Here is a 72,089-nt window from a genome sequence, read left to right on the forward strand (position 1 = left end):
CTTTTGCTCTTCCGATTCTCTCCCCCATCCCACCAGGGGGGAGTGAGCGAGCGGCTGCATGGTGCTTAGTTGCCGGCTGGGGCTAAACCACGACAGGATGTGATTAACAAAATAACAGCCATGTCTCCACTAACTAGCCAAAAAGTAACAGAAGCTTTCTTAGGCATTGTGGGTTTTTGGAGAAGGCATATTCCAAATTACAGTCTGATTGTAAGCCCTCTCTATCAAGTAACCCAGAAGAAGAACAATTTCAAATGTGTCCCTGAGCAACGACAAGCCTTTGAACAAATTAAACAGGAGATAGTTCATGCAGTAGCCCTTGGGCCAGTCTGGGCAGGGCAAGATGTAAAAAATGTGCTCTACACTGCAGCCGGGGAGAATGGCCCTACCTGGAGCCTCTGGCAGAAAGCCAAGGTCGACCCCTAGGGTTTTGGAGTCGGGGATACAGAGGATCTGAGGCCTGCTATACTCCAACTGAGAAAGAGATATTGGCAGCATATGAAGGGGTTTGAGCTGCTTCGGAAGTGGTTAGTACTGAAGCACAGCTCCTCTTGGCACCCGCACTGCCGGTGCTGGGCTGGATGTTCAAAGGGAGGGTCCCCTCCACACATCATGCAACTGATGCTACGTGGAGTAAGTGGGTTGCACTAATCACACAACAGGCTCGGATAGGAAACCCCAATCACCCAGGAATCTTGGAAGTGATCATGGACTGGCCAGAAGGCAAAGATTCCAGAATATCACCAGAGGAGGAGGTGACGTGTGCTGAGGAGGCCCCACTGTACAACAAACTACCAAGAAATGAAAAGCAATATGCCCTGTTCACTGATGGGTCCTGTCGTATTGTCGGAAAACATCGGAGGTGGAAGACTGCTGTATGGAGTCCTATATAACAAGTCGCAGAAACTGCTGAAGGAGAACAGGAATCAAGTCAGTTTGCAGAGGTGAAAGCTATCCAGCTGGCTTTAGATACTGCTGAACAAGAAAAGTGGCCAGTGCTCTATCTCTATACTGACTCATGGATGGTGGCAAATGCCCTGTGGGGGTGGTTACAGCAATGGAAGCAGAGCAACTGGCAGCGCAGAGGCAAACCCATCTGGGCTGCATCATTGTGGCAAGATATTGTTGCCCGAGTAGAGAACCTGGCTGTAAAAGTACATCACATAGATGCTCATGTACCCAAGAGTTGGGCCACTGAGGAACATCAAAACAACCAGCAGGTGGATCAGGCTGCTAAGATTGAAGTGGCTCAGGTGGATCTGGACTGGCAACATAAGGGTGAATTATTTATAGCTCGCTGGGCCATGACACCTCAGGCCATCAAGGAAGAGATGCAACATATAGATGGGCTCGTGATCGAGGGGTGGACTTAACCATGGACACTATTGCACAGGTTATCCATGAATGTGAAACATGTGCTGCAATTAAACAAGCCAAGTAGTTAAAGCCTCTGTGGTATGGAGGGCGATGGCTGAAATATAAATATGGGGAGGCCTGGCAGATCGATTATATCACACTCCCACAAACCCGCCAAGGCAAGCACCATGTGCTTACAATGGTGGAAGCAACCACCAGATGGCTGGAAACATATCCTGTGCCCCATGCCACTGCCCAGAACACCATCCTGGGCCTTGAAAAGCAAGTTCTATGGCAACATGGAAACCCAGAAAGAAGTGAGTCACAAATGGGACTCATTTTCGAAACAACCTCATAGACACCTGGGCCACAGAGCATGGCATTGAGTGTGTATGTCACATCCCCTATCATGCACCAGCCTCTGGGAAAACTGAATGATACAATGGACTGTTAAAGACTACACTGAGAGCAATGGGTGGTGGGACATTCAAACACTGGGATACACATTTAGCAAAGGCCACCTGGTTAGTCAAAACTAGGGGATCTGCCATTCGAGCTGGCCCTGCCCAATCAAAACTTTTACGCACTGTAGAAGGGGATAAGGTCCCTGTAGTACCCATAAAAAACATGCTGGGGAAGACAGTCTGGGTTACTCCTGCCTCAGGCAAAGGCAAGCCCATTCGTGGGATTGCTTTTGCTCAAGGACCCGGGTGCACTTGGTGGGTAATGCGGAAGGATGGGGAAGTCCGCTGAGTACCTCAAGGGGATTTGATTTTGGGTGAGAATAGCCAATGAACTAAATGGTATGATGTTAACCGCTATATAATACTGTATGTCATCACTTTTATGGTTGCTATTTGCCATATTAATGGTATTTCAGTAAGAATCACCCAGATTAATGAAGAATGAACTTTGATGAAACCAAGCAAAGTGCAGCAGTGATGGAACCAGAACTGGCTTTGACATGCAACAATCCAACACCACACACCATCTCTCCTGCCCTGAAAGACCGTTATGACAGATGGAGTCCAAAGTCATGGACTAAATGAACTCAACGGACATTTTAGAGGGATGGCCCATAGACCAAGGGAACAATATCTCTGTGTATATATCAAAAGACAGGAAAAGTGGTGGTGATTAATTGAGATGTATCGAAAAGTGTGAGACCTGGGCATGATGTAGATGGTATAGAATAAGGGGTGGATACTGTCCTGGTTTTGGCTGGGATAGAGTTAATTTTCTCCCTAGTAGCTGGTATAGTGCTGTGTTTTGGATTTAGTATGAGAATAATGTTGATAACACACTGATGTTTTAGTTGTTGCTAAGTAATGTTTACACTAGTCAAGGACTTTCCACCTTCCCATGCTCTGCCAGGTGCACAGCAAGCTGGGAGGGAGCACAGACCAGATAATTGATCCAAACTGGCCAAAGGGCTATTCCCTACCATATGACCTCATGCTCAGTATATAAACAGGAGGAGTTTGCCGGGGAGCAGCAATCACTGCTCGGGGATGGTCTGGGCATCGGTCAGCAGGTGGTGAGCAATTGCATTGTGCATCACTTGTTTTGTACATTCTTTTATTATTATTATTCTTATTAGTATTAGTTTATTTTCTTCTGACATCTTATTAAACTGTCTATCTTAATCCACGGGTTGTACTTTTTTTTTCCGATTCTCTTCCCCATCCCACCAGCGATGGGGGAAGGGGGAGCGAGCAGCTGTGTGGTGCTTAGTTATCGACTGGGGTTAAACCACGCAAGGATGAATGATTAGTAGTAGCTTCCTTGGTCTCACAAGGCAGAAAACACATCACTCCAGAGAGTTCAATGGAATAGTCTTCTAATAAAAGACAAGAAGGGGATGAACAGAAAGTAAGAAAGCTATGACACCTCATTTCACAGCAGTTTTTTCTCATAGGATTTGCTTGTTCCTATTTGTATAGCTGGGCTTTGGATAAGAACAACTCAGTTATTCCAATTGCTTTTATACTCAGTCTGAAGAAAAAAAACATGTTCAAAGGTATGGTTCCCTGATAGGGCAGAAAATCACTCTCTACAAATGCCTTTTTCTCTTTGCTAATGTCAGGACATTTGCCACCTAGCTCAGCTGCTGTTATTGACATGGTAGCTACTTAACATTAGGAGAACAAAAAACATCTCTTAGATGAGAGATCAGTCATAAATTAATTCTCAATGTCATGCTCATCCCAAAATTTCAGCAAATAAAATAATTTAGTTTTAATTTTAGTGACTTTAAATCAATCTTGTATTTTAATTTCAGCTGAAGTATGAGTGGATACTTTCAGTACGAGTTAATTAAAAGTTCCTCTTTTCAGCATCCCTGGAGTTATTCCTTGGGCATCACATGAAAGCTGGGGGGATGCAGCATTCTTCAAAGTCAGAGTGTGTGAAAGGCACTCTTGGTTAAGGCATAACTCTCCGGGGATGGAAGAAACAAAATAGCAACCTGTTATCCTATCCTTTGTAACATGCTCATTATTTCCTGTTCCATAATATTATTAGTTTCTTTCACATGCCACAGAGACAGTAAGAACATATGTAGGTTCTAGAATTAAGGCTGAGTTAGGAATATGAAAGGAGATGAGCAATAAGGAGAGAGGTGTGTGTTGACCTCCCCCCCAGCAGACCACCAGCAACATGGAGAAGCCTTTTTTTCTGGTGGCAAACTGCACATTTTTATGTATAATTTTTGGCTTAAATATGAACTGAGAGGAAGAATAGAAAAGAGTAGTGACATAACTTGGAGAAGGAGAGAGCTGGAGAGAGCTTTAAATGTGTTATAACTTTGGAAATATTTACTTTTTTTTTTTGTCTAAAGAGATCAATTAAGAGAAAAAGACAGGAAGGAGGTATTGCATGGTTCAAACTTGGATATCTATAATGAATTAATTTCTGTATTTATCTATCAATATATCTGTTGGTATATTTAATCAGCCTATCTGCATTTCAATTACAACCTGTTCTAGATATGCATGTTGGATGTAGATGAATTCCACTTTTATTTTATTCTTATTTATAGGTAATTTTGGAGTATATATATGCATGCACATTTGTTATCTCATTATGCTATGTTTTGTACTAATAAACTCACTCAACACTTTCCAATATGCATTTGTAGAGAGAAGAGAAGGATGAATAGCAAATACTTAATGACATCTCAAGAAAAAGAAGAAACTGTTCTTTCCTTGGTGAGTACACAACTTCTAAACAAAATAACTCAGTGAATGTACATTTTGCAAGAACTATAAGTTAGTGTGGATGTCGGGGGGGCAGGACAAGACAGTGCAGAATCATGATTGTACATATACAGAAAAAAGCAAAAGTGAGCAGGCTTTGGCATTGCATATGTAGCCAAATCCCTTTCCATTTAACTCTGTAGTACTTTCAAAATACACACCAGCATATTTCCATAGCTCACACCAGGGTATTTCCATAGCTCTTTTTTGTTTTAAAAGAGTTAAACCAAAGATGTTATCTTTTTGCCAGACTACTTTTCTTTGTGGATGGCATCCTACATATTTTATTTAAATTTAATGGAATAACTTCATCTAGTTTTTAAAAACTAACAAAATTAAGCCATTAAGAACAAAATTTAAAGAAAAAAAAAAACAAAACAACTTTACCCAGAAATTAAAAGATGGATGGATTCAACTTCATCTGAGTTTAAATGTAACTGTATTGTAAACTGAGATAGAAAAACATTTCCAGATGCTTATTCCTTTCCAGTATCTTAAATGCCAACTGAGATGAATTATCTTCTGGAGGTGACCATTTTTCCTTAAATCTAGATTTCTATGACTAACTTTTAAACAAGTCAAAATAGGAAAAACTAAGAACATATAGGTAACGACTTCCTGAAAACCAATGATTTTCCCATTTGCAGACCACTGTGCTGGAAGCAGAAGAACCCAAGAACTAGGTACTGATTTAAATGAAAAAAAATCTTTGCTCTGTTGTAGGATATCATATCTCACCCTGCGGTAGCCTTCACTTTTTGTAGTCCCCTGATTCCTTTTACATCAAGTCTTGTACTTGCGTTGGAAGAGGTATGCAGAAAGTGTTCAAAATAAGCCTTTTCTCCATTGAGCCCAACTGGCGCTTCCTGTTCCTATTCATTTTGTCCTCTTACTAGGACCTTTCAGATTACTTGTACTTACTTGTACTTGCCTTGGGTGCCCATACATGTGACATGCTGGATCTGATTCTGCCTGAACTATGGAGTTAGTTAGCTGGCATTTCAGAGTGGGAAACCCATGCCAAATGTGGAAGTGGTAAAAATAGGGAACTGACTGAAACTGCAGTTCTGCCTCCTGAGACACTGTATTTAATAAGTGCATGGAGACACTTTGCGATGATATTCTATGTCATTCCACAACTGAGATAACTTAGTTCTGCATTCAGAGCTATGAACACATATGTATTTGAGATGCATCACATCTGTGTTAGACATCTCTCAGGTCAAGTGACTAACAATAATGACACAGGCTGGGAGAGTATTGTGCTTGAGATTCTTACTGCTTTTTCCCTACTTAAGTTTCTTCATTTTATTGAAAAAGGTAATAAGGGACCTAGTTCAGAAGGGCACATTTGTACAGAAAATATCCCATGAGTATCCTCTGCTTTACAATCCAACTATCTGATATTTAGGAATAATAATCATAAAACCAAACCAAAATAATAAAAAACCTAACAATCCCCCACCTCCCCCCCCCAACCCAAATATTTCAGCCCTAGACTTCCACATGCCCTAGTTCGACATGTAGGAGCCAAACACATCACTATATATCTCTCACAGACCTCTGTGTCCACAGGGGTTATACTGAAGCCATATGCTGTGGGAATTTGAGGTCTTCAGCAGAATAAGAAAAATCCTAAATAGTAGAATTCCAGAGAATTAGAGGAACCTTTAACTCATAATCTTGTTCAGGTTATAAGTGAGGAAGCAAAGTCTAGGACCAGGTGCACAGACTTACTGGAATTCCTATGGTCTCCCCATGCTTGGTGATAGGTAGCCTAATTTGTAATTCTGGATTGTCAGGAGGAAGACAAACCACAAATCAGAAAAGCACATCTTCAGTCTCAGGCTCAGCTTTCAAGACTTCACTCCTGTGTGGAATCTGAAAGGTCCTAGTAAGAGGACAAAATGAATAGGAACAGGAAGCGCCAGTTGGGCTCAATGGAGAAAAGGCTTATTTTGAACACTTTCTGCATACCTCTTCCAAGCCCCTTGCTTCCTAACATGGATTGAAATCTCCTTTTCTTAACCCCACGTTGACCTGCTACCTGGGAGTCAATTCATGTGATTTTGTGTGTTCTGATTCCAGTGTTAACATCATGTATTTCTCTCCCCTTCAGGTCACATAGAGTAAATGGAAAACCAAACAAGTGGAACTGAGTTTATTCTCTTGGGACTTACAAGAGATCCACTCCTTCAAAGCCTCCTATTCACTGTGGTTTTAATTATTTACCTAATCACTTTATTAGGAAATACGGTAGTCATGATGGTCATAAGGACTGATCTCCACCTTCACTCTCCTATGTACATCTTCCTCTTTCATTTAGCTCTTGTTGACATCTGTTATGCCACTGCTGTTGTTCCAAAGATGCTGGTGAATTTCCTTGTGAAAGGAAGCATAACCATTGCTGTGAATGCTTGTATGACTCAAATGTTCTTCATCTTCCTCTCAGCTGGGTGTGAAGTGTTTATGCTTTCAGTAATGGCATATGACCGATATGTGGCCATCTGTAATCCGCTGAAGTATCAAAAGGCTATGAGCAAACATTTCTGTTATCAGCTGGTGGGGGGTGCATGGGTAATGGGTCTCTTATATTCAGTTCTAAACACAATTCCTGTGTTAAATATTCAATTCTGTGGGCACACAGAAATCAAACATTTCAGCTGTGAGCTGCCCCCTCTCCTGTCTGCTGCTTGCAGTGGGACCTTTCTCAGTAAACTCATTCTTCTTTTTTCTGCTGTGATCTTTGGGTCCAGCTCCTTTTTGCTCACCCTCATATCCTACATCTATATCATCACCACTGTCCTGAAGATACAGTCTGCAGAAGGGAGGCACAAAGCTTTCTCCACTTGCAGCTCCCACTTCATTGTAGTGGGGTTACTCTACATAACTGCTCTGTTCCAATACACAAAACCCAAATCAGTCTCATCAATCATTCTAGACCAAGTGCTGTCCACCCAGTACAGCATCTTAACCCCTATGCTGAATCCCATCATCTACAGCCTGAAAAATAAAGATGTGAAAACAGCCTTAGGCAGAATTCTAAAGAAACTTCAATTTGTATAACCTCTGAGCTGTGTATTTCAAAGACATGTTCTTTAAAACACGGACTTATAAACAAATGACCTATTGGGATTCTCTGGTTGCATTTTCTAGGTTATGTGATCAAAAACACGTTCACATACCCACAAAGAAGCACAATGGCAGGAGGGGGATGCCAAATAATACTCTGCCCCAGCAGCTCCCAGGCCCATCACAGGGAGAGCTATCAGCCCATCAGTGACACATCTCCACAAGGACAGAGGAGCACAGAGGTGAAATGGAAGGCAGAGGAACCCAAATTACAGGCTCAGAAGAGGGAACACCCTATCCAGGCTCTTCCCAGGGCTGTTACAGAAGACTTAACAGACCCATTCCAGGTGTGAAACCCATCATGATGAGTGAAGGAGAGTTAAGGCTGTAGCAGCTTTTGGACCAATGGGAGTTACTGCCTAAGAGTATGGGACACATTATGGGATGCAGGGGACCAGCATTTTGGGAATGCACAGGACTTATTCTGGGATCTCTAGGGGAGGAACCAAAGGCAGAGAAAGTGGTGGACCTAAGTGATTTGAGGAGGAATGTATGCATGAAAATAGAGTGATAAGGGGATAAAAAGGGATGGTTGCATGTAAACAAGGACTGGTCAGCATGTTTGTATGGTCATGCCCTGCACCTGATCAGTGCAGTCTGTTCTATCCTCTTACTAAATTAAATTTCTAACTCTTTTCCTGGGTGGGGGAGTCTATTCTCTGTGTACGTGTGTGTATTCGAGTCTGAGTGTCAGCAACTGGAGTTGGACCACAGGTCAGGGGGCCCATGTGTCTGGGTGCCAGCAACTGGACGGACAGAAATTAGTGAAATCAAGTGCCAGCCACTGGAGTAGGACACAGGCCAGAGGCCTTTGTGTCCAAGGTGCCAGCAACCACAGTGAGTGATGGTCTGGGTGCCAGCAACTGGACTGGGACCAGGGGTCAGACAGCCCATGCGTTCATAGTGCTAGCAACAGGAATGAGTGCAGGTGTGCAAGTGAGCACCATATCTGAGGCCAAATTCTATACAACATGTAGGAAAAGTTAGATTGCAACGTATTTTTAAATTAATTTCTGGAGGGCAGTGATGTAGTCAGTAGTGGGAAACAAGTATCTTTAAAAAAGCAATAATAGGTCAGATTAATCATGCCCCAAAAGTACCTTTTTTTCTTGTGTGAGTAAAAAGAGAACCCAATGTTAACAACTGGTATAGTTGTCTTTGCTTCATATAGCTAGGATTAGGTGAGACAAATCTTGTCAAGTCACTTAGATTTGAACCACTTCCCCCTTCCTTCTCTGTACAGAACCTGTCACCATCATGGCTCAGGAAATGCTTTTTTACTATTGTCACTTCTTCAGCCAGTCTCATGATATAAAGAAAGCAAGAACTGTCTGTGCAAAATTGTACCTTGCCTCTTGCACTGCTGCTTCTTTTCTCACCTGAATCCCTGAGGTGTTCTAGTTTCGCAGTCCTTGCAGAAGATGCCTTACTGCTGCTCAGGGTCACATAGGTTGAAATAGTCAGACCACTTCCATAACACCTGCTGCTGAATTCACAACCGCCCTCAGCACAACTTCTCATTTCCCAAGGGCCCATTGTCTGTGCCAAACCTGTCTTAACACACCCATCACCAAAGTGTCCTCTTCTGACCCGCAGCCTCTCCCAACACAAGTTGCTACCCTACTTTGTCCCAAATGCTTCACGCAAACTTTACTGAAGAAGGGTCCACATGAACTCCATAGCCTTACCACACCTCAGCAGCCAGAACTGCACAAGCTCTCCTAGTGTTGCCTTCAACACATGATGCCCACTCCTGATGTCATGAGCTCTTTCAATGCAACTCCTCACAGTATTACCTGCAACTTCATACTTTCATTCAGCACTGTCCTTCACCACACCTTAGTGTCCTGGTTTCAGCTGGGATAGAGTAAATTTTCTTCGTAGTAGCTGGTATAGTGCTGTGGTTTGGATTTTAGTATGAGAATAATATTGATAACACGCTGATGTTTTGGCTGTTGCTAAGCAGTGTTTGCACTGGTCAAGGACTTTTCAGCTTCCCATGCTCTGCCAGGTGCACAAGAAATGGGAGGGGGCACAGCCAGGATAGTTGATCCAAACTGACCAAAGGACTATTCCATACCATATGACGTCATGCCCAGTATATAAACTGGGGGGAGTTGGCCGGGGGGTAGCGGTCACTGCTTGGGGACTGGCTGGGCATCAGTCAGGGGGTGGTGAGCAGTTGTATCACGGTTTTTTCCTCCCTTGGGTTTTGTTCCTCTCTCTCTCTTGTTGTTTTCCTTCTCATTACAATTCATTATTATTATTACTATTATTTTGTTCCAATTATTAAACTGTTCTTATCTCAACCCACAAGTTTTCTTACTTTTGCTCTTCCGATTCTCTTCCCCATCCCACTCAGGGGGAGTGAGCGAGTGGCTGCATGGTGTTTAGTTGCCGGCTGGGCCTAAACCACGACACTCAGGCAATTCCAATTTCATAAACTCCCTCCAGACAGCCTCCAGCTTCGTGCCTTCCATCTCTAGTTTTACAACTTCTCCGCAAACCTCAGCCCAATCCTGCCCACCATCAAATTTGCAACACCTCTTCACCACCTCATGTCTCTGGCTAGACAGCCCCTTGCCAGCATTCACTACCCACCCACAAAACCTCACTGACCTTCTCACCATGTACAATTCCTCCTCAGCCACTTCACAGCTACCCCAGTCACGAACTACCACCATGGTGGTTTCCAGATCCAGATGCCAAAGTAAGCGGCATCCTTTCCTGGCAGTAGGCACATCCTTATAGGGAACTATTTTGCAAGAGGAGGAACCAGCAACTCTTTTGGGGCCTTGTGCATTAAGTCACTTCTGGTAGCCTGTTTGGTTAGGGAAACAAAAGGATATGACTATGATGCTAGCCAAATTGCTACCACGTGTGTCACTGGGTACAGAAACTGGCACGTCTTACCCAAATTATCTTAACAGGTCAGATACCTGAGGGTTCACCTTTGACTTCTGTCATCTGTTGTTCCTCTTCCTTTTCCAAAGATTGTAAAACTTTTTTTCTTACCCATCCTATATTGACTACTGTTTCCTGTATTGATTACTGTTAACCCTCATTAACCTGTCCAGGAGCCCAGGCAACAGTATTGAATTTCAATTCAGTAACAGAATTTCAGATATTGAAATTAGAGGACTATTTTCATCCAGACCAGTATTTAACCTCCACATTAATTTGGAGATTTGCATTTTCACTGTGTGGATCTCTGACATTTGGTGCCAGGAGATGGCTACATTACCTTGGTTGTTATCAGACATTCTGTATTTCAAGAAATTTCAACAAACTAATGGGCCATGGCTGAAAATTTCTTTATTGACATCCATGAGGCAGCTCCTGAAAATACACAGTAGAGTTCTGCACAATGAGGAGTTTGAGACTTTGTTTGAGCTAAGCCATTAATTGGCATGACCGTTTAGTGTGTTTCATTTCATAGATTAACTTTTGCTTGTAGATGTATAAATTAAGAAAGGTGAGGCCCTTTCTGACAGCAGGAATTCTGGGTTTTTCTTCAAAATCTAGATGTCTATTTCAGACCTAATCCCATCCTAAAATCAGTTCTTAGGTATACCAGAAGAATCCATTTCTGGAGAGATGTATTTTTTTCCATGGGAAAGCCTAGAGTGACAAAGTCAGACTCAAATTAGCTGACTTCCATAGACATAAAATATCTAGCTGACTTCTTCAGCTTCCCCATTTGTAAGAGAAGGACATTTTTAACTTACTTTGTAACTGACTGACCTCTGCTAAAGCATGCAAGTTATTGTAAGAGGCTTTATTCACTGGTTTGCCAGTGAGGAAATTTCATGCAAAATAAGGCTTGAAAGATCATGGCAAGGTAACCCAGGCCATCTTCTATCTCCATGAAAACTTAACTTAATCATAACCACTCCTGAGAGAAGTGAGAGAATCTGCCCTTGAAAGGCTATTGTGGTAGGCAACTCTGAAATATCTTTCTTTTTTTAAAAAATGAAGATATGTTTCTTTGTTTGTTTGTTTGTTTGAATGCACAAACATTAAAAAGCACTATTTTAGTACTCACAATGCTAGAAATCCAAAGCAGTGGATATAATGGCCCTCTACAGTTGGGAAAGCCATAAAGCTTCGTCTCGGTTTAATAAAGGATTCTGGAAGGGGTTAACTGGACTAGTTTGCTGCACATGGTTGTCCAGATTAATATTCAGCCAATCCATTGGCTGTTATTTCTAGTGATGAAAACATGAAATGCTGTTGTAGTATCATTATAAAGCCACTGACTTGCAAGTATTTCTTTAAAATACATTTACTTAAACTTTTCAGTCGAGGCAGAATTAATTTCTCCTCCTTTGCCCCTTCCTTTCATGCCTTTCCTTCACTAAGCCTACGCATCTCTCTCCTCTAGTCCCAAGAGCCCTTCCGGTGGGAGATTTCCTGGGACAGGGTTAAAGAGCAGTTCTTAAATGGTTTTCTTCTCAGGTCTTCTTTCTTCTGCTGGATTATGAATGCATCATTCAGTGCACACAGATACATAACCCAGACAGCCCATCAAATCAGTTCTTACATAGGCAGGAAATGTCAAGATACACTTGTGATACAGAAGAGCAAGAGATTAAATTAGATGAGATGATACAATAAAAGGCACCTCCTAAGCAAGTTTTGGAAGCTTTCCAGAAGCCATTCTATGTTCTTTAAAGAATCTAACACATTCCTACCAGGGAAGGCAGACACTGAAGAGATAGAATCATACAGCCATTACCCGAAAATCTAGATCTCTAACTACAGAAGAGGTAAGTCTTCCAGCTTGTATGGCTTCTTTCTTTTCTTTTTTATATTTCCTTTCTTCTTTTCTTTCTTTCCTTTTCTCTTTCTTTTCCTTTCTTCTTTAACAGTTGTAAAAATACAAAAAGACAGTTTCACTAAAGTTATCATTAGTCTGTGGTTACCTTTGGCTGGAACCATGTACAGACCTAATTCTACAGCCCCAGATCAGATTACTTTGGGTTTTGTTTTTTTTCTTTTTTTTTGCCATTAACCACCTGAGGTTTTAAAGAAGAATGCATGCGATAAGGAGATTATATAAGACGAGGATGCAATTTCTCACTCTTTTTGAGATGTTACCGGTCCACATTTTATTTGTTTTATTTTACAACTAATTGCATTATATCATACAACTCTAGCCTGTCCCTGAAAAGATAATTTAAGATGTAAGACATAAAGTGTGGGAATTCTCACTGAATTAGTCATTCTAGTCATCTCCTTTGAGTCAACAGAAAGGAGCAGGTACCTCCAGCAGGTAATTCATCACATCTTTAAGTAGATACCATAGACTGATCATGAATTGCTCTGCAAAGGCAGAAAAAGAGTGCATGTTACTAGCTCAGATATAGATGTCTACATGACAAAAGTCAATGAGATGAGATCAGGCAGATTAATATTTTGTAAAATGTAATTTGGTGGTGCTGGCAGGGACCTTATCAAGAGGGATACACAGTAAACCTGTGTTGTGAACCAGCTGTATCTTTAGAAACCTTTCTAAAATATATAGCTTGTTTTTAGCTTATGAATTTCATATCATCAAACTAAGAATATAGTTTTACTTGATCATTTATCTCTTGGTCACTCCTTTCCGAACAACTGGTTGCCTAACAGCTGGCCTAACTGGCCCCCAGCCACCGGGACTGGTGTAGTTTCCTTCCAGTTCTGCTCCTGCCTGGATGGAGCCTAGCTATTTCTTTTCCACTGGGTACTGCACCACGATAAAGGTGTGCTTATTTCATACTTTTATGTTCTTCTGGAGAAATCTATGTCATTGCTAAATGAAAAGAGGGATGGAAAGGATCACAGCTTGGTATGACCAGGTAAAATTCGATACCATGTTGTTTTTATTGATCCTTTTTTGGGGAGATATATCAGTAAAGGAACCATCCATGTACATTTTATTCTTATTCTTGAATACCTTTTACCTACTGCAAGCACAGGAAAAGTCCCTAAATTTCTCCACTTCCTCTCTAGGCTTTAAATTATGGGTTTGAGTGTAATCTTGTGTTTTCTCCATTCCTGTGTTTCCTGTGTATGTTTGATCAATTTTTGCCTGCCCAAGAGTTTCTGATTATGCTGTAATTTTAAATAGTTGCTAGATAATTTGCATTAACTGTTTCATTCTACAGGTCTGCTCAGAGATCACCAGCACAAACAGGGAGAACTGATTGCGATGTCATTGGGCTGGACTTGTAACAGTGAATTTTAACACCAGTTGACTGGGAATGTTTTCATACTAGAATGAACAGTTGATAATTGTATTCTAAGAGCACCTATTTTTGGTTAAAATCTGAGGAGAGTTTAATCTAGTTGTTCCCGGACTTCTTTGACCAAAGGGACTCTGGGTGCATAATAACAAGCTAGAAATGTTAAGGACTATAAATCTCTTTAAAGATTAAGATAATTTATTCACTTCATAAGATTAATATTAATCCTATAGTCTGTATGCACTTCTGATACAGAATTTATTATTAATAATGAAAAAAGCCTGATGAATCATATGTCTTTATTTTTCCATGTGTATAGGCTGTATATTCACCATATAATATTCACCGTATAATCACCCAACTGATTAACATGGAGAATGCAAGCAGCGTGATGAATTCATTCTTGTGGGCCTCTCAGAGAATCAAGGAGTGCAGAAAATATGTTTTGTGATGTTTCTGTTATTCTGTATGATTATTGTGGCAGGAAATCTGCTAATTGTTATCACTGTAATTAGCAGTCAACATCTGAATTCCCCCATGTATTTTTTCCTTTCCTACCTGTCCTTTGTAGATATCTGTTACTCTTCCATCACAGCTCCCAAAATGATTGCAGACTTCTTTGTTGAAAATAAAACCATCTCCTTTGTGGGTTGCATAGCACAGTTGTTTGGAGTACATTTCCTTGGCCTTAGGAAGATCTTCATCCTCACAGTGATGGCCTATGATTGCTACAGAGCCATCTGCAGACCTCTCCACTACAGCACTCTCATGACCAGGCATGTGTGTGGCCAGACGGTGATGGGCTCATGGGTGGGAGGTTTCATGCATTCCATGGTGCAGACCCTCCTCACCTCTTGTCTCCTGTTCTGTGGCCCCAACAAAATTGACCACTACTTCGGTGATGTCCACCCCCTACAACAACTTGCCTATACCAACACCTATGCCTTGGGCATCATTGTTGTTGCCAACAGCAGAATGATACCTCTGAGCTGTTTCTTCATCCTAGTCATGTCCTACATTGTCATCCTGGTTTCCTTGAAAAGTCAAATGTCCAAAGAGCAGCCCCGTGATGTGCACCCTCTATATCCTCTCTCTTGAGCAGAGGAACACTGACTCCTGATAGCTGAGATACAGGTCCATACAGGTGGAAAACAGGACTTATCCTCTTCGAGTTGCTGGACCTTCTGGGACAGTTTCTCCACAGCTGAGACAAGGGAGGAAGAGATACTTTCTTCATAATCCTGGAGTTGGCTAGCCACTTCATCCACTGCTGAATCCTCTCTATTATTCCAGTTCAGGATTGCCAATGAGTTGGCACACGATGATCATGCGTTCTGCACCAACTTCCGCCACATGGGTCGTGTGCACTTGACTTCATTTGGATCTTTGGGTAACTGCTCGTCGTCCAGATCACCATAAATCACCTCCAGCACAGCTAATTCCCTCAGGTACTGGATACCTCTCTCCATGGTGGTCCATTTGCCAGGGCGATATATACAACATCTTCCTTGAAGGGATATCTTTCCTTCATAGCTGACAGGAGTCGCCTCCAGAGGCTGAGGCCTTGTGCCCCTTTTCCAAATGCTTTGTCAATGCCCCCTTCCCTAGAAAAGGATCCCAGATGTTTGGCTTCTTTACCTGCTAATTTCAGGCTACTGGCCCCATTATCCCAGCATCAGAGCAGCCAGGTGACAACGTACTTGCCTGGACGATGGCTGAAATCTTTTTGCATACCTCGTAGTTCACTCAGGGATAGGGATCAGGTGGTTTCTGTCTCGTTTACGAGTTCTTCCTCTTCCTCTCCTTGTGATGGCCCTGCTCTTTCATCTTCCCTTTCTAAACAAGCTGACTTTCGCTTCCAGGATTTCTTCTTCTGTATAGGGGCAACTGATACCGGCATGGGTTGGTTCCCTGGTTCAACTGCAGTGCCTATCGCATGGGGGGCTGGAGTAGCCACAGTGCCTGTTGCAGGGGGGCCAGAGTAGCTGTAGTGTCTGTTGTTTTGTCACCAGATCCTTGAGGGTTCTGAATAGTGTTGAACAGGGCTCGGTAGGCATGGGCCAGACCCCAGCACATTGCAGTGATTTGTATCTCCTTAGAATTGCCAGGGTGACAACATACTTTTTCCAAATATTCTACTAAGTTTTCAGGATTCTGCACTTGTTCAGGGGTGAAGTTCCAAAACACTGGAGGTGCCCACCATCCTAGGCATTTGCCCATGCTATCCCACACACCCTGCCACTCATAACTATCCGGCCTTGGGGCAGATCTCTGGATGATATTCTTAAATTTCTTACTAACCTTAGACAAAACTGAAGCAATATTCCCAAACAATACTAATAGATGTATCATAACTACCCAAGGATGTTCAATATACTGAAAAATTATTGTAATGAAGGAGGAAACATTGTCCAAGAAGGTAGTCAATGTATTTGAAGGTAGTCAATTTGTATTTCCTCCATAAAAAACCTCTCAGAGGAAGAAGTATAATTGCCAATTGTCTCCATAAGGTGGTACCCAACGTACAGTAATGGTTTCAGTATGAAACTTAGATACCAAAACAAACCCAAGGTCACTGTTTTAATAACAAATCTCCCAGGTAAAACATCACTAATCACCGCAGAGCACAGCAAACTGCAAAAATCAACACCATTCTTTAACATGTACAGCAAAAAAATGAGCATGGTGCAGATCAGGTAAACCAATATCGACAACAGATGAATCAATACCATGGCCTGCAACTATTAACAGATATAAATTCCTTAACACTCTCTGGTTAATCTGTTATTATCTCAAACCCTTCAAGCCCCACGTTGGGCACCAAAAAGGACTGTTGGGGTTTAGCCCTAGTCAGCAATTAAGTACCACGCAGCTGCTCGCTCACTCTCCCCACAGTGGGATGGGGGAGAGAATTGGAAGAGCAAAAGTAAGAAAACTCGTGGGTTGAGATAAGAACAGTTTAATAATTGGAACACACACACACAAAAATTGTAACGAGAAGGAAAACAACAAGAGAGCGAGAGAGGAACAAAACTCATGAAAAAACAAGTGACACGACCGCTCACCACCTGCTGACCAATGCCCAGCCAGTCCCCGAGCAGCGACCGCTGCTCCCCGGCCAACTCCCTGCCAGTTGATACTGAGCATGACCGTCATACTGAGCATGACGTCATATGGTATGGAATAGCCCTTTGGCCAGTTTGGGTCAACTATCTTGGCTGTGCCCCCTCCCAGCTTCTTGTGCACCTGGCAGAGCATGGGAAGCCAAAAAGTCCTTGACCAGTGTAAACACCACTTAGCAACAACTAAAACATCAGCATGTTATCAATATTTTTCTCATACTAAAATCCAAACCACAGCACTATATACCAGCTACTAGGAAGAAAATTAACTCTATCCCAGCCAAAACCAGGACAAGGCCCTCTCCACCTTTGGGTCCCACATCACTATGGTGATTCTGTTCTTCAGGCTGTGCACATTCACCTACATATGACCATCCAGTGATCTGTCAGAGGACAAGAGTGTGGCAGTGTTTTACACTGTCATCACACCCATGCTGAACCCATTTATCTATACACTGAGAAATGAGGAGGTGAAGAGTACCATGAAAAAATTGTGGAGTGGAAAAATGAGAAGTGAGAAGGGAGAGGTGTAGAACTGCAGTAACTTCTCCAAAGGATCAGAGAAGCTCATGTATCTCTCACTATAAGACCTTTTGTGAAAAGCTTGCTTTTGGCTCCTCTTGTAATTAGGAACATCCCTTTCTATTTTCTTTTTGACTAGCACAGGCCAAGGCCCAGGGCTCCTGAGCACTACTGAAACACTAGGAAATAAATAAATACTATCAAAAATATTTAAAATGTTGTCCAGATAGAGCATCCCGTTAGTTAGCATTCTCCCAGATATAAACCTGTAGACAGACAAACTCCATCTGCTCTGTAATCCATTTAGCTGTGAAAGAGAGGACTATGGTTACCTGCTGCTGGAAGCAATCATACCAAGGAGGTCCCTTTCTGCTTGCAATAAATGCCTCTTTATGAGAACCACACTGTGGTATTTTGAATCCATGGGTTAGCAATTAAAATCCTAATATTTGGTGCTAGTTGGGTCATTTGCTGATGCAAGTAGCAGGAGGGGAAGCTTCTTCCCTTCCAATTCCAGTGAACCAAGTCCTTTCTGCAGTATTTCAGCTGTCGCTGACACCATCTTTCCAATCATCCATTCTAGCCTTCAGCTTTGCTTCAGATTTTTTATTTTAGTGTTTACACTAATACAGAGTCCCAGATCCCATGAAATACACATTGCTTACTGCAGAAAATGAAGTAGCCACTAAGGAAAGCATTTAGAGGGACAATTTCATGCATCAAGGAGGGGGAGCATTGTTCAGGAATCATTCAGGTATGCAAGATAATTCCTAACAGGGCACATTTACACACCCACACAAGGAAGGAAGCACATTGTCCACAGGAACAACTGGAACACCTACTATTGCAAGAGGGAAGAGAAGAAATGTGAGGATGAAAGGCCAAATCAGCACAGTACCAGTCAAAGCTGTCACAGGGTGATGAGCTGTAGCAGCTCAGGATCTCCACCAGAACAAAGGAGCCAGGAGGTATGAGACCCTCACTCCTACTTTGCCAGCAGGAACCCAGCAAATCAGCTGAATGCAGGAGGAAGAATCCTGCCTAGTGCCATTCAAAAGTAACTGAAGTACTTTCCATTTTATTTGTTCACTTACATTCCTTTTAAACAGCTACACCTGTGTTACACCTTAATATGCCTTAAGTAAGATTCAAGGTTACAAGGTGTTCCTAGCTCAAGTTGGGGCTTATAACTTAATATTTATTTATGTATTTAAAGTTTTAGTGTCTCACTTCTAAGTGCTGGGTGCTACCAAGCAACAGCTGGACCATAGATTATAGAAGGTGTCACTGGAAACAACATTAGGTTCCTTTATATATTGGCAAGAATTCTTACAAAAGCTTAATACCTGGACTAAAGAACAGCTTCTGTGTTTTGCATTGTCTGAGTAAAAATATCTGGTAAGCAGTGAGGACCAATCAAAAACCTTTCTAAAGTTTTTAAATAATTACCTGTTTTACTTCTTGTTTCAAATTTCTACAGACCATCTGTCTAAGGGATAGAAGTCTATAGCACAGTTATGATATTTACTTATGCTGCCAACATGCAATAGCAAGAACAAGCTAAGAAATACAAATTCTTATGAGAAATTTTAGCTTAAGACAGAAATCAGAATTTGTATAAATGTCCTGTGTAAGAGACATCTTTATTCCAAGGTTTGACTACAAAGGTAAGCTGAATAAAAAATTTGCAAATTACTAACTGCAATGTTAATTTGAAACATAAACACTTCCAGAAGAAACACATAGCCAATTGTAAATAAAGTTAGCCAGCCAACAAGCAAACCCACACACAATGTAATGTAGTCTAGATGACCACGCTCCAGCATCACCCTTCAGCAAGCCATCAATTTTTAGCTCCTCATTAATGATTTCTAACAAAGAAATCTTCATATGCCTCTGGGACCTCATTACTCCAGATAGTCTTGTGCTTTTGCTGTGCGATTTACTTTAAATATTTCTGCCACAACTTTCCCATCTTGTGAGAGAGAGTTATTCTTGCAGATGTTCTTGGAAGTTGTATTTTGCAGAATGAGAAATGGAAATAGACTCAGGTTGTCCATTTCAGCCTCTGCAGTTTTCAGAATTGGTAGAGATGTTTATTGCTCTCGTGACATCTAAGTAACAACTTGCAGCTGAGACATGTTGATGAAACTACCTAGCAAGGTCAGAGGAAGTCATCAGAGGAAAAAGTGAACTCTTGGAGACTGACAATTATAAACTGTGTAAGTTTTTTGATTTTGCTCCTTTGCATTGTTCAAGGATGATTGTTTCAAATCCTGCCTTTGAAAACAGGAATTTATGTTGAGTGACTTTTGTGAGGTCCATTTTATGAATTGGAAAAAAATCATTACAGTTTTTTCAGGCTTTAGTTGTCTTAGTTGCTTTTTTTTCCCAGTTATATGCTGTTTCCAGAAAGATCTGTCAAAAGGATGTTGTCAGTGTTACAGAGAGAAGGGCTCGAGAACTGGTGACAGCACTTCCCAGATGTTCAGTCTTGCATTGTCCCCTCAACTTTACACATAGGCAACAATGGTCCTAATACACACACTTTGGTCATCCCCAAAGTGCTTTCTATGGAGGAGTGTGGAGATAGAGATGGAGACACAAAAGAGCATTTTTTCTGCTGATCAAGTTGGAGAGCAGCCAGTGGGTGAGACAGAGACCTCAAGGTGAGAGAACTGAGTGACCTGTTATTGTTGAACAGGATTCAGACCCCAAAGGATTTACCAGGTAAATCCCCAAAGGATTTACCATAGACGAAGATATGCCTCTTCTTCGTTTATGCATCAATTGTACATTAGCGATACCCATGTACTGGGTAATGGGTACTAATGCCGCAAAGGTGAATTCATGGGTGTTTGTGAGTAAAGGAGAGTCACCAGTGGTGCATTCATTATCCCAGTGTCACTACAGATGTATTTATGAGGGGTTCCACTCAGTCCAGACTTGGGTGAGGTATACAGCCCCCCTACTAACACATCATTAATGCAAATTAGCTCCATATTAGCTCATCCACATACTGCCAGAAAGGTGATCCAAGGAAACACTGGACAGCTCTTTCTGTGACTGAGCTTATTCAGGTCTATCACAGTCAGAGAAATAATGAGCAGTAATTCTATTGCATCCCCTTAGAGGGATTAAAAGGAAAGTACATTCACTGATGATCAGGGACCTTCCTCAGGCTGTGAGTAAAGTGTTGAGACTTGAATTAGAGCTGCACTGTTCCTTTTGGTCAACTTTTTATTTCAAATCAACATTGTAGAGTAAAAGTGGGTCTTAAGGGGACCTTGCAATTAGTTGTCTTTTTCAGAAGAGGCAAAGGTGACCACTAGGATTCTGGAGGGTATTTCTACCACACTCCTCAAATAAAGAAACTGAGCTTGCTATTATCCACCTCAATATTATGTTTTGAGTTGGATATCAGCTGTTATTCCTTGAGGGTAGCATTACCTTTAAATGAAAACAGTCTCAAAAAGACACGAAAGAAAATATGCTTAATATTTAATATACCAATGAACAATATGTATGCGTATTGATAACGTCCTGTTTCTAATGCCATAGCAGATGGCTTTTTTTCCTGTGCTTCAGGTCCTGTCTACATGGCATCTGTAGACAACAAAAGCAATGTGACAGAGTTCATCCTCCATGGACTCACGCAAGATGAGAAAGTAGCAAAAGTGTGTTTCTCTTTATTCTTAGTCTTCTATGCCACTATCATACTCGGAAACAACTCGGAAATCATTATCACTATAAAGTCCAGTGAACATTTGGAATTCCCCATGTACTCCTTCCTGAACTACTTGTCCTTTGTAGACATCAGTTACTCTACTGTCACAGCTCCCAAGCTCATTTATGACCTTCTTGTTGAGAAGAAGACCATCCCTTTTGTGGGTTGCATAGTTCAGCTGTTTGTGGTCCATTTCTTTGGCTGCACTGAGATCTTCCTTCTCACAGTGATGGCATATGATTGTTGCATTGCTATATGTAAACCACTTCATTACACAAACATTGTGAATAAGCGTGTCTGTGGCTGGCTGGTGGCAGCTTCTTGGGTGGGAGGCTTTGTGCACTCCGTGGTGCAGGTTCTGCTTACCATTCAGCTACTATTTTGTGGGCGCAATGAGATTGACCACTATTTCTGTGATGTGCACCCTTTGCTGAAGCTGGCTTGCGCTGACACCTACATTGTTGGTGCCACTGTGGCTGCCAATAGTGGTTTGATTTCTCTGAGCTGTTTTGTTGTTCTTGTTGTGTCTTATGTTGTTATGAGGACACGCCCTTCCGACGGACATCTCAAAGCGCTCTCTACCTGCTCCTCTGACATCACTGTTGTAATTTTGTTCTTTGGGCCATGCATTTTCATCTATATGTGCCCTTCTACCACCTTCATAGTGGACAAGATGGTCCCTGTGTTCTACACCATCATCACACCTATGCTCAATCCCTTTGAAAATCTAATCCCAAATCTACATACTCCGAAATGAAGAGGTGAAAAATGCCATGAAAATGTTGTGGGGCAGAAAAGTGAAGAGGAGGGAGAAATGAAACAATGCAGTGCATGTCTGTAAGATGATATGAGCTCAAGAAACCATGGGGAGGGAAAGAGAAGGGTCTTCTCCGTAATGTTGCTCTGGTTTTAGCAAGGCACTTCAGAATAGACCTGACACCAAATTCAAGGTTTTATGTAACTCTCATCTTTTTCATTGGAAATTGTTAATCAAAATCATGTGAGGTGATTGTCATCTATCAAACCTGAGCTTTGAGGATAGCAATGTGGCATGCATCTTCAGGCACATCATAGCTATGCCTAGGCTTCTCCCGGCACTAAGAACAACCAAGTGTTTTGAGAGGTTGTTCTTTCCTACAAGGTCCTACGAGCTTCAGAGTGGTGTGTCTTTACATTTCTGCACAAAGAAGTGATGATGGTACCAAGCTCCCAAGAGTAAACAAACCCTTCAGTACCACACAGCACTGGCAGCTTTCATTTCACATATTTTTACATGCAAACATGAGGTGTCTACAATTAAGCAAGCTGCTGAGAGAGTAAGCAACCTTTGGGGAGGATGGGATTAATTTAATGATAGGAGCATGAAAGAAGTAGGGGAAACAAGATGACAGGGAAAAATGGCACAGATTGTACTGAAACATCAGCAAGTAAATAAATACATAAATAATATGTAAATATTAAAAATATTCTCCAGGCAGAGCATCCCATTAGCTAGAGTGTGAACTTTCAGTCTGATAGACTCCAGCTACTCTGTAATCCATTCAGCTGAGAAAAGGTGGCCCAAGGTGTCTGAAAAATTGATCACTGCCTGCTTCTTGACTCCCCTTTCTGCTTTCAGTAAGTGACTTATTATGAATACTACATTGTCATATGATGAATCCATGAGTCAGCTATTAAATACCTGATATTAGGTTCTGTTAGGGTCACTTGTTGATGCAGGTAACAGGAGGTGAGTCTTCTCCCCTTCCCCTGCCAGTGCAATTGCCAATAATAACAATTACTATTATTACTGCTCTAGTCAGTAGCAGGATTCAAAGGCTCACTAAGCTAATGGCTAAAAGCTTTCCCACTACGGCGAGTCTGAATGTTCCCATTTTTCTGTATTTGGTATTTCCTGGTGAATGCGCTACCTCCTTGAGTTTTATTCTGCTTCCTATCCGTTTCCTCAAAACATTCAATCTAAGCTGTCCAATGACGGTAAATGTAAAATTTGTAATTTAATTCCCAGCTCCAAACCAGCCTCATGTACTAGAAACCCAAAATCACAGCTACTCTGGTCTGGATCAACTTCATTTAAAGGAGCCCTGCTCCGTTACAGGAACAGTATGTCCTTAAAATAGTTGACAGTTCAGTCATTTGCCTTGAGGTAATTAATGATACATGGAGATTAAATGTAACAATAAGTCCTTGTTACTTCACAATGGTAGTAAAATTAGAGTAAAACATCACTATGTGGACAAAGAACTTTTATAACTTCTTCATATTTCCAGGCTGAAGAGGAAAAAAATAGGCAGCAATGACTGACAGAAGAGGAAGCTTTATCTTTCCTAGAGTTGGGGGTGAAAACATAGGTGTCTAGTCATCAAGATTTTCTTTCCAGATTTACAGGTTCCTCATGTTACATTGGAAGAGGCTATTCCTTTCAAATAATGAAGATGTAGCAGAAATGGTTATAAAAGTCAAGTAATCACATTTCTTCATGTTCTGGAGTACATGCTTTCAGAGACTGGTTTCTAATCGTTAAAGTTAATGTCCAAAGTAATTATTTTAATGAAGTTTCTAAAGCAAGTGCAGTTTTTATTCACTGATGAGGTGATATAACTTCTAATGTAGAAATCTATGCTGCAGATGTCTACTTCTGCTTTTAGGATCAGCGGGCTTAAATAGGGTCTTTATGGCTGAGATCCCTCTCTCTACAAGGTAGGTGTCAAAAAGGAGGTCAGAAAGACAAGATCTTTGCAGCACTTCTTCCTTCCCATTGATTTGAAGGCACATCTAAAAGCTCCCTAATTCAGCTATCATATCTCTACAAAAGATATGCTGTACAATATCTTGTACCATATTTTGGTACAAGATGGTACAACCATGGTGTACCATTTGGTACAATCATGCTGTACCATATCTTGTACAAAAGACATCCTGCCCTAATGTTGGAGAGTCCAGTTCAACATGTCTAAGGTCAAAAGTGACCCTTTAAAGCTGAAACAGAAGCATAAGGGAATGAGTCTTATTTGAACTTGAGCCTTAGTTCACAGTGGCGCGTCACCACTGGCAATATCTTTGGTCTGCTCAAACTTTCCTTTGCCTTGGTGAATGAATGTTCATACTAATTTATATGTCATTCTGATCCAGTCTATCCTGGGGTGACTGCAGTTTCCTACCATTGCTACCTGGCCCACCTCTGCATCTTCCCTCATCTCATACATTTCCTGACACTGTCTCAATGAAGGGATTGGTAGTGCACTTCTACCTTTTAAAAAATTATTATTATTGTTATTGTTGTTGTTGTTGTTGTTGTTGTTGTTGTTGTTGTTATTATTATTATTATTATTATTATTATTATTATTATTTTGGCTTGGTTTTTCACACAAAGGGCTTCTCAAATGCTTAAAAGTGTATGGTGCAAATTGGTTTGCTGTTGCCCACCAGAGGACCCAGTCACCAAAACTCTTTAATAAGGCTCTCAGGTAGCTGCTTGGAGTTTGGTAACAGTTCTCACAAGTCCAGCTCCATTAATGAAAGACTATTTGTCACCTATGTTTAGTACTCAGTAGGAGTATACAGGAATATTTTTATGTTGTGCTGGGATGGGATGAGTTTAGGGAGAAAGAATCATGGAATTACTGACTGGTTGAGGTTGGGAGAACTCTGGAGGTCATCTGGTCCAACCACCTTGCTAAAGCAGGGTCACCTACAGCCTGTTACCCAGGACTGTGTCTAGATGTTTTTTTAATATCCCTAAGGAGGGAGACTCCACATCCTCTCTGGGCAACCTGTTCCAGTGCTCAGTCACCCGCAGAGTAAAAAAGTGTTTCCTTATGTTCAGAGGGAACATCCTGTGTTTCAGCTTGTGCCCATTATCTGTTGTCGTGGCACCAGGCATCACTAAAACCAGCCTGGCTCTGTCCTTTTTGCATTCTCCCTTCAGATATTTATACACATGGATAAGATCCCATCAGACGCTTCTCTTCTCCAGTCTTAACAGTCCCAGCTCTCTCAGCCTTTCCTCATATTTGAGGTGCACCAGTCCCTTAATCATCTCAGTAGCCCTTTGTTGGACTCTCTCCGGTGTGTCCATGTCTCTCTTGTACTAGGGAGCCCAGAATTGGAGACAGTACTCCAGATGTGGCCTCACCAGTGCTGAATAAAGGGGAAGGAATCACCTCACTCAACCTGCTGGCAATACTTTGTCTAATACAGCTGAGGATACCACTCACTTTCTTTGCAGAAAGGGCACATTGCTGTCTCATGTTCAAGTTGGTGTCCAACAGGACCCCCAGGTCCTTCTCTGCCAAGCTGCTTTCCAGCTGGGTTGCCACCAGCATATATTTGTGCATGGGATCTTCTTCCCCAGGTACAGACTTTGCACTTTGAACCTTATCGAACTTCATGAGGTTCCTGTCAGCCCATTTCTCCATCCTGTTGAGATCCTTCTTGATGGCAGCACATCCCTGTGATGTATCAGCCACTCCTCCTAGTTTTGTGTCATCTGCAAACTTGCTGAGGGTACACTCTATCCCATCATCCAAATCATTAATGAAGATGTTGCACAGGACTGGACCCAGTATAGATCCCTGGGGTAGACTGCTAGTTACTGGCCTCCAACTAGACTTTGTGCTGTTGACCACCACCCTCTGGACCCAGCCATTAAGCCAGTTTTCAATCCACCTCACTGTCTATTCATCCACCCCATACATCAACAGCTTAATCCAGTCCATACATCAACAACGGTGTGAAAGGCCTTACTGAAGTCAAGGTAAACAATATCCACTGCTCTCCCCTCATCTAGCCATGGTGATTTCTCCTCCTTAATGTGCCTGGAAGTCATTTCCAGGATTAGCTGCTCCATCACCTTCTCAGGGATTGAGGTGAAGCTGACTGGCTTGTAGTTCTCTGGGTGTTCCTCCTTGCCCTACTTTCAAGTAGGTGTGACGGGGTGACATTTGCTTTCCTCCAGTCTTTGAGCACTTCTCCCAGTCACCATGATTGACCAAAGGTCATTGAGAGTGTCCTTGCAGTAGCATTTGCCAGCTCCCTCAGCACTTATGGGTGCATCCCATCAGGGCCCATGGACTTATATATATGCAGTTTTCTTCAGTATTCCCTGACCTGATCCTCTTCCACCAAGGGCACTCATAAAGTGATGTAAGAAGTGTGGCTGCCTCCTCCAGCTACTCTGGTCCAGGACCCTCCTGGGCTTTCCCGTTTGCAGGTTCAACCAGTAATGAAGCTGGCACCTGTCCCAGAGACACAGACATGGATGGACACACACAGACAGAGAGGACAATGACACACCCGGTCACACACTGCCACAGACAAGGCACTGCCTTCAACAGCACCTATATACAGGACTCACATAAAACATAAACATGGACAGCCAAGTGGGGGAACACACACATTACACTCTAGGTTCACAAGCATACACACATTTGCAGATCTCTTGAATACCAGCATGGCCCTTCTGTCCGCCCGGCACCCCTGTCCAGATCCTGGCCCTCTTACCCACTTCACAGGTCCCCTACTGGCTGGCTAGTCCAGCTTGATGCTTGCTAGCAAATACACAACACTCACACACTCATCCCTCATGTGCTCCACATTCACAGGTCCCCCTGGGTGTACGAGCATGGAATCCCTGCTCACCTGATACCCTGGCCCAGACTCAAGGCCCCCCCTGCTTGCCGTCTAGTCCAGCTTAAATTTTGCTAGCAAATACACATGCACACCCCATGCACACACACTTTGGGGGAAGATACAGACTTTTGCCCCCCACACACCAGCTGGCACCAGGCATATGGGCTGTGACCCATGGTCCCACTCCAGCCACTGACACAGAGCCCCTTACTCACTTCACTCATGCTAGTCCCCCCCCTAGTAGCCAGTTTGGGGAACACACACCATTCCTGCCCCAGTGGTTGGAAGTTAAAGACCCCCACTCACTCCAGTAGCTGACTCCACAGGCCTTGGGGCACCTACACCCCCTGTCTGACTCCAGTAGCTGGCACCAAATACCACTCACATGCACATAGATCTCACCAGTAGCTGGCACTTAGTCCATGCAGTACACACACGCATACAGGATAGAGAGTGAGATTACACAGATAGTTATGAAAATATTTAATAAGAAGATATAAGATGATAGGACAGACTGCGGTGATCAGGTCCAGGGCTCAGCCAGACAGGCATACTGACTGGCCCCATTTTACACACAACCTGTTCCTTTTATACCCTTTTCTGTCTAACCTCTTCCTTCTTTGTTCCTCCCTGCTCCCCCCTTCCCCTGCATGTCCCCCATGGGTTTGTATTCCCACACCCCTCCTAATCTGGGGTTCCCCTGTTTCACAGTCTTATCAGTTGCAAAGTCCAGGTTGACCTTCCTAAAAGTAGTGCCTGTGGTTTCTTGATAGCCCATCAATTAGTGTGAGTGGCGAGGTTTGTTTCCTGTCATTGTCTCCATGTTGGTCTGTATCTCTGTATATTTTGTTTGGGCTTTCCTCTTTTTTTCCCTTGGTTTCCCAGTTGACAAGATCACCCATCAGATAACATCACTGGAATAAACATTCTCACACTCTCACATGCCCTCATCAGTTAGTGTGACTGACCAGGTTTGGTTTCCATCACTGCCTTGGTCAGGTTTGTGTCCCTGTATGTTCTTGTTTAAGGCTTCCTTCTTTTCTTATTTTCCCTTGCTGCATTGAAAAAGGCCCTTGACCAGATACCCTTAAAGGAGCAGACAGTCTCCTTCCACATACCCTTACAGGTACATCTTTCTTACTTGCTGGTCTGGCTAGTTAAGACTGAGGCAAAGGTGGCATTTAGTACTTCAGCCTTTTCCATGTTCTATATAACCAGATCCTCTACCTCATTGAGCAACAGGCCCACATTTTCTCTAGTCTTCCTTTTGTCTTCTATGTACTTAAAGAAGCCCTCCTTGTTTTCTTGTACATCCCTGGCCAGATTCAATTCCATTTGGGCTTTAGCTTTCCTAACTTCATTCCTGGATGCTTGGACAATATTTCTATATTCCTCCCAGGTTACCTGTCCTTGCTTCCATGCTCTGTATGCTTCCTTTTTTGTACTTGAGTTTGGCCAAGAGCTCCTTGTTCACCCTCATGGGCCTCCTGGCATTTTTGCCTGACTTCTTATTCATTGGGATGGAAATCTCTTGACCTTGGAGGAGGTTATCCTTGAATATGAACCAGCTTTCTTGGGCCCCTCTTCCCTCTACAGCCTTATCCCAGGGGACTTTTCTGAGCAGATCTTTGGAGAGGCCAAAGTCTGCTCTCCTAAAGTCCAGGGCTGTGAACATGCTTACAAGATGTGGGAGGCCTTTTGGGCAGTTCAGAAAGCCTTGGAGATGTTGCCGGTTTCTGTTCTGGATCTTTCTGTTTAAATGGTAGATGGAGAATGGGTAGATGGAAAAAATATATACTGTCACAGTAAAATTTGCCTTTAACCTGCCACAATAAGAAAAACTGGTTGAAAATCTCCTGAAACAGATTTCTATGCAACAAGAAATTTAAACAACAGCAAGGATATGGCAATTACAAGCAAGAGGAAGTAGCATTGAACAACACTCTGATCTTTCAGATTAATAACTTGAAATAGATTTGGAGTGAATGATTTATAATTGTTTCAGACAACAAATGCTGTAGTTTGTAAGTTTATTTGGATATGTGTTTGTAAAGATATGTGGAAGAGTAGTGTCTGCTCCTTTAAGGGTACCCTTAAAGGAGCCATAAACAAGAACATACAGAGGAAAACCTGACCAATACATGATAAAGGACGTTGTGATGAGAACAAACCCAGTGAGTGGAGCAAGCCTGAGAATGTTTATTTTTCTTGGTTGTGAGGATAAGGAAAGAGAGGGAGGCAAACATACAGAGACATGAAGCCTGATCAATTAGCATTAACAAAGACAATAACCAGAAACAAACCAGGTTAGTCACACTAATTGATAAGCTATCAAGACTCTGCAGGCAAAATGGGACTTTGCAACTGGTAAGGATACAAACCTGAGTGTCTGGCATGTTGGATGTGGTCAGTGGGACTGTGCCACCTGATGAGGCAATATGCAGGGGAAGGGGAGCCAGAAGGAACAAAGTTGGGGGATGAGAAGAAAAGGCTATAAAAGGGCCAGTCACATATAAAACTGAAACAGTGAGAATGCTTGCCTCGCTGAGCCCTGTGCCTGACCACTGCAGTCTGTCCTGTCTTCTTAAGAAATGCTTTCTTAACTCTCTCTCTGCTTAATCTCACTCTATCCTGTGTATGCTGCAAGGACCAAGTGCCAACTACTGGGGAGACTGGTGTGAGTGGATTTGGTGCCTGCTACTGGAGTCAGACCAGGAATGTGGGTGCCCCTGGCCTGCAGTATCAGCTACTGGAGACAGTGGGGGTCCCAGTGCAGCTACTGGAGTCAGTGGGGTCCTACTGCCAGCTACTGGAGCCAGTGGGGCCTCACCCTCCAGCCATTGGGGCAGGAACAATCTGTGTCCCTAACCCATCTACTGGGGGAGACTGGTGTGAGTGAGGCAAGTGAGGGGCTCTGAGCTGGCAGCTGGAGTGGGACAGCAGGTCACAGCCCATGTGCCTGGTGCTGGTTGCTGGAAGGGCCAAATATCTGTATCTTCCCCAAACCAGGTGTGTGTGAGGTGTGCATGTGTACTCACCAGCAAACTTCAGGCTGGATCAGATGGCAAGTTAGGGGACCCGTGGGGCAGTCAGAGACTGAGATCTGGGCAGGGGTACCATGCGGATAGAGGAACCATGCCAGTGCTCAGAGAACCTGTGAGTATGCGTGTGCTTGTGAACCCAGTATTGTGTGTGTGCCTGCACCAGTGACTTCCTGCCTCTCCCAGCTCCAGAGAAGGAGGGGACATGGCTGTCTGTGCTTGTGTGTGATGTGGGTCCTGTGTGTGGGTGCTGTTGATGGCAGCACCTTGGCTGCGGCAGTCTGTTTTACTGGCCATGTCAGCATACTCTGTGTGTGTCTGTGTGTCTGTGTGTGTCTGTGTGTCTCTGGAACATGTGCACAGCTTTGCCGCTGGTCGAACCTGCAAAGGGGAAAGTGGCAGCCACATCCCTCAGCCTGGGCAGAGACCCTGATTCCCCAGGCACCAAACTGGGTTCCAGAAGCCTGGCAGGAGAGTCCTGGGGCTGCTGGAGGAGCTGGACATGTTCTAAACTGCCCTTAACAGAATTCAGACTTGGAAATTCAGGTTGTATCAACATTTAGTACTGGGTATAACAGCCACCTTTTTTTCCTATCCTTTTCCTATCCTCTTCATATCCACCATGGCATATTAAAGTACATGTGTGTGGTTGTGTTTATGTGTGTGAACGGCAGAGAGAAATGCTTGGTATTCTGTTGAAAAATATACAGAAAATTTTAAATGGTACTGTGACCTCTTGGCTGTTTGGCTCCTTCAAGGCAGCTTCAATTAACTCTAGCTGCTTGATTTTACTGTAGACATCTACCATGGGGCAGGTATCTGCACTCCATTTATACTCAGGGATAGATACCATATCTTCTAGGGTATAAATTCTCCCACTCTGGAGCCATGATCTAAACAATGTAAATCGAGCCATCCCTTTAAGGTGTTTGTTGATCTTCATTGACTATGCAGGGAGTCAAAGCTGTCATGCTCAAATTGTGATGCCTATACTGCAGATCTCTGTCTAGTAAATGTCAGGGATTGCTACAGACAGACGGCTGTTCACTTTCTCTGCAGCTGTGCTAGCTATGGAAGGTTATTGAGTCCTTGTGAGAGGAAGAGAAGTAAAAGTGGGATCATTTCTAAATTAGTTATGTGATTTGCAGACATATATTCTGAATTATGCATGAAGCAAGCCTGTTTAATAGGAAGAAAAAACTCTTCAAAATCTACCAGAAAGCAGTAGAGAATAGAGCAGGATGCAAGGAAAGTGCTAAGGTATTAGCAAAAGGCTAATGAAGGATATATGAAGAACAGAGACTGCTTTCTTAGTGGTAATCTGCTTGTTGATTCATGAACTCTCAGACAGAAATAAGCAGCTGAAGAATTTCCTGGTGTGACTGTAAAAGAAAATGAACTAAAATTTCAAGGGGAACAGAAATGCCTTGACATATTCCTGAGTAGCTCACCAGTAGGACAATGTCAAGATTTTGAACTATTAGGTATATTTCCTTCTAAAAGGAAAGCAAAACAAAACACCACACATGTAAAATAGTTTTCCCAAAACACAGAGAACTATTTATTCATGTGCTGGCATTGTTAAACTTTATGTCTGTGGTGTTGTTTGCATTTCAACCTCCATAAGACAGTGTATTTATCTAACAAAGAACTTTAACTATGTCTCTGAGTGATGCTGTGGTGGCACAGAAACTGTGTAGTGATTTGCTCCTTCTCCTATCTTAGAAAACACAAACTGTTCAGGAGAGCATGTTGTGTTAACAGCAGGCCTGAGAGAGCAGTCAAGTTACTAGACACCCACTAGCTCAGTGGAGAGGAATATTAATGAAGAAACTCCCAAATCTGGTTTCTGGGCATCATCCATGAACCTTGGAGCTGTAGCATATTCCCTTCTCTTCCTGGCCAGCCCACAACTTCTCCCCTACACCTGTGCTATGGCAAGCCTGAGCTGAAGCAATGGCACTGCAAAATTTCTTGTGAGTAACTGAATTTATCCTGGGGAGTTCTGATACAAGGGAGCTGCAAGTTCTCTTTTTCACCTTCTTCTTCCTTGCCAATGCCATGATTCTGCTGGGGAACGTCCTCATCATTGTGGTAGTCAGGGCTGACCCCAAGCTGTACTCACCTATGTACTTTCTCCTCTGCAATTTGTCCTTCATGGACATTTGTTACACCTCTGTCACCTCTCCCAGGATGCTGATGGACCTGCTCTCCCAAAGGAAGACCATTGCCTTTGGGGACTGTATAGTCCAGCTGTTTTTTCTGAACTTTGTTGAGGCAATAGAGATGTTGGTCCCAGCAGTGATGGTGTACAACTACTACACAGCCATCTGTGAGCCCCTGTGCTACACAGTCATCATAAGCCAGCAGGTGTGCTGGGTCCTGGTATCTGCCTTCTGAGCAGGGGGTTTCCTCCACTCCATGGTCCAGATGCTGCTCACAATCCAGTTCACCTTCTCTGCTCTCAGAGCAGTTGACAGCTACCTCTGTGACACGCCTCCGGTCACCTGGCTGGCCTGCATGGACATCTACATCACTGAGTGGTTCATGGCCTCCAACAGTGGCTTAATAGCCCTCGTTTGCTTCCTGGTGCTGGTCACATCTTATATGTTCACCTTGGTCACAATCAAGGTCCACTTCACTGAGGGGCACTGGAAGGCACTCTCCACCTGTGCCTTACACATCATGGTCATCACCCTTTTGTTTGTACCCTGCACCTACATCTACCTCTGGCCCTTCTCTATCTTATACCAAGAATAAACTGGAAATATGAAATAGGTCTTTCAACACTAATTTCCAAGACCTAGAAAACACAATTTTCATAATAAACATTATTACTGGTGAATTCCCTCCCACAAGAATTAAGAGTTAGTTTATTTTATTTGGACCTTAGTATGTAATATGGATCAAAGACCTTTCTTAACCTAGCCCAATAGAGTAGCTTCACTATATCTGGCATAATCAATATATCAGGATATGTGAGAGAGTCCTGAGATTATGTTTACACTTGGTCAGTTGGATCCCCAACTTGAAGGTCAAGGTGTGTGTTTTTACTTTCTACACTTAAGCTGTATGTGATGTAATACAATCTTGGAAGAAATCAACTTCACCTGAGTTTTTCATTTGATCTTCTTTATAGTTAACAATGAAGATTTGTGGATCCTAGAGGATGAATATGTCTCATCTAAGAGAAGATGAATAGTGCTTGGGAAGAGCTTTTTTTTGACCATAAAGGAAGCTTAGAATTATGAGGTCAGATGGACTCACTTCTGGTGCCAATTTGGGTGAGATAAATCAATGTGCTCATCTATAGTTAGAATACCTGGGGACAGCCCATTGCTGAAGCTCATAGCTAGACTCATACTCAACTATTTGAACAGAATATGTCTGATTTTTTTTGTCACCACATTAAAGATACAATGCATTGTCATATTGCAATGTCATAATGTTGGTCAGTACTATATAACACAAGATAATACACTCTAAAAACATAGCAGCAGTAAACAAATATTTACAAAATATAAACTTTTCAAATGATGGATATGTATAACTGATCATATTAAAAATAACTGTTGAAAGACTGAAACTTTCTAAACACTTTTACTTGTGTGGAGTTACGATTTTCAAATAAATCTGGTACGAAATTTTTCTCAGCTCTGACATGCTATTACTTGCGCTTTGCCACCAGATGGCAGAGGCAATTAAGCTAAGTCTATCTAAATGCATATACCCTGATGCTGATGTTTACAGATAAGTTAACGATGGTGGAGATACTGTTTGTTGGATTTTCTTTCAACGTACAAGGATGTGGGGTTTTTAACTTTTCTGAAAATTACAATAATTCTCTCACACAAGTAAATTGTTAAAATCATAAGAGGAACACATATGTAAAGTAAAAGTGACACTATACAACATTGTATCTGGGGAGATAGTGATAAAGAAAAGACAATAAGATTTTCATCAAAATTCATCAAAAGTCCAGTGTCTCCTGACAAAATAATACAGTAAATTGCATCATATGTCTGTGTTAGAGTGAATGGCTCTTAGGATGGGATTCAGCCAACATAAATTTATGCATCCCACTGAAGAATCTTATTCCAGTGCCTAGGTGGTTTAAGGTCTCTCAACAGAGAAAAAGATACCATTAGAAGGAAAACATTAGATAGGGTTGAGGGTGAAAAAACTGGTGCTATTTACCACTAAAGCATGTACAGGTTTTGTCTGAGCATAATCTAGTCATCTAGTCAGAGAAGGACTTATGAGCAATGTGATGGTCAGAGGCCGTCTTGGGCAGAGTGATCATGAAATGATAGAGTTTTTGATACATGGAAAAAAGGCGAGGGGGGTCAGCAAAACTGCCACCTTAGACTTCTGGAGGGCAGACTTCGGCCTGTTTAGGAGACTGGTCGACAGAGTCCCCTGGGAGGCGGCCCTGTACCGCAAAGGAGTCCAGAAGGCTGGACATTCTTTAAGGAGGAAGTCCTAAAGCCACAAGAGCGGGCTGTCCCTAGGTGCCGAAAGACAAGCCAGCGGGGAAGAAGACCGGCCTGGCTGACTAGAGAGCTCTGACTAGAACCCAGGAAAAAGAGGAGAATCTATGACCTCTGGAAGAAGGGGCAGGCAACTCAGGAGGACTACAAAGGTGTAGCGAGGTTGTGCAGGGAGAAAATTAGAAGGGCCAAAGCTGAGCTAGAGCTCAATGTGGCTACTGCCATAAAAGACAACAAAAAATACTTCTTCAAATACATTAGCAGCAAAAGGAGAGCTAAGGAGAATCTCCAGCTCCTAGTAGATGGGGGAGGGATCACAGTGACAAAGGATGAGGAACAGGCTGAGGTACTTCATGCCTTCTTTGCCTCAGTCTTTAATAGCAGGGCCAATTGTTCTCTGGGTACCCAGCCCCCCGCGTCAGAAGATAGGGATGGGGACCAGAATGGAGCCCCCATAATCCAGGGGGAAATGGTTAGTGACCTGCTGCACCACTTAGACACTCACAAGTCGATGGGGCCTGATGAGATCCACCTGAGAGTACTGAAGGGACTGGCAGATGTGCTCACCAAGCCCCTTTCCATCATTTACCAGCAGTCCTGGCTAACTGGGGAGGTCCCAGCTGACTGGAGATCAGCAAATGTGACGCCCATCTTCAAGAAGGGTTGGAAGGAGGACCCAGAGAACTACAGGCCTGTAAGCCTGACCTCAGTACCGGGGAAGCTGATGGAGCAGATCATCCTGAGTGCTATCTCATGGCATGTAGAGAATAACCAAGGGAGCAAGCCCAGCCAGCATGGGTTCAGGAAAGGCAGGTCCTGCTTGACCAACCTGATCTCCTTCTATGAAGAGGTGACCCGCCTAGTGGATGAGGGAAAGGCTGTGGATGTTGTCTATCTAGACTTCAGTAAAGCCTTTGACACGGTTTCTCACAGCATTCTCCTGGAGAAACTGGCTGCTCATGGCTTGGATGGGTGTACTCTTCGCTGGGTAAAGAACTGGCTGGATGGCCGGGCCCAAAGAGTGGTGGTGAATGGAGTTTACTCCAGTTGGTGGCCGGTCACAAGTGGTGTTCCCCAGGGCTCTGTGTTGGGGCCAGTCCTGTTTAATATCTTTATCAATGATCTGGATGAAGGGATCAAGTGCACCCTCAGTAAGTTTGCAGATGACACCAAGTTGTGCAGGAATGTTGATCTGCTGGAGGAGAGGAAGGCCCTACAGAAGGACCTGGACAGGCTGGATCGATGGGCCGAGGTCAATTGTATGAGGTTCAACAAGGCTAAGTGCAAGGTCCTGCACTTGGGTCACAACAACCCCATGCAACGCTACAGGCTTGGGGAAGAGTGGCTGGAAAGCTGCCCAGCAGAAAAGGACCTGTGGGTGTTGGTTGACAGCACCTGAATATGAGCCAGCAGTGTGCCCAGGTGGCCAAGAAAGCCAATGGCCACCTGCCTGGTATCAAAAATAGTGTGGCCAGCAGGACTAGGGAAGTGATTGTGCCCCTGTACTCGGCACTGGTGAGGCCGCACATCGAACACTGTGTTCAGTTTTGGGCCCCTCACTACAAGAGAGACATTGAGGTGCTGGAGAGTGTCCAGAGAAGGGCAACGAAGCTGGTGAAGGGTCTAGAGCACAAGTCTTATGAGGAGCGGCTGAGGGAACTGGGGTTGTTTAGCCTGGAGAAAAGGAGGCTGGGGGGAGACCCTGTCGCTCTCTACAACTCCCTGAAAGGAGGTTGTAGAGAGGTGGTTGTCGGTCTCTTCTCCCAGGTAACAAGTGATAGGACAAGAGGAAATGGCCTCAAGTTGCACCAGGGGAGGTTTAGACTGGATATTAGGAAATTTTACTTCACTGAAAGGGCTATCAAGCATTGGAACAGGCTGCCCAGGGAAGTGGTTGAGTCGCCATCCCTGGAAGTATTTAAAAGACATTTGGATAAGGTGCTTAGGGACATGGTATAGTTGTGGTCTTGGTAGTGTTAGGTTTACGGTTGGACTCGATGATCTTAAAGGTCTTTTCCAACCTATACGATTCTGTGATTCTGTGATCTAAGTTGCCTTTGTTTTTAGTGGAGAAGATCCACTAAAGGAGATGATTCATCCCATGCTCAGGAAAAAACACTCTTTGAAGACGCTAGTTTCCTTCTCTCTGAAGAATACAGAGAAAGCCTGATTAAATAGGTTGCTTGTATACAGCAAAAGTCCAGTGATAAAATCTTCCTGTATGTCTTCCCCAAGCATTTGACACACACATGCACTTGAAACAGTTCGTTATGATGACTGGGCTCATGTATTGGTGTGGTTTCAAAAATGGCTCTATGGCATGGTACAAAACTGCAGGGTTGTGAAGGTAAGGCATGTGGATTTCCAGGGCAGGCATTTTCAGAAACGTATGTACCTTTTCAAACATGCCTTGTCCATGTCAATTAAGGTCAGTGCATCTCAAATACAGCTGGTTTACTGTGCACATAAAGATTGTCAGATCAACACATGGTGCTGCTTGGTTTGGTATTTGCCAGAACTGCAGTGCCCCTCCTGGGTATAGCTCTGCAGTAGATCCAGACAAATCAGGCTTACTGAGCATATGCAACATGTCTATATGACAGATGAGATTCATCTCCCTGAAATTAAACTATTTAAATATTAGGTGACTTGATCTAATATAGTTGTCTAAGCTGCCTTTATAATAGAGATAGGCCCTTCCAGAAGATAAGTCATCATATCCCTTCTACAAACTCACATTAGTGGTCATAAATCATCCTCTGAACCTGCTTGTGTCTAGCCTTTCACTATAGAGAGAGCTGACACCATTAAATTAAACTAACCTAGCTACTGTTAGGTGAGATTCTTTGCATCCCACATCTCCATCTTACTTGCATCAAAACTCTTTGCACATGCTGCATTAGTGATCTGAGATATCATCTCACCTGCCCAGGACACTGGGATGACTGGAAATTCAGTATGGGAAAAGCTGCGCAGATGAAGCAACAGCTACATGTCTGTCTTTTGCACCCATCACTGCAGTATCTAATTCCAGTGTAAGACTTGGACAACGACAACACAGAGGACTATAACAGTTTTTCCTTGCAGATTGTCCAGACTTTTAGCCCTGTCATACAGCAGCGCCTGGATACCTTTCCACTTCTTACGTCCCTGGGATAGATATGTGGAGGAGACTAGACTGAGCATAAGCTTGTGTCTGGATCCCAACCTTGTTGTCTGAGCTGGTGAATTACCACAAGGAAGTTGGATGCTATCTATTTTCAATAACTCTCCTCTGGTAGGGTGCTATCTTAAATTAGCCCTCACACCCACACCAGCAGAAAAGGAAGAATAAACTAGATAGGAAAATAGGCTTGAAACATGTATTATCTTTGTTGTGTTAAGTTACTGTTGCATACAAATAGGAGTCTGAGGAGTGGCTGGGGGTGGGAAGCCTCCCATTGTGTCACGAGGTTCAGACAGGACCCCCTTGCTTTCTAAACTCCTTCTCAGAGAGGAGTCTAGGTGCAGCTAGGTCCAGTCTTAGTCTCAGACTTGGTCAACGGTTTATTTTCTAAGGACTGTGTGTATAGCCACTTATCAGAACCAGAGCCCTCTCAGGGCTTTCGCTAAGGCGACAGCATTAATTTACAATGTTATAAGTCCGGTCGTGTCCAGCGTACTGAACTTCATGATTACGGATTCACTAATAACACGCTTACATCCCCAGTCTAGTCGTGTTACATGAACTATCACAGCCACACATACAGAGTCTGGTCGTGTTCAATGAGAACTACCAAGGCTAGATCAATAAAGAGTGAAGTTTATTAGAGCAACAGACACACAGGTTCTTTGGATTACCAGTGATAAATTCACTGTCTGCAAAGCACACGCAAATGCCAAGAATATGAGTAACGCTGCCGGACACAAACGCATTAAAAGATAATAAAGCGACTCTATATAGAGATTTCTAAGTTTCCCAGGGAGGCACTTCGTATAACCAAGTGTTCGACTCTTACCCAAAGGCGTCCCGATGCGGGGGAAGAGAGGCTCAGCCCATGGACTGATCCCAAACGTCAGAGTGGTACATGATGGTGTCTTCCCTAACATTCTCTTTCTCTTAAACCATTTTATACTATCTTTCACCTTTCGGGTGGAGCTTGAGTGACTCTAGTCATACATACCTTTGTTTAGGATTGGTGTAAAGTTTTCTCGCTTCGCTTTTAAAGGTATAAGCTAGAAAAATTCAGTGCGCAAGCTCAGTGAGGGGTGGTCGCACCTTGCAGGCGGGTAGCTGTTGGGATGGAGGTGTGTTTGGGTATTATAATGATGTTATAATGAGCAAAGTTCACCAAAAGGACAGCATTTTGTCAAAAACATGACAGGCTGTTGGCCCAGGGTAGTAAATATGCAGCTTATCAGTTCCATGACACCTTTAAGTTCCCCTATTATTGCAGAGGCTGGCCGCGGGATCTCCACACCGCTCCACCTTCCGGGCAGTGCCTCTTAGAGTCAGCACACCAAGTTCCCCTGGCGTTGCCAACATCTAAGGTTGCAGGCCTAGGGAACTCCCATGGAATGGATTCCTTACATGTCAGCCGCATTCCACCTGGGAAGCTTCTTCAATGCTGTGCCTTACCTAAAAGTGTGAATGTAAGTTCTAGTTTCTAAGTCACCTCAGCAATTATCCCACAATCTTACTGAGGCAAATGTCTCAATGTTATAAGATACCAGCTCCCCAAACTTATCTGGCATTTTGAAATGGGAAGCACTTCTCAATCTAAAAATGTTATAATGGATCAAAGTAAAACTATGCCACCTGACCAGCTGGCTTCAAAGGATGTAAAACTAGCTTCCAATATTCATAGATCAGGACCACTTAGATAACTGGGAGAAAAATCTCATCTGGTGCAAAATGTTATATCTAAACTGAGGACACACAACCAGATCCACAGTTGATATGAGTGAACGTAGTTCCAGCAAAGACCAAGTAGCCGAGGTGTAAGCTGGAGTAAATCATCCCTTAACTGGCCAGCCAGTCTTATGATAAATGTATTGTATTCCACTAGCATTTCTCAGCTCTGGTGAATCTTCAAAACCTCTAATAAAACCCCTGGGCTCAATAGTACTCTGTTATAGTAAATGACCCAGAACTTCTTGTGTTGTAGTGTATTAACACCTCCACACTTAAGATGCTGGGTCAAAACATTTGCTATAAAAATAGTTTTTGCACCACTGAAGCCTATAGACCAAATCTTCAAAACACTATAAGTTATAGGAAGCAGGTGGAGAAGTCTTCAGCTGTTGTAAATCAATGCATGTCTAATCAGAGCTAGTAGGCCAGTTATTTAGCTGATGTTAATTAGTTTTGCTTCATTGGTTCAGCAAGTATAAATCAGGGGTATCAACAACTCAGACCTGATACAAACTGCTGGAGTAAGTTAATGTCCAGGGTAACTAAAAGCTGTCTCCAAGAAATGGGCAGGACTTCTGCTAGCAGGTACAGGAAGTACAACTAGGACTGTTTCTAAAAGAAGAACAACCATGGAAATGAAAAGGTGGGGTGGGAATTGGAATTTAAGTTGTTGATCTATAAATAATTCTGTGTTTATATGTCCATCACATGAATCTTTAAAGTGCACAAGATTTATCAACTGAAAATTATTGGGAATTTAATTGACACCCAGGAATATCTTATGGGAAAGATGTCTCCATATCTGCATGGGGGTGAGGAAAAACTGAAACAGGTGGCTGTCAGCTAAAAATGAAGAGGCTCAGCTGGTCTTTGGGGAGGAGTCACAGGATGGCAATGACAGTGAGTCTAGGAGCAGAATTAGCCCTCGGCAAACTGAGAACATGTTTGCTGAGGACACATAAATTACTTTCTCTTTGCAATTTCTGATTGCCTTACCACCTGTTACTGCATGGAACAAGGTAAGCTCTAGGCACAGGCCTAGGTAGCACTTTCTGGCATTACCAGCACTCATAGTAAGTGCCACTGCCTGTGGGGGCCAAGACAAGCACCAGTCTGGATCTTTGGCTTTTTGACTACACAGTACCCTACACTGCACTTCTCACTCCCACTTTGAGCACTTGCTCCAATTACATGTTCTCCTCTTCCCGCTATGTTGCATCATGTTTCCTCTTACTCCCCTCTTCCCTTCCTCTGCCCTTCTTCCATCCCGAGCCAGGAGCCTCATGAATTACTAAACCCATACCACCACAGCAGGACAGTTCCTTCCACAAACAGCCCCAAAGTCTTCCTCAGCAGCATCCCTTGCTCTACTGGTTCAGCTGCAACTTGGCATATACTTCACAGACCACAACAGTGTTGGCTGCAGCCAGTTCAGCCACCCACACGTGCAAGTTCCCCTGCCCTCAGGCTCTGAAGCTGGCTCTGGAGCCAACAGTCAGGTCATCCTCAGCCCAGAGATTTTCAGTCTGAAAGGCATTGCAATATTACTGGGGGGGGAAAGTGGTGTCTTTGTGTAGTATGACGTCTGTGGGTTGATACATATGGGGAGATGGGATAGAGGTGTCCCTGGTCTTTGATACAGTAGGGAAAATAAAAGAGAAAATAGGGATTTGTGAGCCTTGATGGAACTATGAGGTGCTTGCGGGGCAGGGTTTGGGATAAAAGCTGCACTGGCAGAGCTGGAGGGTTGGCTTCTCAGGCTTCTCAGCTTTGAATTTCGTTGTTGAACCTCAAAGAAGACCACAGAATGTTGTGCAAGAAGAACTTGAGGGCGGTCAAACTCTGGAACAGGTTGGACATGTGGAGTCTCCATACTTGAAGACAGTCGAAACCTAACTGGACACAATCCCGGACAATCTGCTCTCGGTGACCCGGCTTGAGCAGGGAAATTGGACTGGATGATTTCAAGGGGTCCCTTCCAACTTCAACGATTCCATGGTTCATTGATTCTGCAACTTGTATTAAGAGTGTCCTGGTTTCAGCTGTGATAGAGTTAATTTTATTTCTGGTAGCTGGTATAGTGCTGTGTTTTGGATTTAGGATGAGAATATATTGATAGCACACTGATGTTTTAGTTATTGCTGAGCAGTGCTCACACAGAGTCAAGGCCTTTTCCTGCTTCTCACACCACCCCACCAGTGAGTAGGCTGGGAGTTCACAAGAAGTTGGCAGGGGACATAGCTGGGATAGCTGACCCAAACTGACCAAAGGGATATTCCATACCATATGTCATCATGGTCAGTATATAAACTAGGGGAAAAGCTGGCTGGGGGTCCGCTGCTTGGGAACTGGCTGGGCATCAGTCAGTGGATGGTGAGCAATTGCATTGTGCATCACTTGTTTTGTATATTCTTTTATCATTATTATTATTTTCCCTTTCTTTCCATTGGTGCATGTTTGTATTATCTGGGTAAATTGCTAAGATTTTTTTTTTTGTTTCAATTACACTACTGAAAACTATGGAGTAGAGACCCAGCAGCCCAAAGCTCTCTCCACAGTCATGGATGACTGCCACTTTGATGGGGCAAAGCATCCTACCCTAAAATAATTTTTTAAGATACATGACATGAACCTCTCCTTGAAGGTGTTTATACTTGCACACACAACTACACCACTGCATTTTAGAATTCTGCATTTTGGTGAGATAGGTTGCTACCCCATGTGCATCATGCTGGTGGGTAGCAATGAACAGTTTGTTCAGACGTTACATTGTACTAAGGCTGGATTATCAACACTGAGCTTTACATAAAGTCTCAGATTAGAAATGCCAGAATACAAGTAGTTTATAGACAGGATGCCAATTTCTTTGGCCAGTGTTAGCACATCATCACTTGTCTATCAGTGCAGAAATGTATTTTGAAACCTTGTACCACATAGATTTTGCATGAGGTATTACTATCCCGTGGCTGTTCAACAGAAAGATGGGTAACTCAAAAAGTTTTCAGTTAGTGGAAGTGGCATTAGGCCAGTTTGGGAAGATGAAAGGGAACAGTCCTAGTTCTTATCACAAGTATGGATGAGATTGACCTCGTTATTGTATCTCTTTCCAACTTTTGGTATCACTACAAAATGACTAGCTCCATTCTTTTTTGCAAGACTTCAGGGGAAGTATGATGACTAACAGTCCTAGAGCTAACTGCAGTACACAAAAAGATCTGGACCATATGTATTTATTCCAGCCAAAGGTCTGTGCAACCATTGCAGGGTAGGCCTTGTAATCCTTGGAGAACTCCAACATATCATCTAACACATATGCAGGAGTCTTAATTTTGTAAGAGTAACACACTGCTACATAGAGAAAAGGCTTTAGGGGACTGACAAACAGTACCATTCACGTTAACATTGCAGAAGTTACTCTCCAAAGTAGTGCTGGTAATTTATGTTCATTCTTCTGCCGGGGTACACATCTGCTTCAAGTAGTGCATGGATTTCACAAGTGGTTTATCTTCTGTCACTTCTGTAAGGGCTATTCAAAATTAAGTTTGTTCCTGCACAAGAACTGGAGATTACCCATAAAATCAACACAGAAAGTGTGTACACCGGTGTATGATGCTGTTCTAGCTGCCTTTTCAACACCATTACAACTGCTCCATAGCAGTCACGCAGGTTCTGCTCTTTACCCAGCAAAGGAACTCTGTGTTACCACTGTCATTCTCTAAGGTATACTCTTGAAGCTATTGCCAAATTTATTTTGACCCACTGTGTGTGACATATTTCAGGCTCCAGACTAAGGAAAAAATGGTTTGAAAATCATGATCAAGTAATCTTAAAGCTGTAGTTTAAAGAAATAAGAATGAGGGACTCATGTGAGATGTAAAACTTCAGTAACCTGGGTGGACCTGAGGTGGACTTGCAGGTCCTGGGAAGGAAGATACCATCTACTTCCTTTTCCTGAGAGTAGACTCGGTATCAAACCACAGCCCTATAGAAACATCCTACAACATGGAAGTCATAGGAATCAAAGGATTCAGGATGAGGAAGTAGTTTTATCACACTTCTAGCTCCTCTTGACACTTTGACAACATTCTGAAAAAGCCTCATATATGCAATAAAGGTAGCATCCAAAAAAGCCTCAGATATGCTCCTCCACATGTTTATGAAACCTCATTAAGAAGTCACTTGCTCTTGCAGTCAAGCAAATATTTTTTGCAAGTGCTTGTAGACATCTGTATGAATCTGGATCCATCACTTAACAGATTGCTGTTTCCTGAATCTACAGTGAAATAATTTTTCTGTATATGTAGATATTCTAATTAGACTTAGAAAGAAGAGCAACAACAGACACATTTAGTGGAGTTACTGGCCACTGTATACTACCAGTAATTAATTCCTTATAGCAGTGAGCTACATTTCTATTGTATTTCACCTGAATAACCTCCCCATTTTAAGAACACGTAATTTAAACCACCATGCACCTTTTATTCCTGCTGACTGAAATATCTCTTATGATGTATTAAGCTCTGACCTTGTTCCTTTCAAGCTGGACGTAGGCTTCTATGAGAATGAGACACAACAGCCGAGCCTGTCTTAGACGGGGTATCACAGTCAACTATTTTATGTTGTTTCTCTGTATTTTTTAGAAATGAGATTATATTCACACAGTCCCATCATGTGTGCTGTGGATTACAAAATAAGGAGACACTTGTGCCACACTTTCCCTTATGCTGCACTATCCCACCATATCACAGAATCACAGAATCCTATAGGTTGGAAAAAACCTTTAAGATCGTCGAGTCCAACCGTAAACCTAACACTACCAAGACCACCACTACACCATGTCCCTAAGCACCTCATCCAAACGTCTTTTAAATAACTCCAGGGATAGCGACTCAAACACTTCCCTGGGCAGCCTGTTCCAATGCTTGATAACCCTTTCAGTGAAGTAAAATTTCCTAATATCCAGTCTAAACCTCCCCTGGTGCAACTTGAGGCCATTTCTTCTCATCCAATCCCTTGTTACTTGGGAGAAGAGACTGACCCCCACCTCTCTACAACCTCCTTTCAGGTAGCTGTAGAGACCTATAAGGTCTCCCCTCAACCTCCTCTTCTCCAGACTAAACAACTCCAGTTCCCTCAGCTGCTCCTCATAAGACTTATGCCCTAGACACTTCACCAGCTTCGTTGCCCTTCTCTGGACACTCTCCAGCACCTCAATGTCTCTCTTGTAGTGAGGGGCCCAAAACTGAACACAGTGTTCGATGTGCGGCCTCACCAGTGCCGAGTACAGGGGCACAATCACTTCCCTAGTCCTGCTGGCCACACTATTTTTGATACCAGGCAGGTGGCCATTGGCTTTCTTGGCCACCTGGGCACACTGCTGGCTCATATTCAGGTGCTGTCAACCAACACCCACAGGTCCTTTTCTGCCTGGCAGCTTTCCAGCCACTCTTCCCCAAGCCTGTAGCGTTGCATGGGGTTGTTGTGACCCAAGTGCAGGACCTTGCACTTAGCCTTGTTGAACCTCATACAATTGACCTTGGCCCATCAATCCAGCCTGTCCAGGTCCCTCTGTAGCCCTTCCTCCCCTCCAGCAGATCAACACTCCCACACAACTTGGTGTCATCTGCAAACTTACTGAGGGTGCACTTGATCCCTTCATCCAGGTCATTGATAAAGATATTAAACAGGACTGGCCCCAACACAGAGCCCTGGGGAACACCACTTGTGACCGGCCGCCAACTGGAGTAAACTCCATTCACCACCACTCTTTGGGCCCGGCCATCCAGCCAGTTCTTTACCCAGCTAAGAGTACACCCATCCAAGCCATGAGCAGCCAGTTTCTCCAGGAGAATGCTGTGGGAAACCGTGTCAAAGGCTTTACTGAAGTCTAGATAGACAACATCCACAGCCTTTCCCTCATCCACTAGGCGGGTCACCTTGTCGTAGAAGGAGATCAGGTTGGTCAAGCAGGACCTGCCTTTCCTGAATCCATGCTGGCTGGGCTTGATCCCTTGGTTATCCTCTACATGCTGTGTGATGGCACTCAGGATGATCTGCTCCATCAGCTTCCCCAGTACTGAGGTCAGGCTTACAGGCCTGTAGTTCCCTGGATCCTCCTTCCAACCCTTCTTGAAGATGGGCATCACATTTGCTAATCTCCAGTCAGCTGGGACCTCCCCAGTTAGCCAGGACTGCTGGTAAATGATGGAAAGGGGCTTGGTGAGCACATCTGCCAGTCCCTTCAGTACTCTCAGGTGGATCTCATCAGGCCCCATCGACTTGTGAGTGTCTAAGTGGTGCAGCAGGTCACTAACCATTTCCCCCTGGATTATGGGGGCTCCATTCTGGTCCCCATCCCTATCTTCTGACGCGGGGGGCTGGGTACCCAGAGAACAATTGGCCCTGCTATTAAAGACTGAGGCAAAGAAGGCATGAAGTACCTCAGCCTGTTCCTCATCCTTTGTCACTGTGATCCCTCCCCCATCTACTAGGAGCTGGAGATTCTCCTTAGCTCTCCTTTTGCTGCTAATGTATTTGAAGAAGTATTTTTTGTTGTCTTTTATGGCAGTAGCCACATTGAGCTCTAGCTCAGCTTTGGCCCTTCTAATTTTCTCCCTGCACAACCTCGCTACACCTTTGTAGTCCTCCTGAGTTGCCTGCCCCTTCTTCCAGAGGTCATAGATTCTCCTCTTTTTCCTGGGTTCTAGCCAGAGCTCTGTAGTCAGCCAGGCCGGTCTTCTTCCCCGCCGGCTCATCTTTCAGCACCTGGGGACAGCCTTCTCTTGTGGCTTTAGGACTTCCTCCTTAAAGAATGTCCAGCCTTCCTGGACTCCTTTGCCCATTAGGGCTGTCTCCCAGGGGACTCTGTCGACCAGTCTCCTAAATAGGCCGAAGTCTGCCCTCCGGAAGTCTAAAATGGCAGTTCTGCTGACTCCCCTCCTCATTTCTCCAAGAATCAAAAAACCTATCATTCCATCATCACTATGCCCAAGATGGCCTCCAACCATCACATCGCTCACAAGTCCTTGTCTGTTCATGAACAAGAGGTCCAGCGGGACACCTTCCCTAGTTGGCTCACTCACCAGCTGTGTCAGGAAGTTATCTTCCACACACTCCAGGAACCTCCTAGACTGTTTAACTATTAGTTATTAGTTATTAGACTATTAGTTAACACCATATAACTAATGTATAAATTGTTGCTGTAAGTATCAATGCAAGGTAAATGGAAAGATCCTTCAATGCAAAGTCTTACTAGACTTCTTTGAAGCAGGAGAAGTTTAAAAAAAAAAAGTCATCCAGCCAGGTCCTAAACCTGATAATACCGTTATGAAAGTCTATAAGGTTAAATTTATAGAAAGTGTTAAGGAATGTCAAGAGCAGCTCCTCCTCCAGCAGCCCTTCCTGCCTGGCCACTGAAGCCCAGCCCAGTGCCCAGGAAATTTGATAGGCACTGCAATCTATGACTTACCTCCTCTAACTTTAGTTAGCTAAGTTACTCGTTGTGGAATAATTGCTGGAGGTGACTTAGAAATCAAACTTATATTCACACTGTTAGGTAAGGCACAGCATTGAAGAAGCTTCCCATGTGGAGTGCAGCTGACATGCAAGGAATCCATTCCACGGAAGTTCCCTAGGCCTGCAACCTTGGATGTCGGCAACACCAGGGGAACCTGGTGTGTTGGCTCTAAGAGGAACTGCTCGGAGGGTGGAGCAGTGTGGAGATACCGCGGCCAGGCTCTGTGATAATACGGGAACTTGAAGGTATCATGGAACCGATAAGCTGCATATTTGCTACCCTGGGCCAACAGCCTGTCATGTTTTTGACAAAATGCTGTCCTTTTGGTGAACTTTGCTCATTATAACATCATTATAATACCAAAACATACCTCCATCTCAAAAGCTACCTGCCTCCAAGGTGCGACCACCCCTCACTGAGCTTGCGCTTTGAATTTTCCTAGTTTATACCTTTGAAAGCGAAGCGAGAAAACTTTACACCAATCCTAAACAAAGGTATGTATGACTAGAGTCACTCAAGCTCCACCCAAAAGGTGAAAGATAATATAAAATAGCTTAAGAGAAAGAGAATGTTAGGGAAGACACCACTGTGTACCACTCTGACCTCTGGGATCAGTCGACGGGCTGAGCCTCTCTTCCCCCCCATCGGAACGCCTTTGGGTAAGAGTCGAACACTTGGTTATACCAAGTGCCTCCCTGGGAAACTTAGAAATCTCTATAGAGTTGCTTTATCATCTTTTAACGGGTTTGTAGCTGGCGGTGTTACTCATACTCTTGGTATTTGCACATGCTTTGCAGACAGTGAATTTATCACCAGTAATCCAAAGAATCTGTGTGTCTGTTGCTCTAATAAACTGCACTCTTCATTAATCTAGCCGTGGTAGTTCTCATTGAACATGACCAGACTCTTTAAGTGTGGCCATGATAGTTCATGCAACACGACTAGACTGGGGGTGCAGCGCGTTATTTGTGAATCCGTAATTGTGAAGTTCAGTACATTGAACATGACTGAACTTATGTCAAATTAATGCTGTCGCCTTAATCAACTTTGTGAAGCTGTTGCAGAACAAGCCCTGAGAGGGCTCTGACAGGCAAACGTTGACTCTGATGGGTGGCTACATATACAGTCCTTAGAAAATAAACCATTGACCAAGTCTGAGACTAAGACTGGACTTAACCGCACCTAGACTCCTCTCTGAGAAGGATTTTAGAAAGCAAAGGGGTCTTGTCTGAAGCTCATGAATCACAGGGAGGGTTCGCCCCCCAGCCACTCCTCAGACTCCTACGTGACAGTAACTCTTAACGCAACACTCGTCAGAATCAGAACTCTGTGTCTAGGCTTCCTTTACAGTTAAATGGGGGAGGCATGCACCTCCAGAAGGCCAAATGGATGGCATGACTTAGGCCATTATCATAGGAGGAGGTGACCTCAGCTGGCAATGTTTTCTTCCTTTTAGCAAAGTGGAAGCTTAAATGGGAGCCTCAGCCTTAGAAAGAGGTGTTAGATGTGTATCTTAGGGTGTGAATACCAGGAACTGGTAATGTAAGTACTTCAAGATACATATTTTTTCTGTACTAAAGCAGTTAATAGGACTGTCAACTCTTATTGAACACATTGCTCCTGTTGAAAAGATGTAAGTACCTCCTTTGTGTGAGATTTACTGGAGGAAAAGCTCCTTTGCCATCACTTAAGGTCATCCGTCTGGGTGTGCTTTCAACAGGCATGCCAAGAATCCAGCTGGAATGTGTGCAGTGTCGACAGGTACACCTGTCCACCATTTGCACCATTCATCTGAAAACTGGTCTGCCAAAGTGCAAATCAACTCCCATAAACTGGAGATGTCAACTATTCTGATGTCTATACATTAACTAGTTTTCTAAGACTCCTTTTGTAGCCAATGCGGAGATAAGGAGGCATTGGCTTTATGTGACCATTGCATAGGCATGTGCTGGCGTATACTGGTGCACGGTGGTGTTCCTCCCCAGATGCAGATTTTTGCTCTTCCCCTTGTTGAACTGCATGAGATTCCTGCTAGCCCCTTTCTCCAGCCTGCTGAGGTCCCTCTGGATGACAGCACAACCTTCTGATGTACCAGCCACTCCTCCCAGCAAGCAACCTTGCTCAGGCTACCCCGTGCTCCATCACCCAGTTCATTAATGAAGACAGTAAACAGGACTGGATCCAGTATTGATCCCTGGGGTACACTGCTAGTGATGGACCTCCAACTAGACTTCATGCTGCTGATCACCATACTCTGTCCTGGCCAGTTTTCAATCCACCTCACTGTCTGCTCATCCAGACGATGATTCATCAGCTTCTCTATAAGGATTATATGGGAGACTCTGTCAAAAGCCTTACTGAAGTATAGGTAGACAATATCCACTGTTCTCTCCCTATCTACCAAGCCAGTCATCTCATCGTAAAAGGTTATTAGGTTGGTCAAGCATGACTTTCCCTTGATGAATTCATGCTGACTACTCCTGATGATTTTCTTGTTGTTTGTGTGCCTGGAAATGGTTTCTAGGATTGGCTGCTCCATCACCTTCTCATTCTGCTTCTCATTGGCTGCTCCACCACCTCATCACCTCACCATTGTGGTGAGGCTGACTAGTTTGTAGTTCCCTGGGTTCTCCTTCTTGCCCGTCTTGAAGATGGGGGTGACATCTTCTTTCCTCCTGGCACTTCTCCCAGACACCATGATAGATCAAAGATTAGCAAGAGTGGCCTTGCAATGACATCTGCCAGCTCCATCAGCACTCATGGCACATCTGACGTAAGCAGCCAGAGAGATCGCGTCCTGGTTAGAAGGGGAAAACTGCTGAACAAAGGAAAATGCCTGCCAGCTTGAGAGCTGTGAGCCTAGGAACCTGGCCTTGGAACCAGAAACATCCTTGAAACATGCAGCTGGCCACTCTGAAGTACAGTTGGGGTACCTAGAAACCAGAGACATCCTGCAACACCATCAATAAGCACAAAACAAGAAACTGTAAGGGTAATTATTGTCTGAAAAGGTGGAAACAGTCTAGGAGAATGAAATTGGTCTAAAAGAACAGAAACATCATCATCATTGTCTGCTACAGGTGAAAAATACAAATTAACAGCATCTATTGGCTGCTTAAAGTGATGTGCTACCCCCTCTTATGTGTCTATGATATAAAAAGGACTTAATTTTTATCCAAAATGAAGCCTCTCTCCCTGAGAACTTCCCATGCTGCACATACTTTTCCTTTCCTAAACTGGTTGAACTCTCTGCATTAACTTTCTACAAGACCTTGGATTCTGACTGGGGATGCCTGGCTGACTCCAGACTCTGTGATGTGGATCATCTCTGAAGTGAGACTCTGTCTGTTATCTTATTTGGGTCCAATTTTGGGGTCAGCTTAGTTTGTCCTTCCACTTCTGGGATGCTTTGGTCTCCCCTTTGGGATCAGTTTGTCTCCCCTTTTGGGATGGTTTGGTCCCTTCTGAAATCTAATTCACTTGATAATGGTATTAAATATCCACATAAGTAATCTATCATAAGTATACCTGCTGTTATTGATAAATTGCTTCACTAATTATATTTGTAGTAAGCTGTAATAGTATATACCTACTTGTTGTTATTGTTATTGTTTGTTGCTATACATTGATCTCTTCCATACTACTAATTGACACTATATTATTGATTGCTGATAGTAATTTGTAATAGTTTGATATATATCTATATTCACTTTATTAATCATAGGTTTACTTGCTAGCAGTGATTTTTGTGGTAATTTAGGTAATCTGTAATAAAGTAGAGAAATTTAGAGGATAAAGCCTCTGTGTCCTTGTGTACTATGGAATCCTACAAACCCATGGTTGCGATCTCTACACAACCGCAGGCCAGGTAACCCTTTAGGTCATGACAGCATCCCCTCAGGGCCCATGGATTTCTGTGTGGCCAAACAGCAGGGTGGTTAAAGTTCCCCTTGAGGATCAGGGCCTGTGAATGTGAGGCTGCTCTTACCTATCTGTAGATGGCCTCATTTACTTGTTCTTCCTGGTCAAGCAGCCTGCTACCTGCCTGCTCTTTCATCCTTACCCATAAGCTCTCAGTTACCTCCTCACCTTCTCCAGGCAGAGCTCCATGAATTCATTCCAGCTGCTCTCTCACATAAAGGGCAACTCCCCCTCCTCATCTTCCCAGCCTGTCCTTCCTGAAGAGCCTGTATCCCTTCTTTGCAACACTCCAGTCATGGGAGCCATCCCACTATGTCTCTGTGATCCCAACAAGATTGTAGCCCTGCAACTGCACACAGATCTCTAACTAATCGTGTTTATTCCCCATACTGTGTGCATTAGTGTATAGGCACTTCAGAGTGGTACCCCAGCATGCTGATTTCCCAGAAAGGGTTTGGCAGATTTCTCCCTAGTGATGCCTTGTAGGCACTTCCTTGCTTACATGCAAGTGACACAAGTTTTAATGGGATACAAGATGACCCAAGTTATCTTTCCTAGTCCCTGGTTTCTGCTGCAAAGAAATTACAGACAACCCACACTTATGTTTCATTTCCATCAACTGGGTAAAAAGATCAGAAGACCTCTACTTCAAAATAAGGGGGGTAATTACCTATCAAGAGCTGAGCAGCAGATGTTTTCACAGTGTTTTCTGTGATTCTTGAACTGACAGTAGAAACCATTTTCCAAAAATAGCCATCTGACAAATCACAACACATCATCAATGCAGACCAAGTAGCAGTTATTCTGGACTTTAAATAATACTCACACAAAACTTAATATGGACTGGAACACCATTCCCCTTCTAGGGTCAGTTAACTGCTCTTCATATTTCCAGAAATTAGTTCAGAGATTTTATGGGAATGTGGAAGTGCAACATGGGAAAGAATTGCCTTGCTGAGTATCCTTGTAAATCCAAAGATGCTGGCTGCTAAACCTGGAACTCTAAGATCAGAGGCTTGCTCAGGAAGCATTTTCCTTTACACCTCATCAGCTTTTTGTACAGTTTATATTTTATCTATTGCATGGAACAGCTGCAATCAGTCACCAGTACCCCTGAGGGCTGACGTAATGAGTGGGTCAACATTAGTGTGGCCTATGTGCATGCCTGGATGGAATAGGGGATAGACTGGTTCAGCAAAGATTACATCAATAGTGTAGATATGAGAGTGGCTAGTCATGTTATAAAAGGAGATTTTTCCAGCTTTATAGTCAAGGAAGACCCTGACCCACATGGGTTTGATCCTGAGCTGCAGTGGGGTGGTGGGGGTAGTCATGGCCACACATTTTTCATGCCATAGCCATACCATCCAGTAGCCTGTCTTCTGTGTGGCATTCTCTGCCCAGCTGCTGCCTGACTCACAGCAGACACAGCCCAGTAACTTTTGTCCCTGCTTCAAACTCCCAGCAGTGGTGGCCAGAGGCACAGATGAATGATTCCAGCATGCAGTGGTAAGCAGAGAAACACCAAGAGCTGTGTGGCAGCTCCTGGGGAATGTTTGTGAAAAAGACATGCCTGAGGTTCTCTGGGAGCACCAGGTCGGGGTGTGCTGTCTGAGGGTCCCAAATCACTTCTCCCAGGGCAGAACAGGGACAATGGGGAAGCAGGGAAAATAGGGGAGAGAGGTGGATTCACCTGATAAGAAAAAGTAAAACAAACTATGAAGCAAACAGATCACGTATGTGCATTAATTACCATCTGGACTTAAAGAAGCCTCTTAGATATTGTCCCCTAGCTTGAGCTAGGAAGCAAAAATAGAGAAAAGGCACAGGGTATATGGCCCAGGTATTGGGTTCAGTTTCATTGCAGGCAATAGCAGCTCATCCAGTATCACACCCTATTTACATCCCGAGTAGCAGAGCTCTCAGCCCATGTGAGAATGCAGGAGTTCATCACAGTTCAGTCCTGGGTACCTTTCATTAATCCTCCACCCCCACCATGGGAGAGGTGGAAATTCAGTATGGAGCTGTATTTGATGGAGGAAATTCTTTGCACTATTAGAAATTGGATCCCTTTCAATCTGACAAACTTCCCCAGGCTGAGGGGTCAGGGACCTGCCTCCCTAAGCTGGAAGGGGGTGTCTGCTTTGGATTGTCCTGTTACTCACTAACCAAGTCAAGCAGTAATTTAAATAATACGCTTTCACTCTGAATAGGAAAGATGCATTTATTGAATTCCCCAGTCCATGACTGGAGAAGAGGTTCTTTCCCCATACCAGTGGGGGCATGGAAATCAGGCTGGAAACAGCATGTATGCTAGCAAGCACAGTAGAGAGCAGTGAGTATTTCTGCTTTGTCACCCCCACACAGAGACTTTTACCCCTGAACTTTGTATGTGCCAACAGGATATGCAGAGAAGCAGAAATGAGAGGCCTCATTTTCCTACACTGCCCTTCTACCCAGTCTGGAATGGGACTCAGTTCAAGGCCTTGTGGTTCAGACTGAACAGACTGGCTTCCCTCTCTAAACACTTGCACGTGATGCTTAGAAGATGAGAAATTCTAATATGAGTAAGTTTCCTAATAAGGAAAACACTTTTCATCAAAAATGTGATCAAAGACTTGAACAGAGACCCAGAAAGCATGTGATCTTCACCCCTGGAGACACTGAAAATCCAGCTGGACAACTAAACCTGCTTTGACCTGGCAGACCCATCAAGAACCCTTCTAACACAGGCTACTCTACAGTTTCCTAATCCTCTAGGCTTCTACTTCAAAAAAGAAATAGCGTCCTCCAGCTGAAAGAAATCAACACACAGAAACAGAATACCCAGAGACAGGCTGACAATAACAAGTCTAACCAAATACGTCCTCTTGAATAAAATTCTAAAATCAATAAGCACTAAAATTTACTCATTCAGCATATCCAAGCTTTTTACTCACTATATTACCTCGCTAAAAATGACCTTCAATTTTTAAAGTATTACAATTAAGAATTTATAATATTACAATTAAGAATTTTTATAAATTTATTACTTAATTTATTAATATTACAATTTGGAATTTTTAAAGTAATACAATTACTAGAGAAACCTTCAAACAGAACTTTTGTTTTAGCAGTTAGACAACTACTACTCTCCTCCTTCATGCAAAAAACCACAGATGTGGTTAACAGCAGCACTAGTATAGCATTATTATATGTTCCCACGCACATGCTCCCTCCCCTCCCATAAAAGATCTGTTGGAAAGGAGGTCAGCTCTTGTTGGTGCGGTTGAGTGTATTATGAGAAATGCGATGTTGTCAGTACCCATGTGATTTTTGGGGGGTTTTTTTTAGCCTCCATTTCTGGCACTTCAATAATAGTAGTCAAGCTGTTTTTTAAGCTGTAAATGGAAGAGGATTTTTGTTTTAAGGTGAAGGTAAATGCTAACATGTCTGTTCTGTTAGCACAAAGACTCAAGAATGGAGTAGGCTGGGGAAGCTCTCTTTTCTTACATGTCAGAGTCCTACCTTTTTCACAGGTTTAAAAATGGGATTTTTAGTTCTATTTCTGATTTTTTTCTTCTACTAATCAGGCTCTTTTTCTCTGATCTGAGGGGCCTTCCCTTCCAGACAGTATTCTGTAAGGGAGGGAGGGAAGAGTTGTCCTTGCTGGTAAATCCCAAGAAGAGGTCAAAACAGCTGTGGTGGTGTTCTCTACTTTCTCTACACTTCTCTTCTGTATTTGGTATGCTCTTTCTCCCTAAGAATACCTCTCAAAAGTTTCTCTATCTCAAAACCTATAGTTAGGTGAAAATTCAGATGTCCTGACTGAATATCTTGATCTGAATTGATCTCTGGAGGACTCTCCTTTGATTTACACTTTGGAAGTATCAAGCCCTGCAAAAGGGCTTAAATTTTGGGAAGATCAAAAGCTGCTTTCAGTTCATTTTGTGTTTTAACCACATAATTCAGTTCATAATATTTCCTTGTACTAGCACTGTGAAAACTAAGCCATAATGAGCATACTACAGTGTTTGTTTTGCTCTAGACCCTTTATGCTAGGGACACCTGGTGTTTGTAGGGCATGCAACTCTGCATAATTTGTGGGAGCCTGGACTGGTTTGGTTTGACAATTGGTAATACATTGGTTTGTCAGACTTCTCTCCGATGCTGGAACTAAGCACTAGCTGCAGACACTGGAGCCAGTGCATCCTTCTGGTGTCTGTAGTAGGTTGTATTTGTTCCTGGGATATCATAAAGCAGTAACTCTCATCTCATCCTTTTTTCCTGGAGTCTGGCTTCAACATTAGTCCTCTACAACTTTATCCTTAAGCTAAGCAGTATGAATAATTCCTTTTCAACACAAACATCCCTCCACATAGCTCAGGAAGTTCATGGTTTAATTTCAACACTACCTATAATGCACCCACACATTAACTCTTCTAGTGACTTCATGGTCTCTAACACCTTGTCCTACTTCGTAACAGTAACAAGATGTCTCTATCCTTCAAGATCCTACAGAGGGGGCATATATGCTTCCCTGTATCAGATGGTAGAAACTGAGTAGTCTCCACCTTGACTGAAAGGTGGAAATAGGACATAATCCTACACTTTTTTTTTTTTTTAAATGGAAAATCTAAGATATTAAATTGTGGTTTAGGGTTAATAATCAAATCTCTCTCCTCTTGGACATGTTGGATGTATATTGTTTGGGATGTTGCCAGAGTCTTAAATTCCCATTAGAGTGACGCCTCATTGATTTTAGGGAAAACATGGATGGTTTCTTTGACTGCAGAAGAAATTTTGACACATGTGGTATGGTCAGAAATACAAGTTTATTGTCCTGCTCCAGGCCATGCTGATTAGACTCAGGGCTGATCAACAGGCAGCCCCAGCCACTGGGTGGGCTGAAGCATGATTCTAAAATCTGTTAACATGGCATTCAGCAGCACTGGAGCTTCTGACTGTTTGTCACTTTAGTTTTGCCTTTTTTTTTTTTTCCATTTTTGTTCTGTTTGCTACATGATAACATTCTTTAATGGTACTTACAGTGAAGACAAATGATTTCCCTGTTGATGTCCAGATCATCACAATTAAAAATTAGTTGACCTTGACCTATCTCCTTGTATTCCTAGTCACTCTCGGGTTTGTAGGACCCCTTTTACGGCATCATTAAGAAGTATGCAGAATCTAGGTATTGCTAAGGCACTAATGTTCAGTAAAGGCCAATCATCTACATAACCACCCCTTGTTTTTTTGGTCTTCTGCTGCTACTTACTTTCCCCACTTTGCTGTAATGCTCCCATTTTAAACCACATTAATGTCTATACCCACATGTCATTTTCTGGTGTTTCCTCACACAATATACTGAGGTATATACCTCAAATTATATACCCTTTCATCTTAGAGTTGGACTATCCCAATGGGGTGCATGGGGAGTTTGGTAGAGGTTGGGTGCAGAACAATGGCTATTCCTGGTTGGGTTGTTTCAGAGCCTTGGACAAAGGGGTATGCATTGATTCAGTCCCCACAAGTCCTTTGGGATAAAGTTGCCCAAAAGGTTCATTCTTACCTACAAGCTAACCTGTAGGTTCCCCCTCACCAGCAAGGTATCCATCTCTGTTTTTACCAAGGTCTGTTCTTGCCTTCTTTTGTCATGTGTGCTAGGGCTGTTGCCTGGCTCAGTTTTCTTCTTCCTAAGGTTCATCATTCCAGACTGACCTATATCATGTCACTAATCAGAAAGATCCCCATCACCAGTACAGCAGGCACCTTCTATGCCACATCTCCTGCAGTAAATAAGGATTTAGCATTCAACTGATTTATTTGGGTAAGGTTTATTTATTAGATGTACCCACCAAGTGGTCTGACCATCTTTCACAGCACAGACTAACTGGCTCAGTTTTATCCACTACCAGGAGGGACCTTCCCATTGTATTTGGCTCATAACCCAGGGCATGCATATGTGTTGGTCTCTGGCATTAAACTTAGTACCAGGATTTCACTTTATGAAATCATAATGGAAAGAGAGATTAAGTGATGTGAGGTGGTACTTTTTCCTGCAGCCCATCCTTCCCTTCACCACTGTCTGAGTGGTACCTGGGTAGCTGAAATATAGGAGTTGCTAGGGTATATCTAGAAACTAGCAGCACATAACTATCATGTAGGCAATCCTGCTTGAAGTTGTGGTATCTAATGCAAGCCTATTGGAACTGCCTGCTAGAATTTAGGCTCAACTGGCATAAAGGAATCAAAAAAAAAGAATTCATTTTTAGACTTCTACACAGCAAACACCTAAAATTAGAGATCTATTCTACTACTTTCATCTTCTAAATAGAAGAATACCCTGAACAAAAATGCTTATAAGTATTTCAAAGGACTTGTCTGACACTGTCTATATTTGCAGAGGTCACAACATGAGATTAGATGTGGGGCACTACTATGTTACAAAGCATATTGCCATTGAAATAGTGACTATCACCATCTGAAAAGTTAGTTCCTAAGGACTGCTCAATGACACATCCCTCTTTCAGGGGGTGAGGTAAAATAGGGAGCCCTGCAACAGGAAGGGGGGCTGCCTACTCTCTTTCACAACAGACAGATGCGGCAACATGCAGTCTTAGATATTGCTCCCTTTTCCTTTCTGTTTGTCAGGGGGGAACCACCTACCTGCATATTCTCTTTTGACAGTTCTCAGGTTCTCTCAGTCCTGCCTGGACTCCTGAATCTCTGTGGTACACATGGAGAGTAATATAGCCTTGCTACTGTCCTTTGAAGGGCTTCTTTGACTTCCTTGTTCCTCAGGCTATAAATCATAGGGTTCAGCATGGGAATTGCCAGAGTGTAAAACACAGAGATGATCTTGTCGTGATCCACAGAGTATTTTGAAGTGGGCCGTAAGTACATGAAGGAGCCTGTCCCATAGAACATGGTGACAGCAGTCATGTGGGAAGCACAGGTGCAGAAGGCTTTGCATCTGCCTTTGACGGATTTAATCTTGTGGATGGTAACCCCAATGCAGATGTAAGAGATGAGAATGAGGAGCATGGTTGAGATGATGAGCACAGTAGCACAGGTGAAATGGACCAGGTCAGTGATGTAAGTGTCAGAGCAGGAGAGTTTCAGGATGGGAGGCACATCACAGAAGAAATGATTGATGATGTTGGACTTGCAGAAGGACAGGTGGAATATAAATAATGTCTGAATAGTTGCATTCATGCAGCTCATGAAGTAGGAGCCACACACAAGGAGCATGCAGAACCCCTTGGACATAATGACAGGGTAGAGCAAGGGGTTGCAGATGGCTATAACCCGGTCATATGCCATCACGGCCAGGAGGTAGCACTCTCCTGTCACTGCGATGCAGAACAGGAAGAGCTGAGCTGTGCATGCTGTGTAGGATATGACTTTTGTCTCAGCCACAAAGGTCATGAGTGTGCTAGGTGTAATTATGGTGGAGTAGCTGATATCTAAGAAGGAAAGGCTGCTGATGAAGAAGTACATGGGGGTGTGGAGCTTGGAGTCAATCCGGATGAGCACAATCATCCCCAGATTTCCCACTAGGGTCAACAGATAGATCAGTAGAAACACCATGAAGAGAAGGACCTGCAACTTCAGGTTGTCTGTGAATCCCAACAAGATAAACTCAGTCACCACAGTGTGATTCCCTTCTGCCATCTATCATAGGTGGGAAAGCCAAGATTTCCCACTAGGGTCAACAGATAGATCAGTAGAAACACCATGAAGAGAAGGACCTGCAACTTCAGGTTGTCTGTGAATCCCAACAAGATAAACTCAGTCACCACAGTGTGATTCCCTTCTGCCATCTATCATAGGTGGGAAAGCCAAGATTACACTGCAGAAAACAAGGCAAACACAGACTGACTGTCAGTGGGTCAAACTGGCTCTCATCAGGCTGATCTAAGATGAATGTATAATTTTGTGTATCTTCCTATTCATGTTTTTCAAGTTCTGAACTCAAATTATCTTATAGGCATTTCCTGCCTTTCAAAGGCTTGTATTCTTTCTGTGTACCCTGAAGGAGCACAGGTTAACAAATCACACTTATTCCTGCAGGTCTCACTGCCTTTCCCTCCCCAAACACTTAGTTTAACTTCTAAGGCAGTAATCTGCACAGCGGGCACTAAATCCATAGTATTTGTTTCACCCCACCTATTTTAGATATCTACTCAAACATGACTTGAAATGCTTGTTTTTCCCATTTTATATGGACATCATCTGGATAATTAACTTTGTACACTGTTGGGATATAAAGGTAAACACATGCTAAGCTACGAAAATCTCTCAAACAGAAAAATCAGGGCCAGAAGTGTGTACCTTATTACTATGACAAAATGATATTTTGGGGCAATTACGGTAAGCAGAATGCCAAAGCTAGGGGTTTGGGAAAGCTCAACTATAAATATTAATGGCATTTCAGGCTGAAAGGGAGCAGAGATTCTGCTCTGCTGTTACTTCTATAAATCTGAGAATAAAATGAGAATTATAATCAGTTGAATTCTCAGGCATAGTCTGCTTATGAAGTCTAAAGATAAGCTTTCTGTTCCCACGAATAAAAAATTAAAAAGAGACACTGGAAGAACTGATTTTGTCCATTTCCCTTTTCCAAGGAAGAATGAACTCTACTGATGTAATTACTTGAAACATTGGTCTAATTTTTTCTTTAAAATCTCCAGTACCATAGATTTCCCATGGTCCCTAGTCACTTTTGTTTCTTCTTAAAAGGTTAGTTATTCAGTTTTCTCCTAAAGATTAAACCAAAATTTCCCATTGTAATTTAACTGAAAAACTTTTTGTGTCCCCCCCTCCCATTGTGGGCAAAAGAAACCACTTTTCCCTTTCCACCATTTCATACAATCATAAAATCATAGAATATCTCAAGTTGGAAGGGACCCATGAGGATCATCAAGTCCAACTCCATGCTCCTCGCAGGACTACCTAAATATAAACTATACAACTTAGATCGTTGTCCAGACACTCCTTGAATTTATGTATTTTTCCACCATCAGCTTTAACACAGTGACCTTTTTGGTATGTTGCTTCTCCTAGACTGTCTCCTGTAGGGTCTTAGTTCATTTTGTAAATTGTTATCATAAAACAAATAGTTTGGTCTAATGGCAAACATGTCAAACAGAAACTTAGAAAGATGAGAAAACTACTGCTTAGAAAGCTAGTAAACCCAGGTCCCAAAATCTGGGGGGGGGGGGGAAATCAGAGATTTTCAAGAATACCTGTATTGTTATACTGTAAGGGGGGCGGGAGGGGGGGAGTGGGAATTCTCCCTCCCTCTCCAGTAAAGCAAAGGTGTAAAATATATGTAATATATGCATTCATACTAATCACAGAACTTTTTATTCCAGCCCTGTTCTTACCTTACCACTCACGTCTTAGCATGCTGGGTGCATTAGTGTTTCTTCTCTTGTCAATGTAAAAGAAACAGGAAAGAGGAAAACATTCTGTTAATGCAGATTTGACTGCATTGACCAAATAAGAAGTGATTTCTATTTTCTAAAACCAGAAAGGAATAGGTACTGTATCTCTAGCAGAGTCAGAGAGAGGAAAATCTCTTGCACCTTATCAGCAAGTAGGTATTTTAGCAGTTAGCATGCACATTCATATACTTTTGTGTGTAGAATTCCTGATGGGCCACAGAGTCTGAACCCAAGACAAGGCACAGCGGGACCATTAAAATGTCCTTTGTACTCCCGGTGGAGATAGTCTGTTCTCTCTTTTCCTGCAATTAGACAAATGGACTTTATTACTCTCAGTTTTAAACAGAACATTTTTATTGTTTTTTCTTTTTTTTTTGCCATGTGATCCTTTGTGTTATTTTTCTTGTTTTACTCTGCTACTTAGTAACCTAGCACTATAGGACTATAAAATCAAGGACTATAAAACCACTTTCCATATTGGGAAGGGAACCACAAGCAATGAGAAAAAGTTGTTTCTGTTCAGCAAGGTTGAAGGCTCTTCCCCCAAAACCTCTCTGAAACTGACCAGTAATGACACTGACCAACTTGTTGTGGTCTGATGCTCCAGGATGGGTGAATTAAATCACTGGGGAAGTGCCACTTAAATCTATTTTCACATTCTGAGGAGTCAGTTTCTCAGGTGGTTGTTGACATCAGGCATGTCCTTCAACCTATTCTGAAACACGCTAAAGATATAAGAAGCAGAGGTTGAATTGCTACTTCAAACACTTCTAATCTCTGCATTGAGGCCCTCAACGTGTGGAATACTTCAGTAAATTCATTTAATTCAAGCCAGAAACTAATATTCTTCTAAGATCCCTCAGCTAAGTCGATTACTTGTTTGTCAAGGCTTTTTTCTTATGCGCCAAGGGATATGATTATGTGTAACCAAATAATATGTTTTTTCTAGTTCTACAGATCTACACCAAGTGATTAATGTTGCCTTTTAGCCAGTTGTATCAAAGCTGTAATGTTTTCAAATTCTCAGAACAATCACACTGAAATAAAGCACTTCTGTCATTTCTTCATAAAATCATAAAATCATAGAATCATAGAATGGTTTGGGTTAGAAGGGACCTTTAAAGAGCATCTAGTAAAACCTCCTTGCCTTGGGCAGGGACATCTTTTGCTAGAGCAGGTTGCTCAAAGCCCTGTCCAACCTGATCTTGAACACTTCCAATCATGGGGCATTCACAACTTCTCTGGGCAACCTCTTCCAGTGTCTCACCACCCTCATTGTAAAAATATTTCTTCCTTATGTCCAATCTAAATCTACCTTCTTTCAGTTTAAAACTGTTGCCCCTCGTCCTATCACTACAACCCTTGGTAAAAGGTCTTTCTCCATCTTTCTTATAAGCCTCTATAAAGAATTCAAAGGCTGCAAAAAGGTCTCCCTGGAGCGTTCTCTTCTCTGGCCTGAACAACCCCAACTCTCTCAAGCCTTTCTTCATAGGAGATGTGTTCCAGCCCTCAGATCATTTTTGTGGCCCTCCTCTGAACCTGCTCTTTCTTTGGTCCTTGTCTTTCTTATACTGGGGACCCCAAAAATGGACGCAGTACCCCAGGTGGTGACTCACGAGAGCAGAGTAGAGGGGAAGAACCACCTCCCTTGACCTGCTGGCCATGTTTCTTTTGATGCAGCTCAGTATATGGTTGGCTTTCTGGGCTGCAAGCGCGTATTGCAGGCTCATACCCAATTTGTCACTCACCAGTATCCCCAAGTCTTTCTCCACAGGGCTGCTCTCAATCCATTTGCCCCTCAGTCTGTACTGAAAGTGGGGATTGTCCCAAACCAGGTGCAGGACCTTGCACTTCACTTTGTTGAACTTCATTAAGTTCACCTGAGCCCACTTCTCAAGCCTGTCAAGGTCCCTCTGGATGGCATCCCTTCCCTCTAGTGAATCAACTGCACCGCTCAGCTTGGTGTCCTCTGCAAACCTGCTGAGGGTGCACTCAATCCCACTGTCTATTTCACTGATAAAGATATTAAATAACATTTGTCCCAGTGCAGACCCTTGAGGGGCACCACTCTTTAATGGTTTCCACTTGGACATTGAGGCATTGACTGTAACTCTTTGGACATGGCCATCCAGCCAATTCCTATATCTAACAGTCCATCAATCAAACCCATATCTCTCCAATTTAGCAGCAAGAATGTTGTGGGGGACTGTATCAAAGGCCTCACAAAAGTCCAGGTAGATGACATCCATAGCTCTACCCTTGTCCACTGATGCAGTCACTTCGTCACAGAAGGCCACTAGATTACACAGGTATGATATGCCCTTGGTGAAGCCATGTTGGCTGTTTCTTAATAGGGTAAATCTTAGCTCAGAAGTCACTGTTTAGGAAATAATACACTCAGTCCAATAGTAGTAAGTCTCCAATCAATACTGTTTCTTGATTTCCCTGGGTCAGTCAATTCAAGTATTCATTCTTTGTTCATTCATTATTCATTCAAGGTCATCATTCTTTGACACTGTTAGGTATGAGCCCAGTTACCAGTCATACAGTAAAGAATTCTGTGAAAATGATATTTTTTGAGAATCCCTCTGAGTTAAGTCCTTTCGACTTCCCCCATCAGGATAATTTCCTTTATATTCTTCAGCAATTCTTTTGATGTTTTCTGTTTTCAATTTTGAATGATCCGCTATTGTTTACTTTGAAAATTTTCCAGGCCACCAAGTACTTCACACACTCCCACTTGGTTTGTTTAATGTATAAAACCTCGATAGCTGAAGTTTCACAGTAGAAAGTCACCTTGTAGTCAAGGATTACACTTAGCAATCTTCTCTCCCTCCAGGTCACAACAATGTTCCTATTGTTAATCTTCCTCTTTCTGCAGCTCTTATCTTCATTGACCCTTTTTTCACATTATAACTGGAAGGGCACTAAGTTGATTTTGCCTATACTTCCAAAATTTTTCATTAATTACATGACAGTGAAAGGCAGAGTAACAGTCTACAGATGTTTCAATTCTAGCTTTGTCATTGTGGTATTTGACCCAATCCTTTCAGGCATCTTCAAAAAGATTTTTCATTTGCTTGTTAGTAAGAAACATATGAATATTTGATACATATTTTCCTCTGATCATCTCTGCACCATCTGGAATAACACATTTTATCTTGAATTCAAGACAACACTCATCGTTAGCATTGTTAGTACTTGTCAGAGCTGCAAACTTTTTTCAGTCAGTTAAACACTGAGGTTTTGTCACTTGTTTCAGATTTTTTAAAAGTAATACGTTGTGATTTGCCTTTATCTTATTGTGGGATAATTGCTGGAGGTGACTTAGAAATTAAACTTATATTCACACTTTTAGGTAAGGTACAGCATTGAAGAAGATTCCTGGGTGGAATGCGGCTGACATGCAAGGCCATTCCATGGAAGTTCCCTGGGCCTGTAACCTTAGACGTCAGTGACGCCAGGGGAGGTTGGTGTACTGACTCTAAGAAGGTACTGTTTGGAGGGTGGAGCGGTGTGGAGACGCCACGGCCAGGCTCTGCAATTAAATGGGAACTCAAAGGTATTGTGTGTGACCCGTAAGCTGCACATTTGCTATCCTGGGCCAACAGTCTGTCATGTTTCTGACAAAATGCTGTCCTTTGATGAACTTTGCTCATTATAACATCATTATAATACCAAAACACACCTCCATCCCAAAAGCTACCTGCCTCCAAGGTGCGACCACCCTTCACTGAGCTTGTGCTTTGAATTTTTCCTAGCCTATACCTTTAAAAGCGAAGCGAGAAAACTTTACACCAATCCTAAACAAAGGTATGTATGACTAGAGTCACTCAAGCTCCACCTGAAAGGTGAAAGATAGTATAAAATGGCTTAAGAGAAAGCGAATGTTAGGGAAGACACCATCGCGTACCACTCTGACCTCTGGGATCAGTCAACGGGTTGAGCCTCTCTTGCCCCCCATCGGGACGCCTTTGGGTAAGATTCAAACACTTGCTTATTCCAAGTGCCTCCCTGGGAAACTTAGAAATCTCTCTAGAGTTGCTTTATCATCTTTAATGCGTTTATAGCTGGCAGTGTCACTCATACTCTTGGTATTTGCACGTGCTTTGCAGACAGTAAATTTATCACCGGTAATCCAAAGAATCTGTGCATCTGTTGCTCTAATAAACTGCACTCTTTCACGACTAGACTGGGGGTGCAGCGCATTTAAAATAACGCTGTCGCCTTTACTCTGATGAATGGCTGTATATACAGTCCTCAGAAAACAACCGTTGACCAAGTCTGAGACTAAGACTGGACCTAGCCGCACCTAGACTCCTCTCTGAGAAGGAGTTTAGAAAGCAAGGGGGTCCTGTCTGAACCTCGTGACTCAACGAGAGGGTTTCCCCCCCCTCAGCCACTCCTCAGACTCCTACACGACAGTAACTCTTTAACACAACACTTATTGATACTCTTCCATCTATAGGACTATTTTTCCCACATGACAATATTACCCCTTTACCAACAGCTGAAGTAGACCTGAATATGAAGCTCTTGAACACATTTCTCACTTTCCATCTTAAGAGTTAATAATTTTTTTTGAACTGGGAGAAGCCACTCTTAGTGCAAGGTGTTTATGCACATTCCTTGAATGCCTGCTCCCCTTAGAGTATTTGTTTTGAATTCTTCCCTCACTATGCCTTTGGGGTTATGACATACCATGATGTTTCTCATTAGTCCTCTCACAATGGGCACAATGGAGCATGATACTCTTTACCTTGTGGCTCTTTCCCAAGAAGCCCACCAGAGCCAGAGCAGCACATGCTGCAAATCTGGTCACTGGGTTACTCTTTACTGTGTTAACTGTTTACTGTTTACTGTGTTACCGTTACTGTTTACTGTGCTTACTGCATACTGGGTTACTGGTTACTGTGAGCTCTGATATGCAGCCCTGGGACTGGCATTTTGGACAGACTGGGAGAACACAGAAGTAAGCCAAGTTTTCTAGTTAGGGGTTAAGAATAGGCTGGAAACATCAGGTCAACGATGGTGACTCAACATCTAGAATGGGAATTTTTGGCTGAGGAGGCTTCTACAGTCTCCACAGTTTATTAATTGTGATTATTCTTCCTAAGTGTACCAAACTAATATGTTTTGGTTTTGCTTTTTAATGTTTTCCCAAAATCATGCACAGAGTCCTCTTGATTTTCAGTGCTCCCTAGTGAGGAAGGGCACAAACCAAACAAAAAAAACCAACAGAATGAAACAAAACAAGTAGAATACCCTGCTGAAAATGTCAAAGCATCCTGGTTCATAGATGATAAAAAGGGCATTTTAATGATTTCCTTAGAGTGCTGAGTGCTTCTGTCCCTAAAGGTTAAGGTATTTTCAGATATACAGATCAGGTATACTCCTTGCTTCTAGTTATGCCTATTTACAGGTATGACAGAGCACTCTAGCAGTAAATGTATTTATTTCATGCTATGGTGAAGACTGGGGTAACAAGTATTTTGGTTTAATTCCTCCAAAAGCTCCCCACCTCACAATGTATTATTTTCATTTTGAAACCAGATGTGCTGGTTTTGCACACAGGATGTGTTGTTAGGAGAGATGAATTCTAGACAAGGAGCTGTGTAGTTAAGCTGGGCAGGCTGTATCCTCAGCTTATGTCAGTTACAGCTTAATTCCATGTCACTGACAATGGCAACAATTATATTAATGGTTTGATAGCAAGATGACAGTACAACAGTGAATTGGTTGTAAATGTTTAAGAATTTCTATTTGTGTTTGGAACAATAGTCCATTGTTTTAACATCAAGTTTCTAATTTTCTACTATGCTACAAACTAATAGTAGCACAGGACAGAGAAGACCTGTCTTTACCCACAGAGGCAGTACACCCACAGAGGCAGGACTGCTTTTGCTGCCAGACACTGAAGAAGATATATCGGATCCAGTATGTCCTCCTTTGCTGATAAATATCATCTGCATGTTTTGGTTACATCATCATGTTGAAATTGGACCTACCTGGATTCCTCAGAGATGCCTACTAGGATGATGTTTCTTGTCCAATTGCTCCTATGGCATTACATTTTGGCTCAAGGTAGATACTAGGTAAAAAACACTCAAATCCTTCAACTTCTGTTACTAACTTTCTAGATCTCACTCTCTGCTCTTTTAAACAAGAACATCCTTCCTGATCTGCATTCAGACACTAACCAAAGGGTGTGGGCACTCAGGATTCCTCTCACAGTCAAGGGGGAGAGAGAAAGAAAGATATATCCTTCAAATACAGTTCAGATTTCAAAACCTCCTGAAGTTTATTGACTTTTGTTTTGTTTTTTTAATTGAGAAAGAACAATTAGGTGCACTTCTGATTTTGATCAAACACTTTATAAGAGAGCAGATAAAACTGCCTCATTTGTTTCACTGTTCAACAGGATACTTTCCTATCAGTCAGATTTCTTTGTGTGGCTTTGTACTACTTTCACTGATACACCACTGACTGCTCCAACTTTACGTGTGGGATAGAAGAGGAAGGGAAGTAGGGAATGATGTAGTGGAGGCTAAGTGGAGAAATTAATATAAATTAATAAATTAATTAATATAAATTAATATAGGCCATGCCTATAGTCTGAAACACAAGCTGGCAGGGAAGAAGACCCCAGCTTTTGCTGGAACTCAGGAAAAAAAAGAGAGTTTATGACCTTTGGAAGAAGGTGCAGACAACTCAGGAGGACTACAAAGATGTTGTGAGGTTATGCAGGGAGAAAACAAGAAGAGCCAAAGCCCAGCTAGAACTTAATCTCGCTACTGCTGTAAAAGACAAATAAAAAATTTCTATAAATACAGTCACAACAAAAGGAGGGCTAAAGGAGAATCTCTATCCTTTATTGGATGCAGGGGGAAACAAAGGATGAGGAAAATGCTGAGGTACTTAACATCTTCTTTGCCTCAGCCTTTAATACTAAGACCACTTGTTCTCAGGGTACCCCCTGAGCTGGAAGACAGGGACAGGGAGCAGAATGAAGCCCCCATAATCCAAGGGGAAATAGTTAGCGACCTGCTACACCACTTAGACACACACAAGTCTATGGGGCTGGATGGGATCCACCCAAGGGTACTGAGGGAGTGGTGGAAGTGCTCACCAAGCCACTTTCAATCCTTTATCAGCAGTCCTGGCTAACCAGGGAGGTCCCAGTTGACTGGAGGTTAGCAAATGTGATGCCCATCTACAAGAAGAGCTGGAAGGAGGATCCAGGGAACTACAGGCCTGTCAGCCTGACCTCAGTGCTGGGGAAGGTTATGGAGCAGATCATCTTGAGTGCCATCACACGGCACATACAGGACAACCAGGTGATCAGGCCTAGTCAGCATGTGTTTATGAAAGGCAGGTGCTGCATGATCCCCTACTGATCTCCTATGACAAGATGACTCGCATAGTGGATGAGGGAAAAGCTCTGGATGTTGTTTATCTGGACTTTAGGAAAGCCTTTGACACTGTTTCCCATAGCATTCTCCTGGAGAAACTGGCTGCTCATGGCTTGGATGGGTGTACTCTTTGCTGGGTAAAAAACTGGTTGGATGGCCGAGCCCAAAGAGTTATGGTGAACGGAGTTAAATCCAGTTGGCAGCCGGTCATAAGTGGTGTTCCCCAGGGCTCAGTATTGGTGCCAGTTCTGTTTAATATCTTTATCAATGACCTGGACGAAGGGATCAAGTGAACCCTCAGTAAGTTTGCAGATGACACCAAGTTGGGTGGGAGTGTTGATCTGCTTGAGAGAAAGGCTCTACAGAGGGATCTGGATAGGCTGGATCGATGGGCTGAGGCCAATTGTATGAGGCTCAACAAGGCTCAGTGCTGGGTCCTGCACTTAGGTCACAACAACCCCTTCCCTAAAGGCTTAGGGAAGAGTGGCTGGAAAGCTGCCTGGCAGAACAGGACCTGGGAGTGTTGGTCAAGAGCCAGCTGAATATGAGCCAGCAGCGTGCCCAGGTGGCCTGGGCACATGGCCAAGAAAGCAAAGAGCAGCCTGGCTTGTATCAGAAATAGCGTGGCCAGCAGGACTAGGGAACTGATTGTCCCTTTGTTCTCAGCACTGGTGAGACCGCATCTTGAATACTGTGTTCAGTTTTGGGTCCCTCACTACAACAAAGACATTGAGGTGCTGGAGCCTGTCCAAAGAAGAGCAACGAAGCTGGTGAAGGGTCTAGAGCATGTGTCTTATGAGGAGCGGATGAGGGAACTGGAGTTGTTTAGCCTGGAGAAAAGGAGGCTGAGGGGAGACCTTATCTCTCTCTATAACTCCCTGAAAGGAGGTTGTAGTGAGGTGGGTGTCAGTGTCTTTTCCTAAGTAACAAGTGATAGGACAAGAGGAAATGACCTCAAGTTGCACAAGGGGAGGTTTAGATTGGATATTAGGAAAAAAATTTTCACTGAAAGGGTTATCAAGCATTGGAACAGGCTCCTCGGGGAAGTGGTTGAGTCACCATCCCTGGAAGTATTTAAAAGACGTTTGGATGAGGTGCTTAGGGACATGGTTTAGTGGTGTACTTGGTAGTTTTAGGTTAACGGTTGAACTCAATAATCTTAAGGGTGTTTTCCAACCTACCCAGTTCTATGATTCTATGATTCTAAAGGGCTAGGAACAAGAATTGCGGCTTCAACCAGAGGTTTTCTTCCAAGAATACAGTGTGAACTACTCTGTGATTATTAAACTGTTCTGCTTTCTAATAGTGTCTCAGTTATAGAAGAGCATTAGAAGTCTGGGCTTTCAGCAAGCTCTTCAGCCTCTGCAGCACTTCAGGATATTTCAGACTTAGATTGGGATTCTTCTTACCTAACTGCCTCTGAGCTAATCTCTGATAAAGTTAAAGAAACAGACACTCTTAAGATGCAAATGGGCATCCTAATGTACATGATTCTCAGAAACTGCTTCTTAAAATCCCTATTTGTCTCTACTGCTTTACCTGGCCATAAGTGGACCTTCCCGATTGTCCTAGATATTAAACCCCTGCAACACTCAAGAGACGGTGGAGCTCTGATCTAGAGAGTATAAGTCTCATCAGTGTTGCTACAGAGCACTGTGTCCTAAAGAAAGGAATTCTGTGAAATGTTTCATTTATCATCACTGCATTACAAGGACCCTAGTTTGTCCACATCCACACATTTTCTAATCATTGGAGGTCAATGTCTGCCTTCTTTCCTGTCAAAGAGGAAACCTGTAATTTATTCAAGTTCACCACAGAAAGAAAAAAATTTTCTCAATAGAAAGTAATGGTCATAAATGCAATAAAATAGTGTAATTTGGATTTCTAAACTGTGGTGAAATGGGGCTGATGCAGTGCCAGGGCCGCTGGCTGCCCCTGCAGCTGCACCTGCTGCTGCCCCAGGATGCAGGGTCCTGCTCAGAGGGACTCTGTCCCCTCCCACCGGCTGTATCCCCCATGCTGAATGTCAGGTGGGCATCTGAGCCCAGCAAGACAGCAGCCCATGGGGATGCCTAAGTAGCACCACCCTGTTGCCCTCCAATATCCTGCCTCGTCCCATCCACATTAAGAGGACTGGGCTGGGGCCAGGCATGGCCCACTGCACTGGGGAAGGGCATAGGCAGCAGGGGTGAAGGTGGCACTGAGTGTCCTGCAGCCCCTTGGGGGGAGAGTTGAGGCCATGTGGTGGGTACTGCCGAAGGATGGGGTTTACTGGTAGGTCTGGACTTACTGCTGGAGCTGGACTCACTGCTGGAGCTAGTGGTGGGCTACTGTTGCAGGAGTTATGCAGCTGCCACCTAGTCCATGTTAGGAATTACGCGGATGCCACCTCAACATGGCTGAGCCCAAGGTTCCTGCTCGTTCTTTCCATAGCATGCCCATTGCATGACACACCCCAAAGGCATATTTAGAGGCAGGGTAAATAGTTACTCACTGATTATGTTCCCACCAATGCAACTAATGCAGTTAATTCATCCCCTTGGGCACTCACTGAAGACTGTAGAAGTTCTGCTTCAAGTACTTCTAAGTTTCTCACCACTGCATAGCGTGTGTGTCATTTTTCATTCACACAGTACAAAGATCCATCGGTGAAAAGGGTTCTCTAGAGGTTAATCCCGCAGATCTTGCCATAGATGGCTGGATTGAAACACTACCTTAGCACAATCATGATGCAGCTCACCATTGGAGGGAACAGGCAGTAAAGTTGCTGGATTCAAAACATTACATCGTTTTAAGGTAATATTATCTGCATTCAAAATAGTTAATTCATAACAATGCGATCTTTGTGGGGACAATGCTTGTGTAGCGTGTTAAGAATTAGTGCTATTTCATGCGGGACATACACAGCTGTTGGGTGACCCAGGACTAATGGTTTGCTCCTTTTTATGATAGCAGCTGTTTCTGCTATCGCTCTAACACAGGAATTATTCCCTACTGCTACAGGATCCAGTTGAGTAATAAGCCACAGGGTGGCGGTGTGGACCTAGCTTTTGAGTAAGGACGCCGCCCAGCTACTCCTTTGGTCTCATGCACAAGCAGTTCAAAGGGCTTGGAGTAATCCGGCAATTCCAGTGCAGAGCAGAAGCTAAAGCTCTTTTTATAGCTTGGAAAGCCTTTTCCCTCTCTGGAGCCCAACATATAGGCTTCACTTCCTCTGCCTTGGTAGCTTCTGTCAATGGCTTACTTAACTCCCTGTGCTGGTTTTGGCTGGGATAGAGTTAATTTTCTTTAGAGTAGCTAGTATGGGGCTATGTTTTGGATTTGTGCTGAAAACAGTGTTGATAATAGAGACATGTTTTAGTTGTTGCTAAGTAGTGCTTATACTAAATCAAGGACTTTTCAGCTTCCCATGCTCTGCCAGGTGCACAAGAAGTGGTGTGGGGGGGCGGGTACAGCTCTGACCCCAGCTGACCAAAGGGCTATTCCATACCATATGACATCATGCTCAGTATATGAAGCTGGGGATGGGAAGGGTGATGGTGGGTAATGAGAATGTATTGGATAGTGTGAGACCTGAGCATGATGTAAATGGTGTGGACTAAGGGGTGGAGAAGGTGCTGGTTTTGGCTGGGATAGAGTTAATTTTCTTCATAGTAGCTAGTATGGGGCTATGTTTTGGATTTGTGCTGAAAACAGTGTTGATAATATAGAGATGTTTTCATTATTGCTGAGCAGTGCTTATACTAAATCAAGGACTTTTCAGCTTCCCATGCTCTGCCAGGTGTACAAGAATTTGTGGGGGATACAGCTGGGACAGCTGACTCCAACTGACTGAAGGGCTATTCCATATAATAGGACATCATGCTCAGCATATAAAGCTGGGGAAGAAGAAGGAAGGGCGGGGACGTTCAGAGTTATGGCATTTGTCTTCCCAAGTAACCGCTGTGCGTGATGGAGCCCTGCTTTCCTGGAGATGGCTGAACACCTGCCTGCCCATGCGAAGCAGTGAATTAATTCCTTGTTTTGCTTTGCTTGTGTGTGTGGCTTTTGCTTTACCTATTAAACTGTCTTTACCTCAACCCACGAGTTTTCTCACTTTTACTCTTCCGATTCTCTTCCCTATCCCACCGGGGGGAAGTGAGTGAGCGGCTGTGTGGTGCTTAGTTGCCAGCTGGGGTTAAACCACAACATCCCCTAGCCCCAGTATCCAGGGTCTGCGCTATCCTACTGTGCCTAAAAATCCTCGCAGTTGTTTCTTTGTTACCGGTTGAGGTATTTCTACAATAGCCTGGTCCCGTTCTGGGTCTACTAATCTTTGTCCTTCTTTTAATATGAATCCTAAATATTTTACTTCCTGCTGACACAGATGAAGCTTAGAAAGAGATGCAAGGTGACCTTTTTCTGCTGAAG

The 72,089-nt window shown here is 43.2% G+C and overlaps 3 protein-coding genes and 2 pseudogenes across 3 annotated transcripts; 4 read left to right on the forward strand and 1 right to left on the reverse strand.

Moving 5' to 3' along the window:
* Nucleotides 1-6,746: 6,746 nt before the first annotated feature.
* Nucleotides 6,747-7,679, forward strand: LOC140662660 (olfactory receptor 5V1-like). The gene has a single exon (XM_072886227.1). It carries the CDS (start codon nt 6,747-6,749, stop codon nt 7,677-7,679), a length of 933 nt encoding a protein of 310 aa, XP_072742328.1.
* Nucleotides 7,680-14,342: 6,663 nt separating this feature from the next.
* LOC140662661 (olfactory receptor 4S2-like) lies at nt 14,343-17,627 on the forward strand (annotated as a pseudogene).
* A 3,588-nt stretch (nt 17,628-21,215) lies between these two features.
* LOC140662413 (olfactory receptor 4S2-like) lies at nt 21,216-22,100 on the forward strand. The gene has a single exon (XM_072885841.1). It carries the CDS (start codon nt 21,216-21,218, stop codon nt 22,098-22,100), a length of 885 nt encoding a protein of 294 aa, XP_072741942.1.
* An 8,009-nt stretch (nt 22,101-30,109) lies between these two features.
* LOC140662662 (olfactory receptor 4D5-like) lies at nt 30,110-32,775 on the forward strand (annotated as a pseudogene).
* A 24,733-nt stretch (nt 32,776-57,508) lies between these two features.
* On the reverse strand, nt 57,509-58,492 carry LOC140662663 (olfactory receptor 5J3-like). Its single transcript, XM_072886229.1, has one exon. It carries the CDS (start codon nt 58,490-58,492, stop codon nt 57,509-57,511), a length of 984 nt encoding a protein of 327 aa, XP_072742330.1.
* Between the last annotated feature and the right edge of the window lie 13,597 nt (nt 58,493-72,089).

Source organism: Ciconia boyciana, chromosome 22, assembly GCF_034638445.1.
Source record: "Ciconia boyciana chromosome 22, ASM3463844v1, whole genome shotgun sequence".
Lineage (NCBI taxonomy): Eukaryota > Metazoa > Chordata > Aves > Ciconiiformes > Ciconiidae > Ciconia > Ciconia boyciana.

Coding starts and splice junctions, on each gene's coding strand:
- LOC140662413 (XM_072885841.1), top strand. CDS start 21,216: ATGGCATCTGTAGACAACAAAAGCAATGTGACAGAGTTCATCCTCCAT.
- LOC140662660 (XM_072886227.1), top strand. CDS start 6,747: ATGGAAAACCAAACAAGTGGAACTGAGTTTATTCTCTTGGGACTTACA.
- LOC140662663 (XM_072886229.1), bottom strand. CDS start 58,492: ATGGCAGAAGGGAATCACACTGTGGTGACTGAGTTTATCTTGTTGGGA.